Genomic DNA, 72089 nt, shown 5'->3' with positions numbered 1-72089 from the left:
CAAGAAACCTTCAAAAATCAACAAATATACAAAATACTAGAGACAACAAAATATAATCGTAGATGACAAAACAATGGAGATGATTAAGTGCAAATGACAGATTAGAAAGAAGCAAGTTATACCTGATACTTACATTTTGTAGATTGTAGACGACAGTATAAAATCACAGATGCCAAACCATGTAGATGATAAAATTGCAAACACTAAAATGCATAGATGCCAAAACATGAAGATGTTGGAAAGTCACAAATGCTAAAATGGGCAGATGACAAACTGCACAGACAACAAAGTATGTAGACGATAAACTGTGTCGTTGACAAAATTTGTGCTAAAGATAAAATCTGCATAGACGACAAAATGTGCGGTCAAAAAAATGCGTAGATGATAGTTTTGCATAGATGAAAAATTACGCAGATGAAAAATTATGCAGGTGACAATTTGCATAGATGACAATTTACAAATTGTGCAATCAACAATTTACAACATGCGTAGATGAAAAATTTTCATAGATGACAAATTATCCAAATGATAATTTATCATGTGGAGATAATAGTTTGCCTATGTAGATGACAAATTGTACAAATGATAGTTTATTATGCGGAGACAATAATTCATCTGTACAAATGACACTACGTTGGAGCAAATGGCACTGCATTGGAACAGAGATGACAGTACATGGTTTTTTAGAAACTATCAAGTTTTGGTCATATTTTACTTAGAAAAAGTGACGTGGGTCCCAAAAAACTTGCCAAATAAATACTTAAAAAACCTAATCTGTTAGGAGCACGCATAAATAAGAAAATGTTAGTAGCATGTGCATATATCAAGATTTGAATCAAAAAAATTACTGCTAACTATCATTGTGTTTCACTACACAAATGCAACCAAAAGAAAGAATTTCCACACAACCTCGAAGTGGCTCAACAAGGGAACCCAAATGATACCTTGCTGGTGTGCTCAAGATTGAGAGATGTGGATATGCTTTCCCAGACACAGCTATGGAGAATCTTGTCAAATTCATTTGAATGAATGAAAGAATGCAAGTATGAATCTATACTAAGGCGAATGTAGAATGTCTTCAAGAAATGGTTGATGAGTAAGTCAAACTCAAAAGGATTCCAAAAGATGTGAAGTAGAAATGGAATGCAATGAAGTAAACTAAAAATGCTATGTTATCATGAAAATATGCAAGAACTGGGAATTGAAACAATGCAAAAAAACTACCAAAAATTAGCTCTAAGCATATAAAGCTCTATAAAGCTCTAAACTTAAACTAGCATAATAATACAATGGAGGAGATGAAAAATGATTGAGACAAGGGCTTTATTTATAGGATTGAGGGAGACCTTGAGGAGGTGGCATCTATGTGGCATCCACATAGGTGCCACAAGGGAGACACAGCGGCTAAAGGACAAGTCATGCAAAATTCGAAATGAGCCTTTATGATTTGAGTGGCTCAACCTTGGGAAAAAGAGTGGGGGACAAGGATGTAAGAGTTCTTTTGGAGAATTTAATAAAAAAGGGGCTCCTAGGGATTGATTTGTTCACACGTGTGAATAACTACTTAAGGGCTAAATGGGGATTTAAAAGGGAGCTTAGGATTAATAAAAGGGGTTTAGCAAGTGGGTAGGCTTATAATGATGAGTGTGATGGGTGGTAGACTAGGTTTTAGGTAGGATTAAGATTAAATCAAACATGATTTAATTTAATCATAGAATTATCTCGAATTTAATAAAGTGGAGGAAACTAAATAAATTAGAATTTATTTAAAAAGGGGATTTATGGAGCACTATGCATTAAATACATTTAACACATTAGAGGGAAGTATTCAAATTAAATTTAAATACATTAGGGAAGTGAACCTATTTGATTAAATAAATTTCATTAAAATGTAGAGGAACATGATATATATAATTGATTAATAATAATAGTGTCAAGGGAAATATTAAATAAATTAATATAGTGTTTGGGACAATTTCAAGCATCTATAGGTAGATTGGTGAAGTGTTCAAAAGTAATGATATATTTCATTGTCATCAAGATAGTAACCTAATCACAACAACTAGGCAAATCAATTAGTAATACAAGAGGATGACTGCTAAGAAGTTAACCTAAGGTGGAAAGGTTATAGTGTATTATTTCTACTAAGGTGGATTTCCCTCAAAAGGTGGAAAAGGGATAATGCAGCATGTCCACTAAAGGTGGTTTGTCCACCAAAGATATAAAAGTGGTAAAGTGATAAGTCCACCAGAGGTGGAAGTCACACTTAAGGTGGCAAACTAATGATGTGCAATAACACTAAACATGGGAATGTTCTTATATGGTACTTAAGTAAATATAAGTGTAAGAACTTGCCTTAGGGAAAAATTCACCCAAGATCAAGGAACTCAAGCACATGCACAACAGTAGACCAAAAAGAGTATGATCAGAATATCAATATGTATTCAATTCAATGTGAAAGTACACTAGGAGTGCCTATTGTAGAGCTATAATTCTATATGCTTAAGGAACACAATGTTAGAAAGAAAGCATTCAAACACACAAAATTAAGCCACACTTATGATAAGACAAAGAAAATAATTAAGGAATGCAAACCAAAAGGAGGAAACACTCCATGCTTCCTTGATTTTGTAGATGTGTCCTTTGATGTGGATGTATGCTCAATTGCTTGCTCAATTGCTTCAATGTTGGAGATGGATAATGGAAAATTGGTAGCCTTGTGAGCTCTCAATTTGGAATTATGAGGGTATGGTTGATAGCTTTATTTTCTCAAAATGGCATTATGGTTTTGCATGAAGGATTGTGTTTTTCAAACTAGCATGATAACTTTCCTAAATGGATTGTGCTTTTTAAATGGCTTGGGAGGGGATTCCTTAAATAGGAAAAGGGCTTGAGGGATCAATGGCTAGGATGGAAGGAGAGGAGAAAGCTTATGGAGGGCCCAGATTGAATGAGAGGAGAGCACATGGATTGTGCTTCCTTATAGTCAATCAGGGAGTGACACATGTCATAGGGTCATTGGTTAGAGCAAGAGGGGTTGAGGGATCAACAAAGGAGGCTCAAAGCTCATAAAGATGCTCATAATGGCTTGTAAGAGCAATGAATGGGCCTGTAAGAGTCATTTATGGTTTGTAAGAGTATTTATGGCTTGGTGGTTGGGATATTTTTAGGGGATAGACTTTAGCTTGGCTTAGGAAAGTCTTAATCTCATTTAGGATTGTGCAAATTATTAGGGGATGGGTTAGGCTTGGGTTAGGATTAGATTAGGGATGTTAGAGATGTGCAAGTGGATGGTATTGATGAGGGTGGGTGAGTTAGTGGGTAAGCTTGGTTAGTATGGGTGGATGGGGTGGATTAGGCTAAATGGAGGATTAAGGATAGGCTAGGGGCTATTAGATTTGAGGGTTTTGTTTATCAAATAGACGTATTTAATAAATGAGAGTTTTAGAATTAGATAGGAGAATAGGATTTAATTGATAAATAATAGGTTTTTTTATTTATCAATTAGGACTATAGATGATTAATTAAATTAATTAGCTAGGGGATGGCAAAGGCTAATTTAAATAGGAATTTAATTAATGATGCCTTTAGAGATAGCTAAATAGAATTATCAAAGCGGTGTAATCAAATTTAGGTGTCTACATTTTGCCCCTCTTTGACATAGTGTTGAGACAACACTATTTCAAAGAAGTTCGAATGGAGATGACACCAGGGAGATGTTTTAGCAACAAGGTTGCCCCAGTCTCGGATAAGAAGAGGAGAGACTAGACTTAGAGATGCCCTCTCAAGAAGGTGGTAGAGAGAGGAGACGAGGCTCGATGACTTCTTGAAAAGAATAAGAATGCGAGATGAGTAGAGACACAAATTGGCAAAGAGAAGGGTTGAATTAGCTCAAACTCTCATGATGGAAGAATGATAAAGGGAGGTTAGATGCACAAGAGGAAGTAAGCTAAAGACGATGCAGGATTGGGGGGAGGACGAAGGAGTGGAGCATAATAAAAGGAAACCAGGAGGAGGGGATGGATGATGGGATGGATAAGGGAGATGAAGGGAACTCAGGGAAGCGGGTTGAGCAGTGGGAGACTTCAAAGAGAAGTACTGCCACGTAATTAAGCACTAGATTTAATATGGGAAGGGTGGTTAAGTGCCAAGGTTACCAAGAACAACAAGGCCTATTTACCAATGTTCTAGAGGACTAACAAACTGACACAAAACAAAAATGCAAGGATTGCCCCAGAATCCCACATCAATCCCAGGGGAAGCAGCGTGGAACTGACACTAAGTAACCCACAAGCAGAAAAAAAACAAAACAAAAAAGACATAACTAAGGCTTGGTGCGCAGAACTCCCCATTTGCAGTAAACCATGATATGAAAGATCATGGAAACCTTGAGGAAGGAACAAAAAGCGTGTGGGGAAAAAGAAACGTCGAGACCCAAAGGAAAGAGCCCAAATCAAAAGAAGGTGAAAAGCCAAAAGAGAACCATTTGCCAATGAGATGTGTAGGAGGAGGTACTAATAGACCAAGATCAGACAAGAGGAAAACTATATCCTACAAAGATCTATCGAAGAGCACCTAAGCTAATGGATTCGGATGAGCGATTCATCAGGCAAGCTGAATTAAGAAGGATAACACTTGGGTGAAAAGAGATCTAGCTAAAGGATGCATTGGAATAGCAAACCAAGAGTGGTGCAATGGGTGCAAGATGCTAAGCAAGGATGAACTTACATGAAAGCAAGGACAGAGACAATGATACTAGGTGAAAGAGGATGTACAAGCTGACAGACCAAGAGTTGTTACAAGTGTACAAAGTTGTTTTGCAATTTTTGGGTGTGAGAGGGGAATTTTTTTGAAGGTTGGGATAACCAAGAGGGGTAGGCAGGGCACCGGGGTGGGCTATTAGGGGCGAAGAGGGGGCCAAAAGGGGTCATTAGTAGTCAGATTGAGGAGGAGATATTGTTGATTAGGAGCTCTGCAGTGGAGATTATGATGGTGAGTATGGGGCGACCAGAGCACCGAGCAGACATAGTGCAACGAGTACGAGTATGAGGGACGCCCGATCGATCGGTAGGGTCTAAAAACTCTTTGTGATTTTTTCTTATGCATTCGATAGAGCATTCTCACGAAGAAAAAAATGCAATCTCGCAAGCACGGGTCCAACGGGAATGCGAGCCAGATCAGCGAGATCGCAATCTCGCAAAAAATATCATCGGGTGGGAGTGATGCGAGGGTTAAACAAGAATTTACAGGAAAGCGATCTCGGGGTGGGAAATTATGTGGGAATGGGGTAGTGTCAGTGAGATTGTGTCCCCACAAAGAGGAACATGATTCATGTAGCAGGACCACGTACCCGCGGGTTAAGGTCACTACATAGCGGGAAAGTGGAAAAAAGGGGCACAGGGTAGGAACACGATCCTACGGGATCAAGGATCAGTGGGATCAACAATGGTAGAGACTGGAAGAATACGCTAGTGGGAGTAGGGTAAAAAGTCAAGGGTAAGAGCAAAGTCAACAGCGCGATCCCACTGGAAGATAGTTTTGCGGGAACGCGGGAGGTTAGGCATCGCGGGAACGCAGTTTTCGTGGGAACGCAATTTTTGAAGAATAATGGCAAAAAAAGCTGAGTTTGAGGGAAGGGAGGGTGGGAAGAGAAACAAGGAGATAGAAAACTGACGGTTGGATTTTTTTTGGTGGTGTACAGTGGTCTCTAGATGCATTAGTGTCACGGGAGCAACGAGCAGTAGTGTTGTGCATGGGAGAGATGCTGACGCCGACCAACTGGGCACGGATTGAGGCGATTGGGCTAGGCTACTTGGCAAGGTTTCCCCATACCTGTACCTACATGACGATGGTCATAGCATTGTGCGAGAGATGGCACAGTGAGATAGCGACATTCCACTTACCGATGGGGGAGATGACGGTGACGTTGGAGGATGTGTACCACATATTCAAACTATTGGTGCAGGGGATGCTAGTCATGATGACCAGAGAGATGATAGCAGAGGCATTCATACAGTGAATGGTGGGGCCTAGAGTGGAGTACAGGATCTGGAGGGGACAGTTTGCACTAGACAAGCATCTTGATCCCATGACGACAGAGAGGCAAATCTACTTCTATGTTCTAGGGCTGGTTTCGAGGTACATTACCCCAGGTACAGGTGGTACAAGGGTGACACTGGCATTGATTCTAGTAGTGATGCAGATTGTGGATGTGGGACACCCAGCATCATGGGGTTCTCGGATGTTGGTTGAGCTATACTGAGACCTACATCAAATAGTGTACCAAGGCGGTGGCCGACAGGGGAGGAGTATTGAGTTCCCTGCACTTTTACAAGTATGGGCATGGGAGCATATCGCAATGCTCAGGCCATTGGGGCACAGAGATAGGTAGCCAGAGGAGCCAATGGCATACAGTTGAGCTTAGCCATTGACATACCACCACATGGATTCAGTGGATTACTAGAGAGTGCCGATTGATGAGATAGTGACAATGGTATGGAGGCCATACATGGGCCTGAGACCATGGGCAAAGGAGGGAGAGTAGCTCCCATACACCATTTCTCCATGTTTTGTGTTCGAGAGATGGGAGTATGTGGCAGATCAGTACAAGCTGGACAGGCCACTACGGCAATTTGGGTGGTAGCAAGTGGCACTAGGAGATCCACACTGGTATCAGTAGGTCACAAGCGAGCCGGTGTCAATGTATGGGTCAGCACTACAGAGGGATGGATTGCCAAGGGCATGGCAAGAGCTGGAGCCATAGCAATGGGATTGGTTCGACAGGGAAGCAAATGTGGGCTCCACACAGGAGTACCGAGATACTTTTGTGCAGCCAAAATTGGTGGGGAGAGTACAGGGCACAAGGGAAGCAGTGGTGGCAGGGGAGCTAGCCCAAGCAACCCGACAGGGGTAGTACATGGAGAGGGGGTTGTGATAGTGAGTAGCAGTAGTTACACAAGAGGAGGAGCCAACCCAGTAGAGGAGGAGGGTGGGGGGGGAGGAGAGGAGAGCTCAGCCAGAGAGGAGAGCAGAGGAGAGGGGAGCCTAGCCAGAGAGGAGAGGAGAGGAGGCACAAGGGCGACAGAGGGCAGTAGGGGGAGAGGCAAAGGGATCGTCTGCCAGGGGAGGAGATGATAGATTGGTAGACCAGTACGCCTCGCTAGAGAAAAAGTGATGAGCTAGTTACTTCGTGATACACAACAAGAGAGAGATCAGCTCCAGGTAGAGCGGGATCAGTTTAGACAGGAGCAGGATACAGCCCAGGGGAAGGCAGACAGGGCAGGTGTGGAGGTGGGGAGGCTACAGACGAAGGTGGGCCATGTGGAGGGGAGGTTGGATGCCATGACTGTGGAGCAGCAAGGGGTGTAGGCAAGACTAGATGCCCTCCAACAAGAGCGAGATAGGTTGGTGGTGGAGGTGGCAACCTTACGAGCGCAAGTGGCAGTGGGAGGGGGTTTGGATGAGCTATGGAGACTGCGAGCAGAGATAGAGGAGTTGAGGGAGAGGGTTGGATTCTACCGGGGGAGGTACCATGCCGCAGTGCTAGCATCGCAGATTGAGCATTATAGGTGGTTAACTCAATCAGGCACAGAAGGTACCCACATAGGGATGTAGGGAGGAGGGGAGAGTGGATGGAGCACTAGGGGGGAGAGTATAGGTGGGTCCTAGTGCACAGGGCATAGTTAGAGGGTAGGGCCGAGCCAGTGGCATGGGATGAGAGAGGAGGTAGAGAGCTCTGGGATAGGGGGAGGACTGATGAGGTCACCACCACCACCACCAATAGCGTCAGGGGCCAGGAGAGGGGCACAGGAGGAGACTGATGAGGTAGGTACGATGGGTTGATCATCAAGGAGCAGGTGACTTTTTGGGATACTGAGTATCATGTATATATCAGCTTTTTGAGACACATGGAGATTTTGTGCGAGCTCAGACCCATTTGTATGATATGGACATTTGTTCACTGATGGACTATTTATTCTTTCATTCTTTCATTGATATATAGATCTAATGATTCTTGTGATATATGTGTTATGGACTGGTGGTGTTATGTATAGTGGTTGATATGCATTAGATAGACAGTGATGTTTTGATGATATTGCTAATGATTGGTGATGCAGGATGCGAGTTGTGCTATGATTTTATGACTGTGCTGACAGTTTTTTGTGATGTAGGATGTGATTTTTGATGATATTGTATACATGATACAATATGATTTTGATGTGATTTGGCTATGATAGTGGAGATATGATGTGATGTGATTTTTATCTATGATAGCACAGATGTGATGTGATTTGATGTGATCCTTGATGATATGTTTTTTCCTTATGATATTGTAGATGTGATGATGATGCAATTTTTTGTATGATAGATGCTATGTGATAATTTTTTTGATACAATCCTGATGATGTGATGTGGCTTTATGATGGATGTGATGTGATCTCGGAGAATTGATTTCTTTGAAGAGTATTTGATATGATGTTGTATGATGATAAGTACAAATTATTAAAATAAGTGACAAATGTAAAATGAATCACCAACTAAAGGATAATCAACAGATTTATGATATGGAAAATGAATATAATGTTATGACACTTAGGATATGTTTATCACAAACTAAAGACGGATGAAAGATTAAAACAAAACAACTACAAAATAAAAGATGAAAATACAAAAAATAAAGTAAAACTTAATGATAAACTACAATGCTAAAATGAAACCTAACCTAATGATAAATGACAATGCTAAAATGAATCATAAGCTAATGATGAGTGATTATGCTAAAATGAATCATAAGCTAATGATGAGTGATTATGCTAAAATGAATGATAATCTAATGATGAATGATAATGCTAAAATGAATCATAATCTAATGATGAATGATACTGCTAAAATGAATCATAATCTAATGATGAATGACTTATGCTAAAATGAACTATAATCTAATGATGAATGACTTATGCTAAAATGAACTAAAAGAGAGAACAGTAAACTTATGATATGCTAAAAAGAACACAAACTAAAAGATACACCTGAGATTTATGATAAGCAAGCGTGAATAACATAAAAGACTAAATGCAATGATATTCCACGATATGATAAAGGATACAAGCTATGATAATACAACATACAAGATTCTAGGAGATGCAAGACAAAAAATGATGGTGGAATAAGATAACCAATGTTTTGACTTATGATAGCGTTCTATGATATGAAAAGTGTTCGTACGAGATACTAACTCTAAGGAGAATAATGTTGGAAAAAGAGTGACCAACAAACTCGCAGTCAGGAGTATAGCAAAGATTTTTTAGAGCTAGGATAGTAACTTATGATAGGGATCACATCATGATGAGAAAGAATAAGGATTGATGTTCAAGGTTTTGAATCAGATGATTCTGAGGGTGGAAAAGTGATAGTTCAAGGGAGAGGGGTGATGACAAGGAGGAAGATACCAGGGGTTTCTAAAAATAAAAGTGAGGCGTAGGGGAAGCTTGAGCATGGGGTACTTCGTGAGGAAGTACCACTATGTAGTGTGAACACTTTAGTTGATATAGGATTGTTAGGGATCTGCCAAGGTTACTAAGAACATCAAGGCCTTTTCCCCAAAATTCCATAGGACTAACTCAAACAAGCACGCAAGGATTGCCCCATCATCACACATGAGTCTCGGAGAGATCAATGTTGGAATGATGTTGGATGATCCACAAGCAAATGAGATTACCCAAGTGCATCATGTTTTATCAAAAGATGAAAACATGTTGGAAATATGCAAGGATAATATCAAATTGACTCACAAGCAGCAAAAGATTGTGATCAAAACCAACCTCCTTAGTTGTCCCAGTCAAAACACACCATGATATGAAATGATCATGGTGATCTTGAGGAGGAAACAATAAGAGATATGTGGAAAAAATCAACCAAAAAAAAGAAACAACAAAAGATTCTGCAAAAGTGAAAAAGGAACCTTTTGTCAAATGGATCAACTGACGAGTTGCAACAAGACCTGGATAGTATGTACAAGTATGACTAGTTAAGGACATGGGAACTTGTGACTAGATAGCAAAACATAGTAGTAGGTATATGCATGATGGGGGAAAGCTCAGGATGAGGACATAGCGTTGTTATAATACATGGTTTTGTTTAGGTGGGATTATGTAAAGCGTGATTTATGTACAAGGGTTTGGATATTGTTGTATTCATATAGGTATGGTATATGGGAGACAAGGGTTTAGTGCAAGAGGTATGAGACACATGTTATATGGGTTGTATATGCTACATATGGTAAAGTACGCGAATAAAAAGCACTTGATAGGATAGATCTAGTAGATTACAATGGTAGGATACATTGAGTATGATGCATTGGATGCTATAATATAGGAATGAGGTGGGATGTTGCATAGTGCAAAGTGCTAGAGGATGATGTTGCGAAGCATGGCAAATAACAATAAGGAACACCTTGGAAAAGTGGGGGGGGTGAGTGATAAAATATGGAGGGGTGATAAAGGGGTGTGTGTCGGTGATAGATAATGGAAAAGTTGTAGTATACTTGGCGCCTATTTGCTAGGTTTTCACCAAGGACCTATCCAAGGTGCTTGAATTGCCAAGTTTTCACCATTGGACACTTTATTTTTATTGTGTGCTTTTTCTCTTTCCTTGGTTTGCAAATTTTGTCCTTAGGTGTAGAATTTCTTGAGGTGAATAATGTTGGTAGAATCATTTAGGACTTCCCCCTCAAGGGTAGATAGCTGATAGGCTCCTGAGCCAAAAGACGTTGTGACCACATAAGGACCAAGCCAGGTGAGCTCGAACTTGCCTTTCTTTTCTCTGTCAGCTTGAACCTTAATATTTTCTTTAAGGAGCATGTCATCTTCCTGAAAACTGCATGGATGGACTTTCCTATTGAAATTGCGCTGGAGGTGACTTTGATAGACCATGAGGTGTTCGTAGGCCTGTTGCCTTCTTTCATCAAGTAGGTCAAGTTGAGTAAATTGAGCTACTCTATATTCTTCATCAGATATCTGTCCTCAGAGAGAAATACGGAGTGATGGGAGTTCAACCTCAATAGGGAGGACTACTTCAATACCATAGACCAAGGAGTATGGAGTTGTGCCAATGGTTGTACGGAATGAAGTGTGGTATGCCCATAGGGTGGGGTTAATTTGAAAATGCCAATCACAATTGGAGTCATTGATAACTTTCTTGAGGATTCTGAGCAGGGTTTTATTAGTTGCCTTTGCCTGACCGTTACCTTGTGGGATATATGGGCTAGAAAAGAGGTGATGGATGTGAAGGGAAGTGCACAATTCCTCCATATTTAGGTTTTCAAAATTACCTCTGTGGTCTGTGAAAATGGTAACTGGGATGCCAAAGTAACATATGATATGATACAATATAAACTTGGACACCTGAACTCCTGTGGCCATAACAAGGGGAACTGCTTCAACCCACTTAGTGAAATAATTAGTGGCAGTGATTATCCACTTGTGCCTTTTCGAAGAAAGTGGTGCAATAAGACCAATAAGATCAAATCCCCAGCAGGAAAAAGACCATGGTGGTGCAATGGGTTGCAAGTCCTATGCTAGAGCCCAGATTAAATTAGCATGTTGTTGACAAGGTAAACATCATTTCACAAATTCACATGCATCCTGTTCTAGAGTAGGCCAATAATATCCAGCCCAAAGGATCTACTTTGCTAGCACCATCCCGCTTGTGTGAGCACCACAAAGTCCAGTGTGTACCTCTTTGAGAGCCATCACACCCTCATTTTGATCTAAACATCAAGAGAGAGTATCATGATAACCATGATGATATAGGGTTTGGGCAATGATAGTGTAACGGGAAGCTTTGCAAATAAGGTTTTTGCATTGGGTTCATGTGAGGTGAGGAGATATGATACCATTTAGTAGGTAAGCATGAATTTCATGGTACCATGGAGATTGGGGACCAACCAAGATACAGACCCATGTTGGTTCATCATTCTCATATGCGGGTTTGTGCAGCTACTCAACCAAGAATTCATACTGCGTAGCTTCATGTGGTATTTCCAAGAGAGAACCAATAGTAGCCATAGCATCAGCTACCTTATTATGGAGTCTAGGTATCTATATGAACTAGATATGAGTGAAATGCTCCTTTAGTTGATCAACCAGATCTTTGTAAGGTAGTAACTTGTCATCCTTGATTTGATATTCATTTAAAGTTTGTTTGATGATAAGCTGAGAATCATCATAGACCTGAAGCTCTATGATATTCCATTCAATGGCAATTTTTAGTCCGATAACAAGGGCCTCATACTCTGCAATGTTATTGGTACACCAAAATTGTAGCTTGAAAGACTTAGGGATATAATTGCCTTGAGGTGTAACTGAAAGTATGCCCGCACCGAAGCCATGAGATGTGTAAGAGCCATCAAAATATAGCTTCCAGAGTGATTTTTTTTCTATCAAACAAAGGTATTCATTTGGAAATTTCATGATGAGTGGGTGATCTGCAACTAAGGGTGCATCAGCCAAGTGATCTAAAATAGCCTGGCCTTTGATGGCCTTTTTGTCAACATATTGAATGTCAAACTCACTAAGAAGCATAACCCATTTTTCCAGGCATCTGGTGAGTACTGTACGAGAGAGCATATATTTCAATGGATCAATTTTTTTATATTATTTGTATAGTATGACTCAACATGTAGTGACGTAGCTTCTGGGTGGCAAAAACCACTGCTAAGCATGCCTTCTCCATTGGCGTGTAGTTGAGCTCATAGCCCACTAATGTTCGACTGATGTAATAAATGGCTCGTTCCTTTCCTGCATCGTCAAGTTGTGCTAGCAGAGCCCCTAATGTTGTGGGAGTGGCTGTGATGTATAATATGAGGGGGCACCCTACAACTGGAGGAACCAAAATAGGTGGATTAGCTAAGTATTGCTTGATGAGTTCAAAATTGTGCTGGCAAGCTGAGTCCCATTTGAAATTTTGATCTTTCTTAAGCAAGTGAGTGAAAGGTTGACACTTATCAGCAAGCTAAGAAATTAACCGCCAGACCGATTGGTGTTTTCCTTGCAAAGAATGAAGGTGCCTAAGTGTCTTAGGAGGAGCCATATCCATGATTTCTTTGACCTTCTTAGGGTCAATCTCAATACCACGCTATGACACAATGAAGCCTAGGAGCTTTCTTGAAGTAACACCGAAGACACACTTCTTTGGATTTAGCATGAGACGATATTCTGCCAGTCGGTTGAACACTTCCTCGAGGTGAGATAAGTGATCCAAAGCATTGAGAGACTTGACTAGAATATCATCCACATAATCCTCAAGTATCTTATGGATTAGGTCATGGAAGATGACCGTCATTGCATGCTGATAGATTGCCCCGACGTTCTTTAACCCAAATGGAATCATATTGTAGCAGAATGTGCCCCAAGGTGTAGTAAATGCTATCTTATGTTGATCTTCTTCTGCTATACGAATCTGATTATATCTAGAGAAACCATCCATTAGTGACAAGAGTTCATGACCTGCACTGAGATCCACAATCATGGCAATATTTGGTAGGGGAAAGTCATCCTTTGGACAAGCTTTATTAAGATCCCTAAAATCGGTGCAAATTCTGATATCACCAGAGGGCTTGGTAACAGGTACCATATTAGAAATCCATTTAGAATAATCTATTAGTCGAATGATTTTGGCTTCTAAAAACTTCTCTAGCTCTGCTTTGACTAATAAAGCCACCTTGGGGTACATTTTTTGAAGTTTTTGCTTTACGGGCTTGGCCCCCGAATCCACTGCCAGATGGTGTACAACTAGTTTGCGGTCCAACCTCGGCATATCCTGATATGAAAATTCAAAGCGGCCGATATTTTCATAGAGAACTTCAAGAAGAAGCTCTGCTTGTTCAGGTGGTAAAGAAGCTACAATGTATGTGATATGTGGTATCTCTATCAGACTGATATTTATAGGCTGAGTTTCTTCTGTCAAAACTGAAGATATAGGAGGTCGATTGTCTTGTGGGGGGAGGATGAAATCTCCATCTTCAAGTACCTCTGAGAAGTTTTCATTGTTGGATACGTCCTTTATTTTTGTTTCATTTTTTGAGTCACCAAATGGCACTTCAGAGGAGTTTTCACCATGGGATGTTTTTATTTTATCCTTTTACTTTTTTGTTTCTTTTAGCATTTCATTTTTGCGACTAGAGATTTCCTCCTCCCTGAAGTAACCTGTAGTTGAGAGGTGGTTTCTGGTATAGGCCCTTGATGTATTGGGAGTCCTTGAGTATGGGGGTCAAGTGGTAGAATGCCAACAGCAAAAGCATCTGTGAGACTATACTTTCCACAACCTTAGTAGTTGATCTTAACTATGGAGAGAGTGGAGGCTAAAATGGTGTCCGAATCATGGTAGGTGCAAGAGGAGCTGGCCATGGTGGTGCCAATTTTGATCCTAGGACAGTGATTGGTGTATGAAGCTTCAACCGCATTGCAATAAGCAAAGGGTTCAGGATCTGCGTGGATGGTTATCTCAATGCCTTTTATGCAAAAATTTGATGCACTGATGATATGTGGATGGAACGGCCTTCATGGCATGAATCTATGGATGGTCGAGGAGGATGTTATATGGAAGATTAAGATCAACTACATGACAAAGTATTTCTTGAGTGGTTGGGCCAACTCTGATAGGGAGCAAGATGGTTCCTTCAGTAGTATGCTCCAAATTGTCATATGCCTTGATGGTGATCACCTCATTGATGATATCTGCTTCAATATATCTTGCATGCTTGATGAAATTTAGAGTACATAGGTTTAAAGCCGAACCATTATCTATCATGACATGTTTAATTGCAAATTCAAAAACCATAACGGGAATGCGAAGTGGGAGGATGTGATCGGGTTCAACTGCTGGGATATCAGTGGTTTTGAAAGATAAGACACATGAGGCTGAAAGATGGCCAACCAAGTTGTGAAACTTAGTGGTGTTTATGTCAGAGGGGATGTGTGACTCACATAGAGTGATGTCAAGGATCTCTTGATAAAGTGGGCTTGTTCATAAGAGATCCAGGATGGAGATTTGGGCTGGCGTGTTTCCAAGGTGTTCCAAAATGTTATAATGTGGCCCTAGTGAAGGTGATTCTGATGGATATGCTCGAGATGGAGGTGGTCATGCTGATGGTGGTCTGATTTGTGTGGATACAGATGGACCAGCTATATTGAGTCGTGTTTGATGGGTAGCAACTGCACACTGAGCGTCTGGGCCTTTGATATTGATGACATTGATAGATGGTTCAACTTGGGATATGCAACCAATTAAGCTACCATAGTCTAAGTATGCTAAGGTATAATTCTGAGATGTGTCTCAGTTGTCACCTTATTTACCTGGAGCATTGTTAAGTTTTTTGATAGGAGGTTTTGTAGGTGCCTTTCGCGAGTTTGTGTTATGAGGAGGGAAAGCACTTTGATACATCATTAATCATGCATTAGGTGAGGGTTTTGCCCCCATTGTGATCTCTTTTCGGTCAATGAGGTACTATACATAATCCTTAAGTTGCATGCATTTAAGGGTAGTGTGCCCTTTGACATGATGGAATTTGCAATATTCATTATCTTTGTACCAGGATGCTCTAGACTAATTAGGTTCCAAGGGTTGCATTTGTGGATATTGAACAAGGTTATCTTTGGCCAATTTTTTGAAGATTGTATCAAGAGGTTCCCCCAATGGGGTGTATGCTCATGGTTGCCTCTGAACACAGGGTTTACTACCTACCGCTAGTGTGATAGCATTAGTTTGATTATGAGGAACCGGTATTTGCTGATGAGTTTGCACGAGTGGCTGGTGATACACAGGGGGTTGCTACTGATAAGTTTGTTGTTGGCAAAATGTGGTGGGAACATTGGTAGCCACCCCAACAATATGGACCTGTTGAGTGTCAGTAGCACCATCTGTCACTGTATTCTTGTTTTTGTTCCAATATCGGGTTTTGTCATTGCTCGAACTGAAGTCTTGGGTGTTTTCTTTATACAATTGATGACACCATCCTTAATGAGGCCTTGCTTGAGACCCATTCCTTTTTCTTTGATGTCCTTGTATATTTGCAAACAGTTCATAACCATATGATGAGCGAGGCTAGGGTGTGCATTGTTTATGAACATATTGACAAGATGGCGCTCAGGGATGGTACAAGAGATCCTTGTTGTGAGGATCTGCCAGCGTTGCAAGTACTCTATAAGACTTTCCCCTCCCTTTTTTTTAGTGTGGACGAGGTCCGCTACAGAAAATTCAGTCTCAACAAGATGGGTATACTGAGCAACAAAGGCCTCAAAAAATTTTGCAAAAGTTTTAATAGTACCTTGAGGTATACGACAGAATCATTCCAAGGCTGGTCCTGCCATGAGGAACACATCATTATAAGCTACCTTTTGACAATGTATATAAAATTCTTTAACATGTGTGACTGGATCACTCTTCCCCCTAAATTTGTCAAACTTCGGGATCTCGAAATGTTTAGGAAATGGAGTCAATGTGATAGTCCTATCAAATGGGTATGGGCAATCATTTTCAAATTTGAAAGTTTTGGTGTATGTCCCATCCTTGAGGGCTTTGAGAGAATTTTTCATTTCTTCCCATTCAGACTTTACAGGTGGAGGAGCGAGTGCCCCCGATCCAAGTGCCCTCGGTGTAGGATACGTGCCAGAATCTAAAGCATGATATGGACAACTCTAATGACCATATGGTGTCTGTGGAAAAAAAGTTTGCATAACTAGCGGAGTGGATGCTATGGTTTTCTGATATGTGGTTTGTGCATACTGTTGCATTTGCTGAGGTTGGTGTGGTAGATAACTATGAGGTTGCTGCCCTATGAGATAGTTCTATGTGGGTGCTTGGGCATACTACTGATGTGAAGATTGCAGATGGAATGGTGGTAATGTAGATAATGCTTGTGCTATGCTCTGGGAATATATACCATGCCCAATATATGTGGGTTGTGTGCCTGCTTGAGAGTATGAATGATTTGGAGTAGGTGCAAGGTAGTTAATTTGCGGCAAATTGTTTACTGTAGGGAACTGCAGTGGCAATGGATTTGGGCTATTTCCTAGAGGTGGCATGGAGAAATAATTGCTAAGGGGTGGGATTGAATAGCTATGTGAAGCAGTGGATGACAGTGTCGGAGGTGCGGACATGATTGCAGTGCTAGGGGGAAGACTAGTGATAGGTGCCTGTGTCGCAGCAGTATTCCAAGGTCCCAAAGGAAATGTAGTTGAAGAGCTTTGGCTAGTTACAAATGGGTTGATAGTGATGTTTGGTGGGATGGAAGATGAGGTATTGCACCCTAACGGTGGTATTTGAGTAGCAAATGGACTAGATGCAATATGGGGTGGAAGCGAAAAGGTAGTGTTGCTAGATGCAAATGGAGGATTTGCTGGAGCAAAAAAATGAGTGGTGGAAACAGATGCAAATGGTATACTTGAGGTTGGTTGAGATGTAGTATGCACTAATGGTTGAGTGAGAATGGGATGAGTGTTCTGTGGAATGGGAACTAGCACCTAGGTCGAGGGGATATTTGGGTCTGCTGGTTCTACCTGAGGTGGTTTCCATCCAAACAATGGGTGAGTAGGATCTGTTGTGTTGATAGGTGGTGGACGTCCAAACTCAAAGACACCAAAATTGTCTCGTAAGAAATTTTCCATGATGGTTTCCTTGTTGCGATCTATGATGGCATTTACGATGGTAGCATGACCAGGTTGGTTCATAAAAGCCTCAATATCTATGGATTATCCTTGTTCCTCTAGGATTTACGGTGGTGGGTCTGATGGTGTCAAAGATACTACAGAGTATGGCTGAGCTCGAGATGTGTTACCACTATGACTAGGATCCATATCTTTTTCTTGTGTGTGCCTACCAAAATGTGTGGTGGATGGCATGAAAGGATGCTTTCCCTTAAAGATGCAAATGTAGCGAGGGATGATACTAAGGGTGTCTATATGATATGGTGCTTGTGTTTTCCTAAAGTATGAATGTGGGAAGTGTGATGGTGATGCAAATAAGTGTGACCCTAACCTTTGGCTCAAGGTGATGTGGGACACCAAAGACAACCCATTCCTAGAAAAGTGTTGTGTTTCGAGGATACTCAAGATGATGAGAGATGTGATGCAAAAATGTTTCTAAGTGAGTGAGGAAAAGAACGCTAAGATTTTAACAATGCGGGTGGAGGATTTTTCTTTAACAACCTAAGATGAGAGGAGATGGTCTAACTTCAAATGCTTAGATGGGATAGTGCAATTCCTAGATGAGAGACTAAACCTATAAGTGTGTAAGTGTGTGTAGAAAAAGGAAGGACCTAATCAGAATGAGTAACAGTAGAGTTGTCAATAAGGCTCGTATTAACACCACGGCGAAGGGTTAGGTTTTGGATTTTATAGTCCCATTCAGTTTGCAATGCTTCCTCAGCTCCATCTTTCTCAATTTGATCCAATTTGGCAATCCTAGGGTTAGGGGTATGCTTCTTATGCTCTGCTTCGATTTCCTTATAGGCTAGTATTTGAGGAAGCTTAGCTTTCTTAAACTTAGTCTTGGGATGGCTTGACATGAGATATTTCTAAGGATTAAAATCACAACCGTGGGGTTTCTGGAGGTAGTGACTATGCTAAGTGCCCTAAGCTAGGATTGACCAAGTTTGGCAAACATTCATTCAACAAGTAAAAGATCAAGCAATAGATAGGAACAACCAGATAGAAGTTTTGATTTCCAGAATGTGATACTTGCACCAAGGAGTGTGTATGTTTTTACAAATGTTTCGAACACTCACTTCAAGCACATGAACATCCTAGATGGTTGGCTACAAAGCTGATAGTTGGTTTATCTAGGGAGTCCTCGATATACACAAGGTATGTGAGGCCCAAATGCATAGGTGAAACCAAAAAGATGTCACACAGCCAAGAGGAGCGGTAATCCACTTCTCCTCTTTCACTTCTCAAGGGTATAAAGTTCCTTGAGGCTTAGCCCGAGTGACAAAATCTTGATCCCAAGAGAGGTGTCTTTGGATTCACCTCCCGATCTTTATACTCTGCCAAAATGCTGGAGTTGAGATCGTCCCAAGGGGTGATGAACTCCCCAAGCAAGCCTCCTAAAAAACTAAGACAAGATTTTGGATTCTAATCTTATGCACCCAAGATGGCCTATAAAGGTGACAAGGGGAGAGAAGACTCGAATGATCTTGGGCTAAAAGAAAGATGTTCTTTTCCACTGACACTTAAGTTGTCTAGTCTAGACCTTGCAAATACACATGTTTAGGATGCAAATGTTCAATTCCAACTTGATATACATGAACAAAAGAAAATACGATTGAATAATGAATACAAAAAGGAGAGTTAGGGTCAACAAGAAAGTAAACCCGCACGCCCGGAGGCCCTTCATGTTAAGTATTGATTGATTTCCTTTAAGGCATTCAAGAGTTGGTGTTTGTTCATTTTAAGGCAAAAACAAAGATGTGTGTAAAGATCGATTTCAAGCACGCACCTGGAGGCCCTCCACGTCAAGATTTGTTCAATTTTTATGCCCAAATGAAGTGTTAGCGAGACTAATGTGCATTCAAGAAATTTTCTATCTTAGAAAAATCAATAAAAACTCAAGTGAGTGGAGTTTGATTTGTGTGGAGCACTTAACACCCTCTTAGGTAGACCCATCCCCATATATGGCGCTAATATTGCAACCAATAGTTAGAATGATGTGTGATTAAAGATGGTGATTCCAACAACAAACTCACTCAAAGTGTCTTTATTTTGTTTTTATAACTTAGAAAGTTTCCAAAATGTGGATTCTTTTTATGCCCCAAAAGATGAAGTGTGTTTGCAAGATTGTTTTCAACGTGCACCTAGAGGCCCTTCACGACAAGATGGTGTTCATTTTAGCTTTGCATTCAAGAGTGAATTTGAGCGAACATACATTCCAATAAATAAATAAAAAATATTGTTCATTTTAAGCTTGAATTGAGATGTCTGTTTTGTTTGTGATTATGCATACATGTTCATTTCCTAAGATTTAACCATGCAAGATAAACACAAAGACAATGACAATGATCAGACTCTACAAAACATAGGGCATTCCTGCAGAGAAAATGTGAGAAGCAGTGTTCCCACAAGGGTAGCGTTCCTGCAAGTGGGTTCACGATCCCGCTGGAGTTTTCTTTTGCGAGGATGCATTCCCACAGGTTTACCCAGGTGTGGGAATCCTAAGAAAAACTAGTAAAATAAAATAAAATAAAATAAAAAACCAGGGAGCTCATTTTGAATAGAGCGATCTCGCTAGTTTAGGATTTTTACAACTTTCCTGAACGCAGGAATGACAGTCCCACGGAAAGATAATTTATTACAATTTAAATAGCAGCTACAAAAACAAAGTGCGTTCCCGCAAGCGGGAATGACGATCCTGCTTCTCTAAGGTGCATTCCTGCTAGAGGATTTGTCGGTGGGGATGCAGAGAAAATTTTAGGATACATGGCAAAACCTATTTGGTGATGAACTGCGAACTCGTTGTCGTGGGTTCACATTCCTGTCGGCGAATGGCCGCATTCTCGCGGTCGCGAGATTGTGTTCTTGGGTTTGCGAGATCGCAAAACAAGCTAGTTTTGAAGTCTTCAAAAATAAAAAATGATGAGATGGCTAGGAGTATGATTTCCAAAAGGTGACCTGTGTACCTGCAACAAGATCAGCAAACCTAACAAAAAACCCACAAGCAAACAAGGTTAATTTGGTTAGTTAACACAAAAAACTTAAAAATTGATTAGATTGACCCAAATGCGGGGTCCCACTGGGCGTGCCAAAATGTAGAGCTATAATTCTATATACTTAAGGAACACAATGTTAGAAAGAAAGCATTCAAACACACAAAATTAAGCCACACTTATGATAAGACAAAGAAAATAATTAAGGAATGCAAACCAAAAGGAGGAAACACTCCATGCTTCCTTGATTTTGTAGATGTGTCCTTTGATGTGGATGTATGCTCAATTGCTTGCTCAATTGCTTCAATGTTGGAGATGGATAATGGCAAATTGGTAGCCTTGTGAGCTCTCAATTTGGCATTATGAGGGTATGGTTGATGGCTTTATTTTCTCAAAATGGCATTATGGCTTTGCATGAAGGATTGTGTTTTTCAAACTAGCATGATAACTTTACTAAATGGATTGTGCTTTTTAAATGGCTTGGGAGGGCATTCTTTAAATAGGCAAAGGGCTTGAGGGATCAATGGCTAGGATGGAAGGAGAGGAGAAAGCTTATGGAGGGCCCAGATTGAATGAGAGGAGAGCACATGGATTGTGCTTCCTTATAGCCAATCAGGGAGTGACACATGTCACAAGGTCATTGGTTAGAGCAAGAGGGGTTGAGGGGTCAACAAAGGAGGCTCAAAGCTCATAAAGACCCTCATAATAGCTTGTAAGAGAAATGAATGGGCTTGTAAGAGTCATTTATGGTTTGTAAGAGCATTTATGGCTTGGTGGTTGGGATATTTTTAGGGGATAGACTTTAGCTTGGCTTAGGAAAGTCTTAATCTCATTTAGGATTGTGCAAATGATTAGGGGATGGGTTAGGCTTGGGTTAGGATTAGATTAGGGATGTTAGAGATGTACAAGTGGATGGTATTGATGAGGGTGGGTGAGTTAGTGGCTAAGCTTGGTTAGTATGGGTGGATGGGGTGGATTAAGCTAAATGGAGGATTAAGGATAGGCTAGGGGATATTAGATTTGGGGGTTTTATTTATCAAGTAGACTTATTTAATAAATGAGGGTTTTGGAATTAGATAAGAGAATAGGATTTAATTGATAAATAATAGGTTTTTTTATTTATCAATTAGGACTATAGATGATTAATTAAATTAATCAGCTAGGGGATGACAAAGGTTAATTTAAATAAGAATTTAATTAATGATGCCTTTAGAGATAGCTAAATAGGATTACCAAAGTGGTGTAATCAAATTTAGGTGTCTACACCTATATATAAAGGCCTCTAAAATGCTTCTTGAATGCATAGGAATCAACATACTGATAAGTCATACAACCAGGCACATGTCCACCAGGTGTGGGTTATCCTCCATTAAGCACAAGATTAAGTGTGATGATGAGAGGATAAGCCTACAAAGGTGTAGCATATAAAATAATGTTGTAGACACCATGTGCTATAATAGGAGTGTGAGTAATTGTGTTGTCTACATGAAAACTCAGTTAATTAAGAAAACTCCAGTGTTGTAGACACCATGTGCTGAATTAGAGTTTCTTACTTCTGTGTTGTCAACATAACAACTCATAAAAGTATGCAAACTCTTAAGTGTCTCACCAAAGAAATAATAAAATAATGCATATAAATAAAACAATACATTAATCTAAGTAAACTTAAGTAAAGTGTAAATAGGGGAATGCACGTAAGCTAACAAAAACTAGGATGAAATGCATAATGGGTCTCAACTACTAGGCCATGTTAGGTGCCCATGTACATAATGAAATGCAATCTCTCATAAAGCAAAGAAAGAGGAAAAACCTCATGGGAAAAATCATCCCCCAAAAAGAGAGATGAAAAAATAAGATGCATGGATGGATGGAGTAATCAAGGCCCCCCCATTACAACATACATCAAGTATATACAATAGTGAAGGATGAGAAAAACAAAACCCCATAAGAGGAAAATGTCCCCCTTGTAAGAGAGAAGAAGAAGAGAGATAAGGTAGTCCCCCCCCAAATGAAGAGTGTTGATTAGTGATAGCTACTCCAAGGTAAAAGCTAGTCCATGAGTGTTGAATAATGTTCCTCCCCTTTGAAAGAAACAATGGCAAAGATACAAGTGAGATGCTTTCCCTATGTGTAGAAAGAATCCCAATGATGAATGATGCCTCTGAAACCTACTCAATCATCCTTGTGTCGATGCTGATGGTCGCCCCTTCCAAGACTACTGAAAAGAATGAGTGCAGATCTAGCAAGGATGTATGTAGAACTTGTCCCAATGAATGAATTGTCTCCTCAAAAGATAAAGAGACCTCCTACAACTGTTGTACATAAGGATCCACAATTATATCAACCTATGAAGACTGATCATGTAGAGAATGGACAAGAGGGTCAAAGTGAGCCTTCGCAATAACTAAAGAAGGATCGTCGTCATCAAAGAGAAGATGTATATCATGAATGATGTCTCCCAAATCTGCTATGTGTGACTCCATGAACAAACCTAAAATATCTATCAAGAAGTCATCCACTAATGCTAGAGTTGGAAGACAAGGTGTACCCTACTATGTTGGACCTATCACTATGGCAATGTATGCATGTGGAATGTGCTTATGATGTGACTTCTCTCTGTATCTGTCAATAGGATCCCACAAATTTGAGTCTGTTGAATCACTATCATTGGTGCCACTATCAGTTTCCATAGTTTATGAAATGCAGAGAGGATTAGAGGATAAGTTGGGTGAACTTTCCTCAAAATGTACATCCCTCTCTACAAAAATCTCATGTGTCTCAAGATCCATAAGTCTGTATGCCTTAACACTATGTTCATATCCAATGAAAGTACAAGGCCTCAGTGGTGGTGTCTTGTATCTCCTAGAAGATATTATTGCCCATGTTGGATAGTCAAAGATTCTGAAGTGTTTCACAACTAGTTTTCTGCCACACCATGCCTCAAAAGGATTCTTTCGATCTAAGGCATTATGAGGACCTATTAAGTATGTGAGTGGTACTGCTTATAGATTTGAATTCAAGTGTAGGATCAAGAGACTTGGCATGTATTATGCAACTTTCCATGGATTTAAGAGTTTGTATCCTCGGTGCTACAACATTTGTCTTGTGCGGACTGAATGTTGGTGGATTCTGAAGATCAATACCCTCAAGTTTGCAAAAGTCTTTAAGTCTTGTGGTCATATATCTACTTTCATTGTCCATCTGAAGAACCTTGATGGCTTTCCTTGAATGTTGTTCAACATGACTCTTGAAATCTTGAAGCTTATCAACCACTTCATTCTTATGATGAAGAAAGTAGACCCATGTGTAGCATGAAAAGTCATCAATGAAAATAAGGATGTAGTGGCCTTGATTGACTGATGTCAGTACAAAAGGACCTACTAGAACCATGTGAACCAACTAAAGAACAACTAGTGCTCTTGTAGACTTCCCTTTATCAAACTTCTCCTCTAGATGCATATCCACTAGACATGTTGAACATTCACCCTTAGAAAAGTTGATTGTAGATAGACCTTTGACCATGTTTTTTTAGCAAAGTTGTTGAAGATAGCAAAAGCCAAGATGACCATACTGCTCATGCCATAATTTGATTTTTGAGTTAGATTGAGTCAACAAGGCATGTGAAGGAGACTTAGACACAAAGTGGGAGAAGGAATAAAGCCTCTTGTCATGATTGACTTTCCCCACTACAACCAATGAATCATCTTTGAGACTGCACACCATTACTAAATCTAGAAGGAACTCAACTTTATTACCATCTCCAAGTTGAGTGATTTGGTAAATTGAGAGGAGATTAGAGCTAAGGTTTGGAACATAGAGAACATCTTTGAATTCCCCATTTTCCATCTCCACTTGTCCTTTCCCTTCAACTTCCATTTTTGTATCATCTCCTACAAAGATGTGTGGTACCTGTGACTACTTCAATGAAGAAAAGTCTCCTTTTGAAGAACCCATATGGTATGAGGCCCCTGATTCAAGAATCCAGTTCGATGAAGAACTTGAACCAGCCATAAGTGCTTTCCCTTTTCCCTTTGAAGTGGATGGAGTTGAATCCATGGAAGCATTTGGCACTTGAATTTTGTTCTTCTTGAGTAGGTTTTCCAACTCATCAATTCTTGTATTCTTGCAATGATGCTCATCATGATTTGGTTTCTTACAACATGCACACACAAAAAATTTCCTTCTTTTCATTACTTCCCTTCTTGTTGGAAGAAGAATTGCCTTGCTATGAGGAGGATTGTTGTGTCTTAGATAGTGATTTTTGCTTCTACTGCTTCTTCTTCTTGTTGCTAGAACTTTTTCCTCTTTGACTTGATTGGTTCTCATCACTAGCCATTAATGCTTTGGACTTTGATGACGTGAGAAGTCTCATATCTATCAACTTGGTTTGTTCAAAAATCAACATTTCTGCAAATGCATCAAATGTAGGCTTTTGGAAAGCACTTTCCATGGTTAACCTGTGAGTATTATAACTCAAAAAAAAGGAAGCATACTTTGAAGGTAGCCTCTTCAGGATGTGATGAATCAACTTATCATCCTTCATGGGATTACCACAATATTTAAGTAGTGCTCTAAACTCATTGGCTTTGTTGATATAATCTTGAATTGTGTCAAAATTCTTTGGATTCAAGAGAAGTAGGTCATCCTCAATCTGGTATCCCTTTTCCTCATCCACCTTACCATACAATGATTCAAGTTTGTCCCAAGCAGGTTTGGCTTCCTTGAAACTAAAAATGTGGAAGAAGAGATCTCTATGTACACAACTCCTGATAATTCCTAAAGCCCATTGGTCATTAATTTTCCAATTAGAGAGTGTTGTAGCATCAATGAGTTTAGGAATTGTACCATCAACATAAAGATTTAGACCTTTTTCCATTGATCTACTCCATACAATATCTTTCCATGTAGAATAATTGTGTGAAGTTAGGAGTGGACCTTTAGGTGAACCCATGATGTAGAAAATGAAAAGAGCACAAGAGAGAGACACAAAAACACAATACACACACTCCCTATTTACTCAATCAAAGAACCCCCCCAAAAAAAGATGTTATTGGCACTTTATATGTAGTGCAGGTACAGTAGGCCACTTGTCAAAATGTACAAAGTGGACTTCTAATTTTGCTATTTCAACTACCTTTTGAGGCTCAAATCTTTCACTAAGCATTGTAGCTCAAATGTACAACAATTTTGAAAAGTAATCAAAGCAATACAATGCAGAAAAGGCCCAAAGTCCAAAAGTGATATTTTTGTCCACACAACCCTATAATCTGATTATAGACCTGGAAAGTAGATAAAAAATTAAGCACTTTGAAAAAAAAAATGAAACCTATTTTCGTGTCCAGATGAGCCCATACGGAGCATTTCAAGTTGCAAAATGTAGGATTGGACAGATACAGTTGCCAAAAAATGCAATTTCTGACAAATCTGTGCACCAAAACCAAAAAAAATAGACCACTAAAATTTTTAGTAAATTCTACCCAAAATCAAAAAAAATTGCACCTAATTTGGAGTCTGGATGACTGAGTTATGGCCTCCCAAAGTTGGACTGTCAAATCAAAACTACATCTAGAGAGGGGTCTAGGTAGCAAACTGTGAGGTTAAATTCGACAGTCAAATGGCTATTGCAGAAATTCAAAAGTGCTTGGAAATGACAATCAAATGGCCACCAAATTTAATGCCATGAAATGCTAACGTCAGTAGAAAAAAAGCCCCCTCTACTGATGTGGCAATATGGACTGCTGACTGTGCAGTATGATAAATGACATGTGGCCTATACGGCCACTGAGCTAGCAATATGATTTGTCACCGTATGGACATACATGTGGTGGGGTATGGCAAGTTGATGTCATGGGCTAACGTGTTAGGGTTGCTAAGTCACCCGGTGACATGTCTCAGAGCTACAGAGTGGTCCATGTGGCTGGTCTAGCGCTTACTGGACTATATGTCATGTCGGTTGACGTATGCAGATGTGGCATAAGTTGGCAGGCCAAATCTCTATCCACGTGTCTATTTTAACTACACCTCGTGGAGTGTGAGTTGGTTCTCAAAATCAATAAAAATAATGGCCAAAACACGAAGGCAAGTGTTGTAAAAGAAGTTGTTGGCAAGAAGTCTTTCACAGCTACCAAGAACAGAAATTTGCGAGCAACGAAAACCAAAGTTCAACAGACATCAGAGAAGTGTTTGTAGTTGGTGTGAAAGGACTTTGGCAGCGAAAAAAGTTTGAGGTGACTGGATTCAAATCACTGGTGGGGTACATATCCCACATGCACCGTGGGAGGTAACTCTGTGGTGTTTTTAAAGAAGAACCTATAAACATAAAACAAAAAACATTGTCGTTGATGGTAAGTGGAAACTTGCTCGTCGAGTTTGTGAAGAACACCGAATTTCGGCCGCAGTGATGCCCGCCAAAAGGATTAAGTCGTTCTCGAATTTACAAGCTACCAAAAATTAGAATATTCTCTGAGTCAGAAGGAATATTCCACGCAGGGTCGGGGTGTGATTGTCTAGTGCTTGTACCAAAAAAAATTCTCTTCAAGCCCAAACGGCAAAAAAAATTTTGAAAAATTTCCACGAAAAAGCAAACAAAAAATGCAAAGAAAATTAAAATACCGATCTGAATTACATTAAATTGTAGATCTAATAGATCATACCCGAAATTGCAAATTGGACCTTTGGGTACTGGTTCGCAAAAAAAAATTTGCCTCAAAATCGACTTTGGCCTAGAGTAGGCAAATTTATAGTCTATTTTCACCAAATTGACATTATGGATGTAATGGTGAGGTTCGTTCTAGCTCTAGACGCTCCCAATGACAGTGATACTCCAAATCTTGGTCGAGGTGCTGAAGCAACAAGATGGTCTCGAACGGCTATGTGGAGAAATTCTCCAAGCTCTGATATCATATAAGAATTTGCTTCAAGGAAAAATTCACCCAAGATCAAGGAACTCAAGCACAAGAGTAAACCAAAAAGAGTATGATCAGAATATCAATATGTATTCAATTCAATGTGAAAGTAAACTAGGAGTGCCTATATATAAAGGCCTCTAGAATGCATCAAAATCAGCATACTGATAAGTCATACAACCAGGCACATGTCCACCTGGTGTGGGTTATCCTCCATTAAGCACAGGAGTAAGTGCGATGATGAGAGGATAAGCCTACAAAGGTGTAGCATGCAAAATAATATTGTAGACACCATGTGCTATAGTAGGAGTGTGAATAACTATGTTGTCTACATGACAACTCTGTTAATTAAGTGAACTTCAGTGTTGTAGACACCATGTGCTGAATTAGAGTTGCTTATTTGTATGTTGTCAATATGACAACTCATAAAAGTACACAAACTTCTAACTGTCTCACCAAAGAAATAATAAAATAATGCATTAACCTAAGTAAACTTAAGTAAAGTGTAAATAGTAAATACATATTTACACCAACAATAAGTGCATGTGTGTTTAGAACCTAGGAGAAAGACCTACTAGTTATAACACTTGAACACACCAACACCCTCCATGTGGGACACTTAGCTCATTTTTTATGGGGCCCCAAGGGGAAATCCTAAGGCCTTGGGTGAGAGGTTCATCATTAAAAATAAAAAATGAGATGAAAGATTTATAGCCCTTTTGTGATGGACTCAAACTCTTTGTAAGGAAAAAAAACTCAATGTGATCAGTATTGAAAGAGACTCATTAGTTATGATATGCACAACTAATTCATAAAAAATAGTATAATTTTGTAATTCACATTGTGGATTGATAAATTCCATATGCACTTGAAAGCAATTATCAAAAACACATTCAAACACACATGCATAGAAGTGAATGATGTGGCTAACTATTTGCCTAATCATGTAATAGATCATATAAAGAAGACCAAAATATTTGTCTAATCATGTAATAGATCATATAAAGAAGACCAAAATATTTGTCTAATCATGTAATAGATCATATAAAGAAGACCAAAATATCTAGCAAATTTGAGGAATGGAAGGAGTAACAAAATATCAGCATTACAAATCATATTGCAACGATAAACAAGGAATTGAGAAATCAATGATTTGAAGGGTTCAAAATTGAACCAAATATTACGTAGAATAAGTTCAAATTCAATGTCAAAAGGGATTGCAAAAAGTACCAAAGAAATGTGGCCAAGGCCAAAAAGATTGAAGAATTGTAAATTATGGTGTTGGAGTAGTACAAGACTAAAATAGTATTTGGATGCCCAGTAACACATGCCAATAATTGAAGAACCTTATGTTGAGGAAGCTATCAAGAAAGTGAGGATATTACGAAACACATCAAAAACAATTTTACATATTATATAACTCACACAAGACATAAATATGAATACTTTTAAATATAACTAAGAATTATAAAATCTAATATAATATTAAAAAATAATATATTTTTAAGATTATAAATGAAAATTAAACCCATTTAAAACATAAAAATGTAAACACTTCCCAATGTAGTCATTCCAAATACTATGTAATCTCGTTCATAATCCATTTAAAATAACTACAAAGGCATCCATTTGCTTACCCTTAATAAATGTACTTCTTAAATTTTTATTGTATATAAACATATTTCAAACTCTGGATTGTTATGCACATTTCCTAATTTCAGGACAATGAACTGGTAGACTACTTTTAATTATACACAAAATAGAACATAAGAATTTGGAAAAGAGAAAGTTCAGGTCATCTTGTAAAATTTGATTTCACGCTGTGTTTTCCCAAAATGATGCCTTAAATCTCTGATTCGCCATTAGTTTTTTACTTCTAAAACTTACCATTCATGATGCTCTGAATCATCATTAATTTTTTACTCCTAAAACTTCATTCATGATCATCCTCTCCTACGATTAAAAATTATAATGATCATTATCTGCAAGTTAGTCAAATAGTCCTTGTCCATCACATAACCATACTTGGATTCTTTTACAAGAAGAAACAGTGTCATCCTATCCTACCCAATATGCTGTCCTTCAAAGAAAGCCAAAACCAAAATGAACCTGTTCAAACTAGCTAAATCTTTGTAACATAAAGATAACATTAAGGTACTATAAGATAGTTTGTGCATTCAATTTTGTTTCTTTAATCACATTTCAAATCATAAAAACAAAATCCAAAATAAACTTATCCAGATTTATCCGGTCCATGGTGGATATGTTGCTACCCTGTACTTTTTGTTTGAAACCAACAATATTCAGAAATCCTTTATCCTGCCTGTCACTGATAGTTTTTATAGATGACCATCTTTCCTGTGGTAACACCTTTAATGAAAAGCGGTATCTCTAAACATTGTACATTGTTATAATGAGATGTTAATGTATTTTGTGCCTGTAAATTTGTTCTTCAAATTAGCCAGCTTTGTTCTGGGAAAAATGGGAGCTACAGCAACTATTTTACATTTTATATTCTCTTTTAAGTTCAGCATTCTGAGAAAAAGAACGGACTAAGAAAACTTCTAGTATAATCAAAAGGTCTAATTCTTATCATGTAGGTACAAATTTCAGCAGCTTAAAAAATTTACCCTTTTTAACTGAAAACTTAGAGAAGCTATTTTAACTCATCTCAGGTAAGCAAAATGAGCATAGAGTTCTTTTGTGAAAGTGAATGTAATGACAGTCTATTTGGTCCTGGCTGTAACATCTTCAGGAATCGTTTTCACATAATTCAATATTAAAAACCCTGAGCTTATCCACATAACCATAAATGCTGACAAAACATGAGATTTAAAGACTCTCCCCTCCATGAATACTTTTCTTAAGATAAAAGCTTAGTAACCCACCACAAATGCCTCATTTCAGGAACTCAAACGGCACCACTATCAAAAGGAAAAACAAGTACCACCATCAAAAGAAATACAGGTAGAAACAAGAAAACCTAGCTAATATATTAAACTGATAATCTGGATCCATCACTGGATTTGATTGTGTAATGTTTTTTACATCAATGTTTTGGATCATACTCTCTGATCCATCATCAGAGCGAGTGAAAGAGAGCGTAAAGAACAACAACGATATTCACTGATCTTTCTCCCCTGGTTTCGCAATGGGCATTACAACAAACCTAGAACAGAAATCTCTGTAGTAAGGATGCTCAGAGTCCTGCCAGCACCCTTCATCAAAATTCTGAGCATAACTGGATGCATCATACTGAAACTGAAACCTTGTGGAAGGTGGCTTTGAATAACAAGTTGTCCCTCCTCCCTTTACAAGACATTTCCACTTGATTGATCCAAAGCAAGGAGGCCTGCCCTTCTTCACTAAAACTCTCTGCCACCAATGCCCATGGCCATCTACTGCTTCTGAGCTGCCCATTTCATATGACAAGGCCTGAATCAAAGTGTTTAATGCATATGTGGGCCTTTTGTGTATAAAAGGAGTCCTTTTTGTTGTTAACCTGAGGTTGGGACTTGGAACAAGTGTTTACTCTTGGAGTTCATCACTGATGCTGACAATTATTGTGAATAATTTAACAAATGGCTATGGCCAACATTCCATTCCATCAAGGAGCATAGCATATTGGAATTAAGAAATAAATTGGTCCGCAAGAAAGATAAAAAGTAAGGCCAAAAAGGATTTGGGATCCCCACCGAAGAAATAGATTCTTGACCAGCTTGTAACAACCACTCTCTCCCTTCCCAAAAAAGTTTGATTTGGGAGGAGAAACATTGTCTTTTCTTTGGCATGTTGACATTCTGTTTGATCATCATCAGAAAAGTAAATGTGAGATTAGCATGTTTATGAGTCTAAATGTTGAAGTTTCTAGTTGTATTTGTAGATTTATTTATATTAAAATAATTCAAATTTGTCTAGTGGTGAAGTTGATTGTTTTTAAATGAATCCATCGGAGATTAAGCTCGTTGAATGTGTGGCTTCTACATCATAAAAAATAAGGAAGGATTGCACTCCAAATTTTTTTTATCCAATAGATACACCTCAGACTTTAACTCTTAACTAAGAAAATTTTCTAAACTTTAAATTAAAAAAAAAATTGTATAATTACATAACATGAAGATATAGATTTGATATCTCTTACATTAATTATAATATTTTTTAAGATGCCGTTTTGAAAGATTTAATAACATGAAGGGTCAGCTGTCATATTCAAACCACTGTGTATGAGGGTATGGTGCAACAGCAAGTTGTTAAAGTTGAACATCTGAAATAACGTATTCAATATGTTGAGGGACGAGGATCTAACGTCTGAATGGTGTCATTTGATTTTTGATGAATTTAAAAATGGTAGTTTTGTTGTTACGGAGTTGAGAGCTTCAATTTATAATCTTATTAGTTTGTTAATCGGCTAAATAGTTATGATGTTTTGATGTTTTTGAGATGGGATAGTTAGGGATGACATACTTTTGGGAGAATATGTTTGAAGGGTTTATTTTATATAGCTGCAATCTTATTTTGATTGTTGGGTCCACTTAAAAGATTTAGAGTTATTTTATATTCTTAAAATAAGTTTATGAAAATGTAGGTATAAGAGTTCAATTCACCAGATTTGGAGTGATTAAATATATTCTTAAAACATGTTTATGAAGAAGTAGGTTAAGGGTTAAATTCAGGGATGTGAAGGTTATTATTTTTTTATAGTAAGGAGAAAAAAATCAGTTTGGACTTTTGTTTTGAAAGGAGTATTTATGTTTTTGGATCCATCTGTTCTAGTGATTTGGTTGTAATAAAGAACATGAATCTATTTGGCAATGGACTACGCCCTTCTAATAGAAAGAAATTGAGGCATACCAAACAGAATTTTTTTAGGGAAGAGAGGTGGCTCCCTCTTCCTAGGGAGTTTTGAAAGTTAATACGGAGGGGTTGTCTAGGGAGAATCATGGATATGTTGGAATTGGTGGTGTTGACAAAGATGGTCATGGAAATGTGGTTTATGTATTTTCTTTTCATAACAAGCATTGCTCTAATAATCTTATAGAGGCTAGAGCTATTCTCTATGCTATTGAAGCATCTTCTTGGTTGTGTTGTTGTTCTTGTTTTGGCCTTGGGCCTTTTGCTTTGTACTCTCTGATGTTTTTTCAGAGAAGTAACTACGCATGTATTTTGAAATTGACTTAAACAATAAATTATGTTGGGAAATCTGAAGAAGGAAGAAAGATTTGGGAGGTTAGAGAGCTTATTTTGGTGCTCAAAATAGATGCATAAATAAGGAGTTGTGAGATTAGAAAATTATTGAAATTCTATTTGGATTATTAGTAAGTTTTGTGTTGTGAGTGAAATAAAAGCTAATGGCATTTCAAACTCAAAATGGGAGCAGACAAAGAGAATCCAAACGACTCAAGATCACAACCAAAATCATATTAAAAACTTTAATCCTCTAGAAGATTCTTCAAGCTGAAATAGGTGAAGTATATGTTGAAGTCATTGTTATGAAGTGTCTCTAAAGATATCTACAAAAAATTAAACAAATGGAAGCAAATAGATGATCAAAGGTTGTCTTTAAAGATTTTGTGACGAGAAAGAAGTCATAGATGAAACATAAGATTAGGTGGATGAGAAAAATGGCATATTCACTTAAATGCAGGTAGTAGCAATAGCAAACAAATAAAGGTGTTTTTTGTAGATAAGTTTTAGAAGCCTATGTGGGAAAATATAGTAAGGAGAAAGAAGAAATATTAAGGAACTTAATTAAATGGGCTTTTGATCATGTGCGGGATTGGAATGTCAGGGATAGGGGGCAACCAATACTATCTTCTGAATTTGATGACCTTGTTGATCCTCCTTGCTAAGCTCTCCTTTTTGTATCTCTTCTTGTCTTAAAAAAAATTTACCCCTCTTTTAGATTAAATAACCTAACTCTACTAATGAGTATTTACAAAAGTCCTATATAGAAGTCAATATTTCTTGGAGGCAAAGATTCTCACATCTCCCTTAAGGACTAAATCACATCATACCAAAAGGTATGTAGAAAAGGCCAAAAGAGGTATGAGAAGGGAAAAAATTGTCTTTTAGGCAATTCAAGCAATGGAAATAGAAAAGTGCTTTGTTTTAGAATGCAAAACTTACAATAACATTCAAGTACACAAATAATTGAGGACCATCTTCATTATAAGATATGTTGAATGAGAAGATGGTAAGTAGGAATTATTTTCTACAATATATCAAATTATGCTACCTTGCTATTAGAATTCAACTCCATGATTTTTTTAGTCAAACTCATTTATCCACATTTTTATAATTATTATTCACACCAACCTATCTCTAATAAAAACAAATAACTCCTTAATATTCATGACATAAAAATAAATAGCATCCTAGTATTCATGACATCTAAATATGATATTTACAATCTTGAAATATTAGAAATCTTTCAAAAATGGCCTATAAAACTACTCCAAACTTACTTTATTCATAAAGATTTCCTAAAATCAAGCCAACTCAATTTACTAACTCATTTATATGCCTTTCACCAATTTGGAGAAATAGAGAAAACTGAAACCATTAGCATCTTGACCAAAATGTCTTCCTAGGTCAGGGTGTCTTTGTGAGGGATAAATAGAGAAAACATTTTGGGTGGATTGAAGTCCATACGTAGTCACATGGTGAACCTAGGAACAAGCAGAACTTGTCCAAATAAAAATAAAATAGTACTAGTGCAAGTGGAGGCATCTTGATATAAGAAATTATTGCTCCTTAAATTTTGAACCCATGGGCCCAGAAAACTAGCTGCACTTATACCATCAACAGAGCCTCCTAATCATACATTATCATGATTTTATTTTAATAGAAATCTGTCTTGCACAATCGATTCTTCTATTTTAATCAAGAAAATCATGTTGATGTTAATTTTGGGACATGTATGTCTATTTATAACCAGACTGTAAATCCATTTTTGTCAATCTAAAGATTATTAGTGGGTGTATTGTTAACTTTTCTTACAAGGCAAAGCTCAATTATATTATTATATGGAGAGGTTAAATTATAAGGGTAGTAAAGATTGTAAATATGGGGAATGGCCGTAAAAAAATTATTGTTTAAAGTCAAACTTGTATTATATTAAATTGGGAAGGATAACCTTATAGATTTTTTTTTTTGTCAATAATTAGTTTCATACTATCGTTCATATCATTTATAGGTAAGTACCTAATTCAAATCAATATAATTTTTATGGAACAGCAATAAAAATAATGTTTTTATATAGTAATTAGATATAGTAGTTTATTACAACTAATTTGATATCAAAATCAAGAAAAAATTTGTTACTTATTAATTTTTATATTAATGTGAATATTGAGAAAGTGGGTTCTTCTTTCATCATTTTATCTTCGAAGAAGGGAGAATAGTAGAACAATTTGTTTATGAAGACTCTTTGATACTGTGTTTAAAATGTAATAAGGAGGATCATGAAACTACATGTGGTATGATTGTTTAACAAATGCCTTCTCATCCTTCAAAAAAAAAATCAAGTATTTTTAGAAGGAAGAGATAAAGAGGTTTATATTCTTCAACTAGAACCATTTTAAATAGATTGTTAACTCTCATAATGAACTTCATCACAAAGTTCATTGTATAGAAAATGTATATAACTAGACAATTATAACTTGTCCTAGCTTGAGTTAGATGTTGGTCTAACAAAAGGCTTCCTTCATGTCCCACTTATTCTTTTGATTCATGATTAGCTTACAAAATAGTAAAATTGAAACAATAATTCACTAGGGAGATCATTAGGCTCCCCAATGCCCTTGATGGTGAAACTAGGGAGGTCGACACCGTCTACAATTCTTTCTAGCAATTTTGACTTCATGGCACTTTAAGCTTGTGAGTCTTTTGTTGTTGATATTTAAGAGTTTAGTCTTGTATATTTTGTTTTGCTCTTATAAAGAATTGTTAGTTTATTGTTGAACTACAAATTTATCACCATCTAATTGTTCTTGTCATTTGATATGTTCTTGTTGAATTTCAATATTGTATATGTTTTAATATGAAAAATGGATACAATTTATTAAAAAACAACTACAAATCATAATCTATAAATTAAAAACCTAATAGAAAAACAATCACCCACAATAACATAAAACTTAAAATGAATTACAAAGAAAAGAGATATTCTTAATATTGTTTCAAATTCAAGTTCTTAATAAAGAATGTACCAACTATTAATCTAATTTTTTGATATTTATATGAATGATTGATTGAAAGAATTTTAATAACTTCCACCGAACTAAAACAGTCTAAAATATGATTTGTTATTTTATATTTATAAATGATTCCAAACCTGCTATACTAATTATTTTATTGATCCCATTTCTCATTAGACTCGTTCTAATTCCTGCTGACTGCTTGACCATACAATAATTCAAACCTCTTTAAAACCTCACTTTACAAATAATCAAAACATATAAATAATTAAAGCCCAAATCTTACGTATTTATCTTTATCCCCACAATTACTGTAACTCCCCACGAATTTTAGTTAAGGTATCTTTCATGTCTCATCAAAGCTAAGAAAGTTGGAAGCATATCTTTTCTGATTTGATGTATGAAATGACCAATTGCAGTGAAGGCCCACGAATAATCTTTTTCACCTAATGTATTCTTTGTTTGGACCATCATAATCCCCATGCACTTTTTGGAGAATGGAATCATTTTTAATTATATAAGTTCAAAAGAAAGAAACCAATGATGATGGCCCTCACAATACAATATACAAACAAATATAGAAAGGAGTGGAGCAAAATTGAATGTATTTATGATTGACACCATGTTTGTGTTCATGAGATGTCCACATGATAGATTCCTTGTTTATGTTTCAAGGTACAACTTTTCACATTGGTAGAAGGGAGGCAGAGCTTCTAGGAAATTGCATGCTCAAAATATGAGGTGCAAAAGGATCTAAGTGCATTTCATCTCTTCTACTTTGGGAAGTGTAATTGATTAAAAAAGACACTAGTTTTTGGATTGGGAAATGTTGTCAGTGTATGGCAGTGCCTCTTTGGGCTTTCTTTGACTGTTTTGTGTCATTTCAGTCATGTTTATTGTCCTCAACCTTCAACTTATTCTAATAGCAAAGTACACACTGTTTAGCTTCATAAAATATATATATTCCATTTGACTTAGGGTGAACATGCATCCCTTTCTACAAGGATATTGTAACACAATCCAAGCTATCTGATTGCTAATTTTTATGCATAGGAGGAAGTTGGGCTTGTTCAATGTATGTTTGTAAGGTGTGGGATCTACTTTAAATGTGATTAGCAAATAATACTTATATGTAAGTCAATCTCGAGTATAACATATGAACACATTATTCAAGGTTCGGTGCATGTATAATTGAAATGCTTGAAATTAGCAATCTCAATAAACAAAGCTGGTGGAAGGGTGAAAGAGAGGTTTTGAAGGAGCCTTAAAATCTTATAGAAGGTCTCATAGCTTGAAGGAATAGACATAGACATTCTAGGAGCTGAAAACAAACATACATTCATTGAAGTTTTATAAAGGGTAAAGAATAACTATGTGTACGTTTACTTTTGTTTAGTTTGAGTTTATAAATTAACAATTGGGTTTTATTTAAAAATAATTATTTACCTTTTGCATAATAGTTTCTATATTATTACGGTTTATTCACTATTAAATTTGTATAGGTTAATAGCTTAGTGATTCTTTTATAATAATAAAATCGATTGATAATTTGTACTATTGTAATTTTTAGAGAGATCTCATAAGTTCAAATTCTATAGTCTAGGCATACACCTTGTATATGCCATTTATTGATCCATATAGAGATATAGGCCTTGTAAATGTCATCTTTGAATTCATATATAGATTGTTGAGTATCCAAAACTATAAATAATATTTCTTGTTTTATTTTTACCTTTTTTATTTACTTTGAATTCTAATTAACAATTATTATAAATTTGTATTAGGTTTTATTTAAAAAGGAAATTATTTATTTTCTTAATACTAATTATTATAATATTATCATTTATTTATTATTAAATTATTATAGGTAAATAATTTACTAGTTTGTCCATAAAAAAAGAAAAATAGTAGTTGAGAAATTGTATTATTGTGTTTTTGAGAGAGATGTCATAAGTTCAAATCCACCAATCAAGGCTTGTATACGTAATTTATTAACCCATAAAGCTATGTACACCTTGTATATGTCATCTCTAGACCCATATATAGATTGGTGGGTATTCAAGACTATAAAAAAATATTTCTTATTTTCATTATACTTTCTTTCAAACATTTGTTTTATATTTCAAAATAATAATTATAATTCAAAAATTCATTGATTTGTGAATCAAGATGACCTAGTTCAATGTACTGATTGTGAAAATAGACCTCAAATTCATATTTTCAATTTCTATACCTCCTCTACTAATCATTATAACACATATTTCTCAACACATTATTTTGTTATAGTATTTAAAGATATTCAATTTACATTTCATTTCATAAAGTGGGTTTAAGAGTAAAATGAACAAATAAAGCACACTTTGATTTTTAAAAGGACAAAAGAATTACATCTACATGTTTGTATATGTTGTGCTCAATATTGCTCATCTTCATTGATCTAGTCCAACAAAGGGATTGACATAAGAAAGCTTATTCATTTGTCAAGTGAACAAACTTCTATTTATAATTGTTGTAAATACCACCTTACGAACTTAGCTATCAATTATGTAAGGCTAAAGAGATAACTATTGTACATTTGGACATTTCAAACTCACTAAAAGTTCAATTTGGTGTGTTCTATAGTTTATCCTACCTAAGTTATGAGAACACAATTCATTTTTTGTTGTTTTTATTCCAATACATATCAATGTTGTGATTATGAGGACAATCAAAATTTAAGGTCAAATCAATGAACAACTATCAATGAATGATCAAAAACTAATTAGGTATTTTCATTTATTAAAGATGTGACCATAGTTGATTGCATAAATTGTAAAGCTTTGAGTAACATTTATTTTGCATCAATGTTTTGCATCTCTTTCCATGATTTGTCAAAATGAAGAGGATGAAATTGAAGAAAAATCACAATGAGCAAGTTGCTTGAAAAAAGAGAATGGAATGACATGGAGTATATGGGAGCTGAGGAAGGATTTAAACCTACAAAAATACAAGGAACTTACTCTATAATTTAAATGCATTTTTGTTCCATTCAAGATGATGGATAATGAAGTGTGGTTTGAAATGTTAATGAAAAAAAAAATTAGTTGTCACCAAAATCTCTACAATTTTTGGCCATTTATTTTATTTCATTTTTTTTAATAATATATATCTCGATGGTCCTAACATAATCCATAAGTTGTCCATTCTCTACCCAGATTAAATCCAAAAAATAGATATGAATCCCAAAACATTAAACTTAAATTTAATATAGAGCCAAGTCAATCTTCTCCCAATCAATCATCACTTTGAACATAAAATGTGTGATTTGCATACTATGATGTTTTTTTATTAAAATCAACCTCATAAAAAGGGTGCTGACCCTTACATAACCACAACCCATAGGTAGAAAAGGTGCTCCACAACACGCTAATAGAAAAGATGTTGGCAAATAAAAAATAAAAAATATATACAACACAGTGGCATAAAGGCTAGTATCCCTTCTCAAGAGTGGGAGGGAAAATCACTCACAATATGTGGAAAAAAATGTGAGTTTAAAGAACAACTATCTCTAGTTGATGTTCTCCTTAGGATCCCCACCATAAGGGAGAGTAGCTAATGAAACTCAATTTGAATAATTGTCAACACAAAGAGCAGAGAGTTGAGGTAGTTGAACATTGACAACCTAATATTAAAGAAGAGAATTAGAAGTAGGTGAAGGTAGATAGAGGGGTTGCACCAGCAGAAGCAATGGTATATTCATTTATAACAAGAGTGTCACCCAAATTTTTAGCAATAGATTCATCCTCATCGCTAGAGGAAGAATTAGTAATTGGGATAATCAAATATTCCTTGACATGTCTTTCCACTAGGTGGTAGTTCCTTTGTGTGGTGACTAGTAGAGAAACATTGATGGCATCAAAATGAGATGCCTTACAATCCACTACTTGAGTCCATGGTTAATCCCCCCCCCCCCCCACACAATGAACTACATCTCCAAGGACAAGTGTAGAGATATCAATGTCTACCAAAATAAACAAAGAGGGATAAAGAATCATAGTTTTTGTAGTCTTATCCACCTTTGTAAAGAAAACAATACACCTCAAAGTCTTAAGGATTCTCCCAAAAGTGAAAGGTGATGTAGAGGAGAAAAATTCACATTTGACAAATACCAAGTGGTTGAATAAGAGTATTACAAAAAACTATCAAGGTTTCACCAAGAGAGAGTGGGTCCCCCAAACCCATAGTTGTCTTAGAACCAAACATCTTTCTTTAGAAGAAGTAAAAAGATAAATTAAAGAACCCCTTAAACAAGCAAAAAGATCAATATTACCAGTGAACAAGGGTTTCCATGAATCCATCGCCCAGCAATGAAGATTTGGAAGAGAAGGCCAAAAATTCAATGAATATACAAACCAACTTGTAGTGGTGGTAAAAGTTAACATTTTCACAACATCTAGAGCACACACGACCACAACGGATGTCTTGGAGCGTGCAAGAGATTGGGATTTATCCTTTGGAGGTGCACATTTAGCAACAAGAGCAAGACTTTTTCCACCAGTGGTAGTAAACCCAATTCCAAGTCTCCTTAAAGGTTCTCTATAGACATCATTCTAGTAGAAAACGTACCCCCAACATTGTCTAAATTATTACCCCCAACCAAAAATGGGGTAGCACCCAATGCACCAAACCTAGAAAGCCTCAATGTATGTGAAATTGAACCACCAACAACAATAGTCATTATTTATGATGCAACCCAAAGATGAAGAATATGCAATGGAGATGTCCAAACCTTGTAGCAATGAGTAACATAATGCAAATAACAAGGATATAATGAAAGAAAAATAACTTACTATCAATCTAAAACTCAATAACATCAAATAGGCTACAAACATGTCAGATTAAAGGCCTTTGCGATTATATACCCAATTTTTTGAAAAACTCTAATCTATTCTTTTGATCTCTCAAGTCTTCTAGATGATCTTATTTTCTCTATTGATCATCCCTTAATAATAGGTGATGCTTCTCTCACAATTTTACTATACATTTAAAGATATCACGACTCACATGTTGGCTTAAGAACCACATTTCCCAATAACAAGAAAATTTGTTTTAACAAATAGAATAAGCCATAAAGATAAGATTAGTGGATGATCCACTAAGCACATAGAGATTTGTAACTTGAGATAAAGGTCAATCCATGATACATTATTCTCCACCACAATCCATGAGCAATGCATCACACAATGAAATTCCACCAATCAATCAAGGTGCCAATAAATAATATACTACTCAACAAAGAAAAAAATAATAACTCATCGTGTAGGAATAAAAATTGAAAGATTTGATAAGAACAAATCCACAGATCCAGTAGAACACTTGCATGCAAGAACCTATCACAAAGAAGAAAAAGATGAGAAGGCAAGGGTTTGGCTTTGAAAATATGGAAGAATATATTATTAGACTGAAAATAATGAATGAAAATACAATGGATCAATCCTAATAAAGGGGATCATAAAAGCCTAATAGGGAAACCCTAAAAAGTAAATGACGTTTATTAAATGGAAATACATGTGCATAAAGTGAAATCTTAAGAAGGGAGTAAAGGTAATTTAATAACTTAAATTAAATTAATCCTTTACTCTAGCACCCCCACTTAAGATGAGCAAAAATGCAGCTACAAACAATGCTGAAAAAAATAAGGAAACTACAATGCTAAAAGCATAAATGGGTCTCAGTAACATGGCTTGATGAGGTACCTAGCACAACCAAATCTCTGAAATATGGAGAAATGGGGAAAACCATGTGGGAAAAACCCTACTCCAAAAAGAGATAGAATAAGCTAAAAAGCATAAAAGAAGGAAGGACTCATCACTGAGTTCCCCCAAGGACAACTTCCTTCACCCCAAGCATAGAACACAACTAAAGATACCACAAGGATGCAAAAGGTTTAGTGAAGATGTCTGAAACCTGCTTAGCAGGGGGAATGTACTCCAAGTTGTTGAAAATAGATTGATACAAGTATGAAATATGTTTCAATCATTATTTTGTCACTGATGTCAAACCTACTACTTGTTGGTAAGACAATTTCTTAGATGATTTGAGTAATATCATTTATTTGATTGATGAAGAGGATTTGATCAAATGAGGTAACCATAGCACCTAGAGGAAAGGTTGAGTTATGATATGGAAAAGAAGTACAAATATCGGTTACGACAATGATATTATAGTGCATTAATTATCTACTACAGTTTGCAAAGGATGGATACACTTATTAAGCTTAGAAAAATAAGAGAGAAGAATTGAGTCTTCCAAGCTTGATTTAGTGGACTGAAGGTGTCAAGCAAAGTTAATGCAAGCCACATAGAAAATTAGTTAGAGCCAAGTAAAGTCAAAATTCAGTTTATGCCAAGTGAAACAATGCTAGCTAAGTAAAGTTTAGTTGATGTGGAGTACCAATAAAATTTAGTTCATGTCGAGCGATTTGATAGTGGATGCTAAGCAACACAATATGTATCGAACATCAGAACCAAGTAAATGTCGAGGGACAGTTTTATGAAAAATATCATGAATTCAATGAATCTAAGTGGACAAGTTTGATTTCTTGGACCATGTGAACCGTATGCAAGATAAGCTTGATGAGTTGGTGGCATAGAATTCAAGATAAACCATTTTGAGGTGAATTCAAAGAGGATTGAAGGATAAGTTTCTAGAAAGGAATCAAATGAAATAAAGGGTAGATTCATTGAATCCTACCTAATCCCATCAAACCCTAAAATGGACGATGAAGGATGAATGACAAAGGATCCAATTTCTTTTTATAAGGGAGTATAAGGCATGAAACAATAGTTGGCATGTGCGAGAACCTAAGGGAGACAAGGAGTCTTGGGTGTTTTTTCATATGTTGGCCAAACTATAGAGTCTGCAATTGGCATGCAAAGTAAGAAGACTTAAGGGAATGGATGCTTGAAGGTTGAACAAGATGTTAGAGATGAAGTGTATGAAAGCCAAGTAGAATGGAGGACTAAAACAAAGATCTATAATCTGCAAGATGAAGTTGTAAGTTGTAGGTTGTTATCAAATCAAGCCTTATTGTTACTTTCTAATCGTTGTATCAGTCTAGGGTAAATTCTTTGGATTAAGGTTGACCTAATATTCATTTGTAAATCCTTTAATTGGGTGACATTCCAAGTGAATGATCAAAAATCCTCTAACAAGGCTCACTCCTAATAGGGTTATTGAAATCCTCTAACCGGGTTACATTTAGCAGTGTGCATTGCAACCTTTAACAAGGTTGGCCTTTCACTGGGCATCATTTCAGAAGAGTAAAAATTAGTAGCATGTTATTGGTGGTTTTTCCCATATTGAGTTTCCACATAAAATCATCATGTCAAATGTGTTATTGAATCTTTTATGTTTCATGCTTACATTTCTGCAAAGTTGATTTGATAGTAACCTACAAGGTTAAGTGATTGTATGATCTAATGGATGCATGCATGATGAATATGTTTTATGGATATTGGTTCTCTAATTTGTGAAAAAAATTATTTGTACATCTAGACCTTAGATAACTGATTCACCACCCCCCCCCCCCCCTCCTCTCACTTATTCTAAATAATTCCAATAATTGGTATCGGAGTCATCTACATAAGAGGACTAGTTTGAAGGTACTATAAGCAAGAAGATCAAGATGTGAAAAAGAGAGGTACCCAAGCTTAATAGAGATAACCTTCCTACATGGAAAAGTCTGATGAAGCTACACCTTGGAGGTCTTGGAGATCATGCACAATCTACCATCACCTACAAAGAGTACAAAGACAAGGGCAGGAAGTCTTGTTACATTGCTAAGGAGGAAACTAAAGATGAATCTAATGATCATGATGATGAAGTGGTGTATGTTGTAATGAATGATGATTCTGAGGAATATGAGGCAACTGCACTAGTTTCTTATGTGAACAAGAATGATAGATGGATCATTGACAAAGAGAGTTCACATCACATGATTAGAGATAAAAGTAAGTTCATTACCTTGAAATATTATGATGGAAATAGTGTAAGGTTTGGTGATGATGCATCCTATCTAATAAAAGGAAAGGTTCTATCAAACTCACAAAAAACATTTTATGTAACAATGTTTATTATGTTGAAGGACTTAACTACAATTTGTTAAGTGTGTCACAACTGAATAGTTCAAGCTGTAAGGTTGAATTTGAGAACAAGATTGCTAAGATATATGATGTTGATGGAAAACTACTTAGAAGAGGTGATCAAACTAGAGGTAATCTATTATATCTTGACATGAAGGATGCTACTTTTTTAGTTGTAGAATTTGATGATGTGTGGCTATGGCACAAGAGGTTATAGTATTAGTAACATGAGAAGATTCAAAGGTTTTCCTAAATTGAAGAAACCTAACAATATAATTTGCAAATAATGTCAGTTAGACAAAATGACAAAGTCAAGTTGTAAGAGTAAGAATCGTACCTCTAAAGGAATATTAGAGATTGTTCATACTGACTTGTGTGGACCAATTAAAGTGCAAAGCTCCAAAGGAGATAAGCACATTATGCTACTTGTTAATGATTATTCTAGAATGATGAATTTTATGTTTTTTAAACAAAAATCTGTTGCTTTCCAAATGTGTAAGTGGTACTTACCAAGAGTTGAGAAGGAAATAGGTAAAAGTCTAAAATGTTTGAGATCTAACAGAGGAGGAGAATTTACATCAAATGAGTTTGATATGTTCTATAATCAAAAAGGAATCAAGAGATAGGCATCTGCAGCTAGGAACCCTCTACAAAATGGAATTGTTGAAAGAAGGAACAAATCCTCTTAATGGACTATGCTAGGTCACTCATGATGAAAAATAATGTCTCTTTGAAATACTGGAGAGAAGCTATAAGTATAGTTGTCTATACATTGAATTGTGTACAAGTCAATAAAGGTACTCATACAACACCTTTTGAACTATGGTATGGATACTCAACCAATGTAAAATATTTGAAGGTATTTGGAAGGAAGTGTTATATTCTCAAGGATTTTAGGAATGGTAAACCAGATGCAAAAAATAAAGAAGGTATATTCCTTAGCTATTCCATAAGAAGCAAATCATATAAGTGTTTAAATACTAACACTAAAAAGGTTGTGGAAAGTGCAAATGCAAAATTTGATGAATATACAGAAGTACATGAAGATGAAACTATGAAGGAACCAGAGGAATACAAATCATTTGTATATTTTTATGAAGGTATGCCTGCTAATGAAGATACTATAAACTACATTGCAAATCAACAGCAAGTTTCAGTGACTGTCAAGTCACATACTATGAATGTCGAGTTGTATTTAAGAACCAAGCTACATTCAGGTGTCGAGTTACAAAATGAAATTGAGACAGATTTTGATTCTCAGATTAGTGTACATGACAGAGATGTTAAGCTACTTGATAAAGATGAACATAGTGATTTAGAAGTTGAGAAACCAAATTAGGAAATAGAGTAGAACCACGATTGTCAAAGTATGTCAAGAGACATCATCTTATAGCATAAATCATTGGAGATAAAGATGTTGGACCAATGACAAGAAATAAGTTGAGAAATGATACATGTTTTCTTAGCATGCAAGATCCTAGAATAGTGAGAGATGCCTTAGAAGATGTGGACTAGAGCAAAGCCATGAAAGAAAAGATTGAACAAATAGAGAAAAATAAGAGATGGATTCTAGTTCCTAGACCAAAAGATAAGAATGTGATTGGCACCAAGTGGGTGTATAGAAACAAGTTAGATGAAAATGGTGAAGTCACAAGGAACAAGGTAAGATTAGTTTGTAAAGGATATGCACAAGAAGAAGGGATAGACTATGGAGAAACATTTTCCCTTGTTGTAGGATTTGAAGGAGTAAGAACTCTACTTGCTTACTCTGCATACAAAGGTTTCAAAGTTTATCAAATGGATGTCAAGTCTACATTTTTTAATGGTATATTGGACACTAGTACATTTGACCCTATTTTTAGAACAAAATTTTTGACCATCTATTAAAATGGGGTCAAATTGGTCGGAATAGACAAGGAAAAATGTCTTCTTATTTTTAATCCATGCCCATGTTGGTTGAAATTTTGACCATCTATTAAAATGGAGTCAAATTTCGGCCAACACGGACTGAACATGTTCAAACAAAAAAGGGTTTCGGCCTTTTTTGAACATTGTCTTGTTTAACGTGCGCGGGAGCTACAAACAAGCAATTCCCAATGGAGATGTGTACGTGGGAGCTCAGAACCGTGGTTTACCTGAAGGGAGGGGAAAATACTTGTGGACTGATGGTTGCATGTATGAAGGTCAGTGGTGCAGAGGTCAAAAAATAGGTAAACATAAGCTTTCATTGCCATCAGGTGCAGCTTACAAGGGAGAGTTTATGGGTGGTTACATGCATAAGTATGGGACATTTACTGGAGTAGATGGGTCTACGTACAGAGGGCAGTGGTTTCTGAATGAAAAACATGGGTATGATCATAAATCCTTCAAGAATGGTGATTTTTATGAAGGCCATTGGAAGCATGGTGTTAAGGAAGGCCAGGATCAGTATATTTGGGAGAATGGTTGTGAATATGTAGGAGAATGGAGATGTGGATTAATGTGTGAGAAGATTAGACTCTGAAAAGAATTTAGATTTAACATAAAGATGTTACCTGTAGTCTCTTAGACTATTTGATCTCGTGGACATCAGTAGAATCCATTTATTCATTGCTGAATTTATTGATTTTACACGTTTGAGGTTATATGCATACAACATTGACTTTCAATTTACTATGTATATCCAACGCTAGATTGTATGGTTTTGTACTTAAGAATATACTCTATATACTTTTTTGTTCAGGTTGCAAAGGCACTTGGAATAGGAAAAAGTGTTCTATTTACAAGGCATTCAATTGGAGGGGTAGTTGTCATTTTGGCGGCACTCTCAATCTTGGAGAAATTTGGTAAGGAAGCCCCTATTTTTGCCACCACGTTTGGTTTTCCTCTTATTGGAGATGAAGTTCTTGCCAGGGTAGTTCATAGGTAGGGGTGGGCCAACCATTTCTTCAATCTTGTTTCAAGGTGTGATATATTTGTGAGAACTCTTTTAACTCTTTGCATATCCGTGTCTAAAGCATTGGAAGTCATGTTGCCTTACTGGCATAAATCTGCTGAATAGAAGAATGATGTTGACGATGATGATATAGATGAAATCATGGAGGAAGGCCCTATTGCAGACTTGAATTTTCTAGTGTATGTACGCATTGTCCTGCATCATGCTTGTGCACTGGTTAAATTCACCACTGTTACGAATATGGAACCCACAAACAAACTAATAACAAGCCTAAACCCTACTGTAAAGTTGAGCCCTTACAGACCATTTGGGTACTATTTGTTTTGCTCATAAAAAGTAGCTCTTTGTGTTGAAAACTATAAGGCTGTGTTGCCCATTCTATTTTATTCCCTGTTTACTACCCAAGATCAAGCTAATATTTCAGATCACATTAGGTATGATGTAGTCTTCCATGTTGACACAAGCAGTGTTAACTTGGAAGGGCTTTCTATGCTTCCCTTATCACATGGTGCACCTTCTTTTGCCATGGAAGTCCAACTAGATGCTCTTGGCCTTGGAATTAAATTAAGCTTCTTAACATTATTCATCTTACTTTTTAATTATTTGCAAACCAAAAAAGCGAAGATGGAGCCTAGTTTCAAAATGCCCTCTAATTTGTCATCTTGCTTGGTTTTTTAAGAACTTTTTAGTCCTTCATTGTACTCATAATGCAATTTCCTAAATAGAATTTAGTTTTCACTTGCTTGATTCAATTGAAGAGCAGAATTGGGTGTAGAAGAATAGAATTTATTATTAAATTGTTAATTCAGCCAGCTGAAGAGAACTACAGATTAATTAGCAATCAGGTTTGGAAGCCTATCACTGGATCCATGATGTAACCTGCAAGAGTGAATGGTGGATTTAGCATTTAGACTTTGATCTATATTTTAATTTTTTTTTTATAATTTCTAAAATGAAAACTACTTTTATTTGTTTAGTATGTAAAGTAGAAGATATTTTTTCACAACAAGTTAAATTATGATACTTCTAGAACTAGAATTTAATTGTGTAGTTTTTCAGTTAAATTTGTTGGTCTATTTTTCATAAGTAATCAGTGATAAGAACCCACTTAACTGATCCATAATAACTTGTCCATTTATTGCCTTCCTCTTTATTTGTCTTTTTATTGCATCCATCTACTACCATCATTCTCATGAGAGAGATTCTTGTATAAAGCTACTCAACTAAATGAGAGAAATGAGTTCATAAATTCAACTAAGAAGTCATAGATTTTTATATACAGCCGATCATTTATTGACGTAAATGAATCAATAGATTGGATTCAAAAATTATATGATTGAATCCTAATAATTGTCTTATACTTAGAATATATTTATACATAAGTAGAAAACATCAGTCCATAGTAAATTGGTTGTGATGCACAATTTTTTTGTTAAATTAATATGTACTGAGAATTGTTCTTTTTATTTCTTACTAGGCCAAACTTTCCCTGAGAGCGGCAGGGGAGGTGGAGGAAAAGCTCATGGAGAACATCAACAAGCTAAATGCAAAAATGGTGAAATTGGAGGAAGTGGGACACATGGCAAAACTAAGAGATTATAGAGACAGATGTGTGACGATGAAGATTGTATACTATGATGCCTTCAAGGAAGAAAAAGAGAAGCCAGATTTTCATGCCAACCTTGGCAGGCTTAACCTTGTTGCCATTTATGATAAGTTAGAAGATATGGTGAAAACCCATGATCGAATGGGGATTATGAGTCAAAACAACGGGGATAAATATGATGGGCAATGGCTTGATGGGTTGAAGCAAGGCCATGGAGTCTACAGATGGGCAGATGGGAGTTGTTATATGGGGACCTGGAGTAAGGGGTTCAAATATGGGAAAGGTACATTTTATCCTGCATGTGGCAATCAGACTAGGCTATGCCACCTTTTGGAATCCTCGCCTTCCAGTGTGGATCAGCATGACGATCTCTTCGATGATGACCAATATTTTTGGAAGGAGAGAAGCTCTTCTATGTCTGATTTTGAGGTTTATTTGAATACTTCTTATGCCCCTAGCTCCGAAACAACATCCTCAAAAACCCTTGAATCTAGAATAGCAAGAACCTTTTCCCTTGATGGGATAAGAAGCTCAAGTAGTGAGGAATTTGATGATAATGACGAGGGTGTCAAAACTTGTGATCTCAAAATTTTTCCTGTGCAATCTATTGTCGAGAGAGAATATGTTCAAGGAGTATTCATTAATGAGGTATCCAAAATAAATGTGCCTTCCAAGGCTATGAAAAGAGGGCATAAATGGCAGCCAAATGAAAGTAAGAGACCGAGTGAAATTATTTATAAAGGGCACAAAAATTATGACTTAATGCTCAATCTGTAATTGGGAATCAGGTTCGCATATTTATTTGCATATTCATGCATATGACTAGTGACTTGCTCAATATTTTACATTTATATGGATATGCCTTGTAATGTTTATTGATTTTGCTAACAAGAAATTCTGAGTTAGACTAACAAGAGAATGAAAAATGTATACGTGTAATATTTGAATGATGAAAACAATATGATTTTAAAACGTGTATTTATTTTTACTCAATTTCTTGTTATTCAAGAATATTGTACTAAAATATATTGTTTAGGTTTCTAATACCAAAATGATAATTGTCGTGCCACTCTTTCAAGCTAAAGGAAATAGTAAGTGTAACCATTGTGAATTGCAGATTTTGCCAAATACCTGTAATGTTGCAAGAACTCCACATGATTAACTTAAATCCTTGGCTTTAAGGCATTCTTATAATTGCTTTGTGGTTTGTGATATCTCTCTGTTTCTCATTTAAGCAAAAAGGAAATAATATTGTAACCATTATCAATTACAAAGTTTGTCAAATCCCTGTAAAGTAACATCTTTGAGGCATTCTTTAATTTCTTTATGAGTTGTGGTATAATTTTGAATGTTCCAATGGGAAGATTGTCTACTAGCTTTATCTATGCCAACCAATGCCTTTGTATTGAATTTTATCCTTGCAATCTGAGATGGGAATGTCTCACTACTTCAGCTTAGCAAAATTCTCTTCAAAATTTCAAATAAGAACTTAATCCAAATGCTTTTATTTCTAAAATCTTATTTGTTTGTATCTGTCCCTTTGGGGTTGTTTTATAAAGGGTAGATTTAGCTCACATTATCAGTAATTTCTAAATGTGATAATGAATGGTTCGTTTGCTTCTGTTTGTTGCCACTATGCCTCCACTAGTACGCATAAATTTGAGAGAGAAAATATTCTTGTGAGAAAACACTATGTATTTCATCTGATCATTATGTATTATGGTTGCAGGTATGTTGTAGGAAAGATCACTCCCATAGACAAATGAGAGATTGTCCCTGCTGATTTTGATCCCAAAGGAAGTGTATGATTGTGATTTCCACCTGAGGGTTCAGCATGCACCACCCCATCATTCTGTTGACTTCAAATGGAAGGACTACTGCCCAATGTTTTTTAGGTTTTTCTCGCATCTAGCTCTTTGCATTGAATTTTGTGTTCTTTTTGTAGTGCTTTAACCATCAGTCTATTACATTTGTGTTAGTAATCTATGTGCAATAGATGTATCACAACAACCTACTTTCTAGCTAGCTGGAATGATTTGTTTCCTTTAGGAATTTCTTAAGTATGTTAACTTTCCACTTATAAGATCCATTGATAATATTTGTAATAAATACTCCAAAGCAAAAGCTAAATTTTTGTTATGATTGTAATGGAAAAATCACTTAGTAACATGTACATTCAGTTCCATTCAAAATTTAGGAGGCATAAATTATGACACAGATTTGGTATCTTTGCAACCAAAAATATTGACCTAATGACTTGCAGGTCTAACTACAAAGGTTGTATCAACTAGCAATATTAGATGTCTTCCTCCATTGTCATTTTTCAATCAACTAAAGCTATTTCAGCTCCAAAACTTTCTCAAATGCAGATAATTTTGATTGATAGAGATGTCGTTTAATTGGAAATAGATTATATCTAGAATAATAATACCATCAGTGTTGTTTTCTTGACAAGTGCATGGTATTTATGTTCTATACTTCAACAATACAGTAATGTTACTTACAAGCCTAGTGTGTTTAAGGCTGAGAACTCACTTGGATTTTACGTGCCATCCCACATAGGGACTTCTAGTTATATGGTTTTGTGCAAACTATATCTGCATGTTGATTGATCTGCTTGTGTGTCTCAGAAATATTCTCTTTCTAGATTTGCAATTCCTTTCAATTTCATTGGATTTGATTAAAAACATGGCTTTGATGCTACTACATGATCTTGTAATGGTCTGAAAAGATTGTGTTGCCTATTTATTTCCTTATAATGTCAAGTCTGCACATGGATGCTACATAGCACCTTCCGAGTGAATTTATGCTGCATCTTTTGTCTTTCCGTGCACCTATAAACAATACAATTATTTAACTTAAATTCTAGGATTAGATTTCTTAATGAATCTAATGGTTTAAATATTCCATCAACAAAGAAACAAAGCCAAATTATTGCCAGCAGTATATTGATTTTTATTCAAACCAAGAAAATGCACAGATTTTCTTTATCACTACAAAGTGGCTGAATGCTTTTGTTTTTCCATATTCAATTTGCTAACATTTGTGTAGATTTTTACAACACAATTCCTGATAATGTCAAAGCAATTTCAAATATCCAAAGAGCATCTTTCCAAAATTACTTGATTTAATTTCTTGAACCTAGATTATTTCCTTTACCATTTTATGCATAAAGATATCCTAAATTCCTAATCCAAAATGATTCAGTTCTTCAAGCATATTTGAGAAAATTGATTGTTACAATTTCAGTGGGAATGTTACGAGCTTTGGAATTCTTATATTTTGGTTGTTATCTCAAGATATTATGATATTACCAACATTTTGTGACTTAGCTTTTTTGCACAATGTTCAGGCATCTTCGAGAACTTTTTAAAATTGATGCAGCTGATTATATGCTTTCTATTTGTGGAAATGATGCTCTGCAAGAACTCTCCCCCCTAGGAAAGAGTGGCAGTATGTTTTATCTTTCTCACAATGATCGGTTCATGATAAAGACAATGCGGAAATCTGAAGTAAAGGTACAATTAAAAAACATAAACTTTTTTCCATTGCTAGTCCACTGATTTCTCTTGTTGTATCTTTTCCATTGTATTTTACTATTTCCCTTTTTTTGAATGAATCAAGACCAACTTCAAACTCATCGCAAGTCTAATGGAATATCATAATATAACAAGGTATAGGAGTTTTTTTTAGTGCTGGTGATGAATAGATAAAATGTTTGAGCACTTGGGTTCATATTCCCAAGGATTTTGATACTGCATATATTCCAAATTCAAGTCAGTTGTCTAGTTTTCCCTTCATTTTATAAGGTATTCCAAAGGAACTCTGCTCTGAACCTAAATTTAACTTTTAGGTAATGAAAAATACATACTTGCATTACTTATTTGCTCTTCATTTTTGTGGGCTAGTTCTAGTTTATTTTTATGTTAGATCTACTTTTTACTTTCCCACAATGAATGGGTTTATATCTATGTGAATTTGTAAAAAGTGGTCTTTTCTTTTTTCAGTAGATTGTCCTTTATTCATAAGAAAATGATACACTTGGATAAGTAGGCATATTGATATATCTTCATGATATTCAGGCATCCAAGTGTTATGTGTTTGCAGAATATTTTGTTGACATATTGAATGGTAAGTGCAGAAGATATTTGTTAGAGAAAGCTGGATGAAAAGTGAAATCCTCAAGGCAGTTGCATCATTAAAAGAACTTACTATAGGAATGTTATAAACTACAGTACAAATTGTCTGAACCTGTTTAGTTATCCTCTTCTAAATATGAGTTTTTTTATTGCCTTCTGATCCAAAGCTGTGTAAAACTAAACATGTTCTACTGATAAAATGTTCAACTAATCATCTAATACCATCTTCATCTGTAGATATGGGATATCTTGAGTTGGATGTGAAACTATTTATGGGTGCAGTGGGGTAATGTACAAAATGCATTTCAGTATATTTGAGTTTGTGTGTCTGTTCCTAGACATATTGGATTCACAAATTTTTGAATTTGCCACACTTGGTTTTGGGTGTACAAGAGATTTACATTTTAAACACCATGCATACTAATTTAGTCTCATCTATGCAATTTTTGCAATTAATCGAAGAAAGTGGGATTTATTGTTCTTGGTTTATTTGGCAATTTTTGTCAGCATCCTTGGAAATTGATGCATCTTTGTATCTTAAGATGCTAGTTGTAACTGAACGAGTCCTTTAAGTTATACATTTAGGTGTGGTAGCCAACTAATGCTAGTTGTAAGGTACACAAATTTTATATTGTGGGATTCCCTCAGTTTGCCTTAATGTTCCACAGGGTTTCAGCATCCTATTGTTTTTCTTTTCTTCATTGTTTACCAGTGTGACCATTTTACAGATATTTCTTCGTATGCTGCCAAATTACTATAATCATGTTCATACTTATGAAAGCACATTGATCACTAAATTTTTTGGTCTACATAGTATCAGAGCAGTAGGAAGGCAAAAGGTATTTTCTATACCTTCTTACTCTATTTTCCATTTAATCCTTGACATAATATGTCAATTTTTGGTAACTAGACGTTATTTTCAAAATTAAATATGAGTAGCCACACTTGTATATTTAATATTAATACCATTAATGTATAAGCAGAGGTGATATGATTTATCATGTTGAGATGTTTCTATTTCTAGACTCTATATGTTATTTATGGGACTCCTTTGCCATTATGAATTCAAAGTGATTGTGAAGAAAAACTTATCATAGATTCTTAAAAATTGGATCTGGAAATTTGTAAAAGGTTCAACTTATACTTATGCTAAATATGTTATGTTCAGAGCTTCGCATACATACATAGTTCGATCTAAAAGGCTCATCTCAAGGTCAATCAATAGACAAAGTTGAAATTGATGAGACTACAACTCTCAAGGATCTAGATCTGGAGTTTGTGTTTCAGCTTGAGCCAAAATAGTGCCAGGCACTTCTAAAGCAAGTTTCTTAAGCCCTTGTTGTAATTCTTTTGGGATGAAATGCTTTTATATTTATTTGGCTATAGATTGCAATCATGAAAATAAATCAGTGTCAATTCAATGTACAAATTCCCACAACATTTCCTTATGCCAACCTATTACTGGCTAGTGAAACATATTGTATTTTAACTTAAAATTTGTTTTTGATGGATCAAAAACATATTGTCAAATTATGATACAAATCTTTCAAGACTATAGATGTCAAGTAATAGATGTCTTGCATTCTTGGTTTAATGTAAAATTTTCCACAATCTTCTTCCACAAAAAATATGTTAATGAACAAGAATTTATTATAGCATAACATGTATAATTTTGGGGGTGTGTTGGTCAAAGATAAATATCATATTAGATGATACAATTGGTTAGTAACATCTTTGAAAGGCTTTAGATAGTTATCATTGTTCTAGAATTTATATTGTGAATATATTCCCCTTATTCATGTAGGTTATCTCTAATGACCCAAGAAAGCAATTTCATTTCAAAGGACCCAAGAAAGCAATCTCATTTCAACTAAATGACCACATAGAAAAAGCATTTGTAGAGATAATAAATAAAAAGTAGATACAAAAAATAATCCTATACAAGGACAATTAGTTCAACTGACACTCAAAGAAACACCAAAAAACACTTCTACAATATTAAACCATATCCAGACTCTATGCACTCCACTTGGCCACATGCCCTGTTATATATTTAGGTGACACTGTGGACCATTTTAAGTACTTGGTCCAACATTTGATGTGAAGCTTAAGTAACACTGAGATCATAGATAGATAAATAGAAGGGCTATATTATTTTTTGCATTGGCAAAGCACGTACTTATGTTGATGTGTCTAAGCCATGTGTAGTAGGCAGTATTTAGGATAGCAACAGAAAAGTTTTGTAGGTAACTTATGATAGACATGTATCCTAAAAAAAATTGAACCATGAACTACTATAATATAAGTAATTACCAAACAGATTAAACATTGGCACCAAACAGATATGCAAAATGTAACAATTATCATCCAAGATCATTGTAGATCAAAGCATGTAAGAAAATCATTCTTTATTCACATTCACAATGGATAGATAGAATTGAGCCCTCATAGGCTAAAACTAGAAAGACATCAATCAATCATTTGATTCCATAGAATTCACTCTTTTATTTGTGTCATATGAGTAGCAACATCAAATGTCTCTCTCTTGATAAAAACCTAGATTCAGCATTCTGCAGTTTCAATTTGTTTAGGGGGTTTATCTAAAATTGCATTCATTTTTCTTAACATATTTTACCTATTAGTATGATCTCAAATGAATTATCCAAGCAAATCAAAGCTTACAATATATCCTCACAATCAAAATTGTTGAATCTAATATTAAAATACACTTGTCTCTTCTAGCCTTCTAGGTGCCAATAAGGCTAATTTTTCAGAAATAGGAAGTAGGAGTACCATATGGTTGACTTATAAACATGTAACTAAGAAAATTGAATTTTCTCTACACAATCTACACATGTTCCTGAAGGCACCTCAAGAAAGTTAGATATAGCAGATAGGTACAAGTGTTTTGTTGGGACCATATGCTTGATTTTTTTTCCTCTAATAGTGTTTCAAGCTTGGAAACAAGGTTTGTTGGGTGTTATTCTTCGGTTGTTTAGCTCTACAGCCTAAAAGATTCATTTCCATTGCTTCTATTTCTTCTGCCAAATTGGGGGTGGTTGTAGTTACAAAGTACACATTGTTTTCTCTCCTAAACATATGGTAGCTAGATAGACATATGCCCCTCCTTGGACACATTTATCCTATCTGTATGGATATGATATGGATACATATTAGATAACATACCCACACGAGCCCAACAAACCTTAATTTTTAGACTATGCAGGATACTGTGTGAAAATTTGACATAAACCTTCCTAAACTTATTTAACAAAATTTGAACCAAATGAGGATGACAAATGAAATGTTTTTTCTATTTTGGGGACCCATTTTTTGGGTTATCTTCTGATGCAACTCTACAATTTTTTTTGCATAGTGAATTTTTTAATGTAAACTTATAAATATGTATGGAGCAATTATTTGTCTATATTGGTTTAGAAGTAATGCAAATAGGGTGAGATTACATTTGGGTTTACTTTTGGTGATGTCATTAACTAAAGTTCAAGAGACTCACTTTGTATCGTTGAGTTCATCATGTAGGAATGACAATGATGCTAAATGAAAATTTTCTAACTCTTAAGTGTTTGTAGAGCCTATGGAAGCATTAATTATGTAGAGCATCTTGAGTTAGATGTTTCCTAGGGTACATTTAGACAGTCATCATTAGCTGAGAAGCAAGAGACTCATCTTGGATAGTTGAGTCCATCACATTGGATTGACAATCATACTGCTCAAAAAAATTGATCTAGCTTTGATGTTCTTGGAGAGCGTAATGCAAAACATAATATTAGAACTTCAGTTTGGGTGTTTGTTGGATGAGGAGTTCTAGTTGTGAAGGTTTATTTTCTACTCAATGATTATGCTATATGTCTTCAACTACTAAGCTCATGTTTTTGAAGTTTAAACTTTAAAATTAATTTAGACATTTTATCTCGCGACTTCCAATTTTATCATGTTCTGATCTTCTTTGGGTAATAATTTGCACTTTTGGACAATTTTATATTATCTTTTAACAGATTTATATTTATTTTTGGACAAATGTATAGACACCACAATGTATATGGGAGGTCCTTTGCTTATAAAAATGCATGCATCCACTATATGTAGATACTTTTTTAATGTAAAATTGTAAGTGGATCTGCATGATAGTGGTTATTGGTTAAACATTTTTAGGTAGAAGGAAATATAGTGCATATAATGAAGGGATTGGCTAGTCGCCCTGGAGTAGCACAAAGTCTGATTGAAGATGATTCACTTCAAATTTTATTTCAAATGGTTGCAAAAGGGGAAAATATTGGTACACTTCCTTTGCACATAGTTCAACTTCACCGACATGTTGTGCAGGTTAGATTTAGCCATAATTTATGCCAATTCTAGGAATAATATGAGGGTTTCCTTTAAAATTTTGAGCTCTCTTAATTATAAGATTTTAACTGCCATTTCAGTTGTAATGCAGATACTTGGTCTCCTTTTGGTCAATGATAATGGAAGCACAACCAAGTACATTCACACTCAAAATTTGGTGTGTTTTCTGATGACTAATTAGGCTTATTAATTCAATGTATTGAGCAGTCAAATAATCATTCAATGGATGAATGGCCTTGAACTTATTATGGTTTTATAACTTGTTAAATATTTGATTTCTATGGATATTAATTTTCTAAGCTACAGTGCATGTTGATCTTCGTTACTATTAGAGTTATTTCTTTATCTAGGGGCAAAGATAAAATTATTGTTTTTTATTTCAATTTTCAAAATTATTTTTATCAGTCGTTTGTTTCCTAGTTAGATTTTTCTTTGTTGGTTCTTGGTCATTGCTATCTCAGAACCATTCTATTAATTCTCAAAATACATCTAATCAAATGGCTAATGTAGATAGTGGATGAAGAGGAAGGTCTCTATATTGTTGCAAATATTATGAATTTGAGGTATACTTTGATTGTTATTCAGGAATTTGATGTTGAAGTTGGCTCATTCATAATATTTCTCCATCAGAACTATTCCACTTTTTGCTATGTCATATTTTAGATTCATAAAGATGGATACAATTTCTAGCTCAAGTGATTTATCTTTAATACACATACTATTCTTATTCATTACTGGCAGAGTGACATGGATCAAGCATCTAATAGGATGGGGCTAGGCCAATTTAAATATATTGGTATTGTTGAAAATAAAAGATACAGTCAAAATAAGCTTGCCAGAGATCAAGTCCACCTATAGCAGGGGATACAGATGACCTGGAGAGTTGACCTAGGGGGCAGACTTGGTGAGAAAACTTAAAGAGTCGACTTGGTGAGCGTACTTGAATTGTCATCTTGGCGAGTTCACTTGGGGAGCCGGCCTAGCGATCTGACATGGTGAGTGGGCTTAAAGTGGTGACTTGGTGGGGCAAGTTAGCGAGCCAACTTAGCAAGGCCACTTGGAGAGGCAACTTGGTGAGCTGACTTGGTGAGCGGACTCAAAGACTGACCTTGATGAGGCGCTTTGGTGGGGTGACTTGATGAGCAAACTCAAAGTCAACTTGGTGAGCATACTTGAATAGTCAACTTGGTGACATGACTTGGTGGGGTGACTTGGCAAGCCCACTTGGCAAGCGTACTTGAACAGTTGACTTGGTGAGCCAACCAAGTGAGCTAACGTGGTGAGTGGGCTTAAAGAAGCAACTTAGTGGGGCAACTTGGCAAGCACACATAACGAGCCAACTTTCTGAGACAAGGTGGTAAAACTACTGGGTGAGCCAACTTGGTGAGTTGACTTAAAGAGTTGACTCATTGAGGTGACTGGGTAGGGGTGACTTGGTGAGCTGATCTAGGGGGCAGATTTGGTGAGCGAACATAAAGAGTCGACTTGGTGAGCATACTTGAATTGTCAGCTTGGCAAGCTAACTATGGGAGTCATTCTGGCAAGATGACATGATGAGTTGACTTAAAGTGGCGAGTTGGTGGGGCAAGTGGGGGTGACTTGGTGAGCTGACCTGGAGAGTTGGCCTAGGGGGAAAACTTGGTGAGCGAACTTAGAGAGTCGACTTGGTGAGTGTACTTCAATTATTAGCTTGGTGAGCTAACTAGGGGAGCCAACCTGACGATCTAACATGGTGAGTGGGCTTAAAGTGGCAACTTGGTGGGGCAAGTTGGCGAGCCGACTTAGCAAGGCCACTTAGAGACACGACATGGTGAGCTAACTTGGTGAGCAAGCTCGATGAGCAAACCTAAAGACTAACCTTGATAAGGCACTTTGGTGGGGTGACTTGATGACCGAACTCAAAGAGTCAACTTGGCGAGCATACTTGAATAGTCGACTTGGTGGGGCAAGTTGGCGAGCCGACTTAGTGAGTCCACTTGGTGAGGCAAGATGGTGAGTCAACTTGGTGTGACAACTTGGTGAGCTAACTTGGTGAGCGGACTTAAAGACTGACCTTGATGAGGCACTTTGGTGGGGTTACTTGATGAGTGAACTTAAAGAGTCAACTTTGTGAGCGTACTCAAACAGTCAACTTGGTAACATGACTTGGTGGGCTGGCTTGGCGATCTGACCTGGCATGCGTACTTGAACATCAGACTTGGTGAGCTAACTAAAAGAGTCAACTCATTGAGGTGACTAGGTGGGAGTGACTTGGCGAGCTGACCTGGAGAGTTGACCTAGGGGATGGGCTTGGTGAGCAAACTTAAAGAGTCAACTTGGTGAGCGCACTTGAATTGTCAGCTTGGCGAGCAGACTTGGGGACTTGGTGGGACATGTGGGCGAGCCAACTTGGTGAGGCGACTTGGTGAGCTAACTTGGTGAGTAGATTTAAGGACTAACCTTGATGAGGTGCTTTGGTGGGGCAACTTGATGAATGAACTCTGAGTCAACTTGGCGAGCACACTTGAACAGTCAACTTGGCGAGCGTACTTCAATTGTCAGCTTGGCAAGCTGAATTGGGGAGTCGGCCTGGCGATCTAACATGGTGAGTGGGCTTAAAGTGGCAACTTGGTGGGGCAAGTTGGCGAGCCGACTTAGCGAGGCCACTTAGATATGCGACATGGTGAGTTGACTTGGTGAGGAAGCTCGATGAGCGGACCTAAAGACTAACCTTGATGAGGCACTTTGGTGGGGTGACTTGATGACCAAACTCAAAGAGTCAACTTGGCGAGCATACTTGCACTAGTACATTTGGGTTCATTTTTTGACCTTTATTGGTCGAATTTTCAACCCAATTTTTTACCAAATTTGACCAACTCACTAGTACATGATTTTTTTGAATCATATAACTAATTATATATTCTTCATATTAGTTATTGTCGGTGTTTTTCAGGCATTCTATAAAATAGTTCACATGCCTTGCGTATGATATGACATTTTGCATTCATCCTACACTCTTTCATCTGGCTAATGATGGATTATGCAGAGTGATCTGAAACCATGATGCTAAAAAACACACAATCAAATCCAAAATGAACTTGCACTACAAATGGATTGTGGAAATATGATATTGGTAAAATTGCATGCATGTCTACCAGGACAATCACAACTTAAACATATATTTGTCCTGGTAGACATGCATGCAAAATTAACAATATTAGATTTCCATAAACCATTTGTAGTGAAAGTTCATTTTGGATTTGATTGTGTGTGTTTTTTAGAATCATGGTTTCAAATCACTCTACGTAATCCATCATCAACTGGATGAGTGAGTGTAGGATGCATGTAAAATTTCATATCATATGCAAGACATGTGAACTATTTTATAGAATGCCTAAAAAAAATTTACACCTACCTATTGGTGGAAATTTTCACCAACGCCTAAATTTTTTTCTACCTTTGTTGGTCGAAATTTCCACCAACGCCTAAATTTTTTTCTACCTTTGTTGGTCAAAATTTCCACCTTCATTGGTCAAAATTTCCACCAACACCTAATTTTTTTTCTACCTTTGTTGGTCAAAATTTCCACCAACGCATAAAATTTTTTCTACCTTTGTTGGTCGAAATTTTGACCAGTTCCTATATGAACTTAAATACTGGCTTTGGTGGGTTTTTGACCAATAGATTGGTCAAAATTTTGACCAACCAGTGAGTTGGTCAAAATTTTGACTAGAAAAATATCGACCAATGGGTTGGTCAAAATTGGGTCAAAATTTTGACCAATAAAGGTCAAAAAATGAACCCAAATGTACCAATGGGAAGAAGAAGTTTATATAGAACAACTAGAAGGATTTTTTGATGCTAACAACAAAACATGGTATATAGACTATACAAAGCTTTATATGGTTTGAAACAAGCACCAAGAGCATGGTATGAAAGGCTACATAACCTTCTCATGAAGATTGAATTTGAAAGGACTGATGATAATAACAATTTGTTCTTAAAGACAGAGCAAGGCAAAGATATTTTACTATCTAGGATTTTGGTTGATGATATCATATTTGGAGGTCAAGATACTTTATGTAAGGCTTTTGTAAATGGAATGAAGAAAGAAATTGAAATGTCTATGTTTGGAGAAATCAAGTTCTTTGTGGGTTTGCAAGTACATCAAATAAAATTTGGTATATACATCACTCAATCAAAAAATGTATTTAAAAAGATACTGAAAACTTTTGGATTGGAAGATTCCAAGCCAGTAAGCACACCTATGGTAACAGGACAAAAATTTTCAAAGAATGATGATTCAACTAAGGTGAATCAAGCTTTATACAAGTCTATGATTGGAAAACTACAATATGTGGTACATAGTAGACCTGATATTGTATTATCTATTGGGATAGTTGTAAGATTCTGTGCCAATCCCCAAAAGAATCATTTGATGGTTGAAAAGAGAATAATGAGATATCTGAAAGGCACAAAAGATTATGGTCTATACTATAAGAAGAATGGAAAATTTTAATTTAGGAGCCTACATTAATGTTGATTGGGCTAAAAATATTGATGACAGAAAGAACACTAGAGGAGGAGCATTTTTCTTGGGAAAAAGGCTGGTTACATGGACTAGCAAGAAACAAAACTATATATCTCAAGCTTCTATTAAAAATGAATATGTTATTACTACAGTAAATTATACAAAAATTGTATGGATCAAACAGCTACTCAAAGGCATGAAGGAGGAAATCACTAAACCTGTGATACTTTATTATGATAATAGAAGTGCTATAAATATCACAAAGAATCTTGTGATGCACACAAAGACTAAGCACATTGCAATCAAGTATAATTACTTAAGAGAGTTAGTTCAAGACAAAGAGGTGAAGATGGAATATGTTAACACAAAAGAGCAAATAGCTAATATCTTCACAAAAGCATTACCTAAGGATGCTCATGAGTATCTAAGAAGTAAACTAGGGGTGATTCCCCTATCCAAGGCTATGTAAGAAACACAAGAAGTGCCCTACATCAAACAAGTTGATCGACATATGTTACACATTGATGTAGTGGATTTTACTTTAGGAGCTACCTAAAGTAATCAAAGAGCTGGAGCTACAAATCAGTCACAAGCCAGGTGACAGATGGAGAAATTGACAATGTTCATATCTATATATTAAGATGACAAGTCTTTGGCATTGTTGTCAAAGAGGGAGAAATCTATAAAAGAATAATATAGAAAGAAAGACTCAGAGGGAGATAGTGTACAGGTACTGATTACATCTACTGAGTAAGAAGGAAATAATGTAGGAGTCAAAAGGAAGAGTTGATTATCTATTGATCAAAATAGAGTTTTGTAACCTACAAAAGATGAACATTGTTGGTAGAGGGAGAGATTTCAACACAAGGAATTATTTTCTTTTTAGCATTAATGTTGGTTGTATTGATTAAGTTTGGTTTGCTATCAATGTCAAAGATGGAGATTGTTGAAAATAGATTGATACAAGTATGAAATATATTTCAATCATTGTTTTGTCATTGCTGTCAAACCTACTACTTGATGGTAAGACAATTGCTTATATAATTTGAGTACTATCATTTGTTTGATTGATGAAGAGAATTTAATCAAATAAGTTAACAATAGCACCTAAAGGAAAGGTTGAGTTATGATATGGAAAAGAAGTACAAAGATCAAATAAGACAGTGATATTATAGTGCATTGATTATCTACTTTAGGTTGCAAAGGATGGATACATTGATTAAGCCTAGAAGAACAAGAGAGAAGAATTGAGTCTACCACGCTTGATTGAGTGGACAAAAGGTGTCGAGAAAAGTTAGTGCAAGCCGAGCAAAAAATTAGTTGGATTTGAGTAAAGTCAAAATTCAGTGTATGCCAAGTGAAATAGTGTTAGCCGAGTAAAGTTTAGTATATGTTGAGCACCAGTAAACTTTAGTTCATACCGAGCGATTTTATAGTAGATGTCGAGCAACGCAATATGTGTCGAGCATTAGAAGCAAGTAAATGTGGAGGGAAAGCATTATGAAAAAGAACATAAATTTGATGAATCTGAGCTGACAAGTTTGATTTCTTGGATTGTGTGAACTGTATGGAAGATAAGCTTGATGAGCTGGTGGCACAGAATTCAAGATAAAAAATTTTGAGGTGAATTCAAAGGAGATTGAAGGATAAGTTTCTAGAAAGAAATCAAATGAAATAAAGGGTAGATTTATTAAATCCTACCTAATCCCATCAAACCCTAAAATGGACAATGGAGGATGAATAGCAAAGGATCCAATTTCTCTTTATAAGGGAATACAAGGCATGAAACAATAGTTGGCATGTGTGAGAACCTAAGGAAGACAAGGAGTCTTGGGTATTGTTTCATATGGTGGCCAAAATATAGAGTTTGTAATCAGCATGCAAAGTAAGAAGACTTAAGGGAATGGATGATTGAAGGGTGAATAAGTTGTCAGAGCTGAAGTGTATGAAAGCCGAGTAGAATGGAGGACTAAAATAGAGATTTTTAATCAACAAGATGAAGTTGTAAGTTGTTATCAGATCAAGCCTTACTGTTACTTTCTAATCATTGTATCAGTCTAGGGTAAATCCTTTGGATTAAGGTTGACCTACAGTCATTTGTAAATCCTTTAACTAGGTGACGTTCCAAGTGAATAATCAAAATTCCTCTAACAAGGCTCACTCCTAACAGGGTGATTGAAATCCTTCAACTAGGTCACATTTAATAGTGTGCATTGTAACCTTTAATAGGATTGGTCTTTCACAGGGCATCACTCCATAAGAGTGAGAATTAGTAGCATGTTACTAGTGGTTTTTTTCAAATGGGATTTTCACGTAAAATCATTGTGTCAAATGTGTTATTGAATCTATTATGTTTCATACTTGCATTTTTGCAAAGTTGATTTCACAGTAACCTACAAGTTTAAGTGATTATATGATCTAATGGATGCATGTGTTATGAATATGTTTTATGGATATGGGTTCACTAATTTGTGAAAAGTTTTATTTTTACATATGAACCTTGGATAACTAATTCACCCCACCCCCCCTCGAACACAAACTAAGAGATCCATCCTGGATCAGATGCCTAATGAAGTGCATGTGAAGCTCAATGTGTTTGGTCCTCTGATGATCAACTAGGTTGCAATAAATGTGTATAGCACTCTGATTGTCACACCAAAGAAATATGGAACTATCAAGAGGAAATTCAACCTTTGTCATCAATTATCAAAGCCATAGAACCTCTTGACTAGATAGCACATATGCCCTGTATTATGCCTCTATAGATTATAATGTGTGAGAATGTTTCTTCTTGCAAGACCATGTGGTAGGAAAGGAACCAAGACAGAAAAAAAATCTAGAAGTAGAATTTTGATCATTAATATCACCAGCCCAATCTGAGTCTATATAATCAACAATGTGAGGATCCCCTGATGTGTAGTGAAAGCCATAACATGTAGTACCCCATATGTACCTCAAGATAAATCTTGCTAATGACTCTCATGTGGATCACATGAGAATCTAGAGACAAGTCCAACCACAAAGGAAATATCAAGACATGTGTGTGTTAGGTACAACAAACTACCCACAAGTTGTTTGTGGTAGATAAAACAACACCTGACTGAAAAGGTGTGGGAGTAGGCTTGCAATTAAGAATATTGAATTATTGAAGCATATAAAGAGCATACTTTTGCTAGAGCATGGCTATCCCATCTAAAGATTGAACAACTTGTAGGCCTAAAAAATAGTGGAGAAGTCCAAGGTCTGTCATCTCAAATTGCTCTCTTAAAGCTCATTGAAAACTCTAAATCATAGAGGATGAGCTACTTGTAATGATAAGATTATCTACATATCACACAATTATCAATAAGTGAGCCCCATGATGTTGAATGTACACTATAGAATAAGAATGACACTGAGTGAATTGTGAAGCAAGCAAAAAGGAACCCATCTTCTCATACCAAGCTCGAGGGGCTTGTTTAAGACAATATAAAGACATCTAAAGCCTACATACCATAGAAAAGTCTTGCAAAAAACCATGATGATCTTCCATATATATCTCCTCATGTAGGTATCCATGAAAAAAGGCACTCTTCACATCCATTTTAAATAATATCCATGCCTGAGAAGTTGCAAGAGAGAGTACAAAGCAAATAGAATTTATCTTGGCAATAGGAGCAAAGGTCTCAGAGTAATCAATACCCTCAACTTTGGAAAATCCCTTCACAACAAGATGTTCCTTGTACCTATCAATAGAACCAACTACATCATACTTGGTATGGTACACCCATTGAAACTGAACCAATTGTCTTCATTTTGGAAGAGGACAAAGATCCCAAGTGTGAGTTTTCATCAAAGAAGAGTACTCTTCATCCATATCCCTATCCCAATCTAAGTGTCCTATGACCTATGAAAAACACTATGGATCATCTAAAATGGAATGGCTCAATAGTCTAGTACCAGATGTCTGAGCACGAGTGCGGCGAGAATCTGAAGGATCTCCTACCATAGGTCCTACTGCATCAACATTATCAAGAGCCCACTTGGGTACTCGCTAAAAATCTGGTGGAGGTGGTGAAGGGAGATCAACATCAAGATCTTACTCAAAGAATACATAAGCTTGTAGAGGAGAAGAGGAAATACTAGGTAGTGAGGAAGAAGCTAGTGATGAAGGCTCCATCTAAGGATAATGCTCATCAAACTAGACATCTCGCTGAAGCAAGACCTCTCTAGAATTAGGATCAAACAACCTGTACACCTTCACAATCTCACAATAGCTAGAAAATATGAGTGGTCAGCTCTTCCTCTTCATGGCTTTCCTCTAAGCATCTGGAATAAATACCCAAGCCTCACTACCAAAAATGGAAAATGTAGAAACACTGGTCTTGACATGAGTCCAAGCCTCCTTAGGAGTCAAATGTCATAATGTCTTGTGAGGCATCTAATTCTAAATATAGTTGGCACAATTGATAGCCTTAGCCCAAAATGAAGAACTCATAGCTCGAGATTGTATCATACAATTGGCCATGTCCCATAATGTCCTATTTTTTCTCTTTGCAACCCCATTTCACTGAGGGGTATGGGGAACTGTGAACTAATGTTATAAACCATGGTCAGTGCAAAAATATCTAAAAGACTAATCCTCATATTCCCTGTCATTGTCAATATGTATACGCTTGACTAAAAGACCAGACTACTTCTCCACAAATGTCTTAAAGATTTGAAATGAATCAAAGAGTTCAAACTTGTATTTCAAAAAGTACACACATGTGCGTCTAGAGAAGTCATCTATGAAGGTAAGAACATATCAAGCACCTAAAAAGATGGAGTGCGGAATGACATAAGATCATTGTGTATCAACTCTAATGGTGCCTTAGCACATGTGGATCTACCTATCAGAAATGGATCTCTATGATGTTTTCCAGGTGTGCAAACTTGACAAACAATGTCAGTACAAGAGATCTGAGGTATCCCAATCACTAGCTCTTGTGTATTCATCTATTGTAGATATCTACAATTCACATGGCCAGAACACTCATGTCAAAGCTTGCTCACTATGTCTACATGAGCAACAAGAGAAATACCTGTAGAATCAGAGATCTCAAAGCCGTCAAGCTTATATAAGTCAGACTAAAGATCAACAATCCTAGTAGCAACAACCAAGTCAGGATCATGGAGATCTTGAATAACCACATCATGTGGTCAGAACTCAACTATCTTACTGAAGCCAAAATTGCATATGTAAAAGATAGACAGGAGGTTTATGGAAATGGCTAGAACCAAGAGAACATATTGTAGTGAACCACCCTCTAAAGAGATAGTGCCTAAACATGAAATTGAAAGTTGTGCCGAGTTGCCAACTGTAGTATGTGTAGTAACACTCTAAACAAGTGAGTTAACCAAATTAGGTGAGTGTTTTATATGGTGGGAAGAGACTGAATTAAGAATCCAAGTAGCTGATGAAGACAATGCTTGTGCAAAAAGAGTATGTCCTTTCCCTAAAGAAGGAGGTGGTGGATTTGGAGAAGAAAGACTATGTTGCTACATGGCCTCCTCTAAATCCTCAAGACATTTCCAACACCTAGAAACTATGTCCTTCCTTGCCACAAAAACTACATGGGTCACCTATTAAATTCTTAGTCTTGGAGGAAGACTAGCTAGACTTAGAAGGTTTACCCTTTGAAGTGGATTTTTGAGCATCTAATCTAGAAGAAGTCTTGGAGGAACTCTCACTGCCTGTTGTATCTTATTTGGGCTTCAATTTCTTCTTTGACTTCCCTGTAGATGTCTGAACAACCAATGTCTAGTTCTTTGGTCATGTGAAAGAGTCCAACTATGAAAGCTTGGCTTGCTCTCTAGTCAACTGATCACAGAATACCTCAAAAGTGGGCACAGTAAATCTAGGACCCAAAGCATCTGTAGTGGAATGGAATGTAGAAGAGAAAATCTAAATTTTTCCTCGAAGATTTGACAGTATCATATAAATGCACTCCTTATCAGTCTTCACTTTTCCACAACCCTGTAATAAAGATCTTTGTTGTTTGAACCTCATCAAAAAGTCCTCAATAAAGGGAAAATCATCTGGTACAAGTGATGAAGGCTCTACCTCAATCTGAAATGCTCTAAACTCATTGATAGTACCAAAGAAGTCCTTAAACTTGGCCCATATTTCTCAGGGGAGTTCAACCCATCAAGATGAAACTACAAGTTGTCTGAAACATTCAAAGAAATCAAACCCATGGCCTCATCCATCTTATTTCTATGTTGCATTACCTTAAAAGGCCTCTGTAAAACTTCTTGTACTTCATCTAAACAAGACCACAAAACCTTTGAACAAATAAGTTGTGTCATAGAACATGCCCATGTATGATAGTTATGTGGTTTAGAGGAACTAGACAAGAAGAGCTCTCAGCCATTTTTTAGAAGGTGTTTTAATTTTTTTAGAAAGTTTTGGTTTATTGATGTAAATGGCAGAAACAATAATATAAAACACCCCCCACAATGCAAAAAAATGAACCCCAGATGCCAGAAGGAATGCGTATACAAGCAGTAAGAAAAAAATGTTTCAATTTGAGAATCGGATTTACTATTGAAAAATACTGATGAAATAATAGAGAATTTTGAAAGTAGTCAAGAAGATCTTTTTGGCACTTCTTTCAGATCAAAAAATAGAGCTAAAACGAGCAAGTTATGCCCCCCCAAAATGCATAAAGAATTATCAGACTTTGACATAAAAAAACATGTACCAAACTAGAAAAAAAATGTTCAAAAAATACCTTCACCATCATATCCATCTCAAAATCATCTTTCTGATGATATCTTGTTAACCCAAAAACACCCCTATATGCTCAAGTTAGAGCCAAAAAACCACCAAGTACCCTAAATTTGCAAAAAAAATCCAAAAATAAATAAATTTGGCTTTAAGTTTGAGCAACCTGGTCACCCATGTGACCACAGGTGGGCTGGGCTTGGTAGAGGTGGCCCAAGGGTGGAGGTGGTGCTCTACGGCGATGGTGTGGCTAGCGGTGATAGAATCACTAGCAGTGTGTAAGAACAGTTGACGGTTTAAAACAAACTGCAATGGTAAAATTAAAACTAGTTGCACTTTTTTTAAAGCTTTTTTTTTGCAATTTTTGCGAACTTGTGTGCCAAGGGCCGTACGATTTTGGTAGGCAAAAAAATTTGCCTCAAAATGAAAAGTTGACCAAAATATGCATGTTTTATACGGAAATAAGGGTCTTGATGTTCTCTGAATCCAACTATGAGGTTTGTTTGACCTCAAAGTGCTTTGAATTTTAGAGACCCCCTATTTTTACAAAAAAAAAAAAAAACTTGAAAACAGCCAGATATGTTCTGTCAAATCTTCATTCCTCTTTTTCTCCAAATAATAACAAGCTACAATAGATATGGTTTTGATAGATGAGAACAAATCCAAAGATCTAGTAGAACACTTGCATGCAAGAACCTGTCACAAAGAAGAAAAAGATGAGAACACAAGGATTTGACTCAGAAAATATGGAAGAATATATTATCAGACAAAAAGAATGAATGAAAATACAATGGATCGATCCTAATAAAGCAGATTGTAAAACCCTAATAGGGAAACCCTAAAAGGTAAATGAAATTTAATAATTAATATTTAATTATTAAATAGAAATGCATGTGCATAAAGTGAAATCTTAAGAAGGAAGTAAAGGATAAATAAATTCAATTCAATTAATCCTTTACTCTAACAGAAATGATGTTTGATCTTAGTATAATGATCTATGATAGGTCCTAGACAAGATGTCAAATCATATACATTGAAATGCACAATCAATGAACCACTTACACGATCTTCATAGTCTAAAAACATATTTTTAAAAAAAAACTATTACTAATTTTCATCTTTTTCAAATTGGTGACACTTAGTAGCCTAATTACTAGGTGAATTTTCTCTACAATAACCTAGTTTGTCATTATTATGTGATCTTCATTACATTTGTGTTCATTTGAAAATTAAGAGAAAAATCAAGTACACAATTAGATAAAGTAAAGGAGCTAAATTGAAAGTTCAAGAAAAAGTCCATGTAATAGTGATCCGTGAAATATATAGGCTCACATAGGTCATGAGCATAGCCAACACATAGAGAATATTGAAAGAGATTGTATGCATCAAAAAGGAAATAAAAATACAAGGTACCATACATTTCTTAAGTCATATATGCAAATGGTTGATCATTAGCTCCAATTTCCTTCTAGAACCTACAAGGTTTACAACAAGAGAGTGAGGGGGTAAGATCTAGAAAGTGTTAGAGTAAATAATTAATTTACTAATTATTTATTCTATTTACTTAAGCTTACTTAGGTAAATGCATTTATTTATTAGTTGTAGTCTAGGAGTTAGTTATAAGTTGTTGACAATATGGGAGTTTGTTCTCTCCTAAGTCATACTTATCCTCTCACATTGTTCGAGGACTTTCCACCTCATGTGGATGTATGCTTAGTTGTCACACTTATCTCCTAGCCTCTTCTAGCTTGTTCTAGGAGATTCCTTGAGGCCTTTATAAGTGGTCTCTCCCTCATTGTATTTCAACATAACATCACTGCTTGCATAGTGTAAATACATATTTTCTTGTGTTGCAATGTCTTGTGGTCTTTCATGTCCATTTAGGGTTTTTCCCTTGCTCCATGCTCTTCCTTCCTTGGCTTCTCTTTGACAGGTTTTTGCATAAAGGTGATCTTGGGTGTCTTCAAAGTTAGATTTCATCAACTCCAACATGGTATCAGAGCCTCCCTACTGCTGCTTCGTTGAAAGATTTTTGAAGCCGTGATTTGGAGTCACAAACCCTAGTTTGTTTGTGCATTTTTTCTTCAAATCAAGGGAATAAAAATTTTTTGGAGCACTTCCAGTGTAAACGAACACTGCCATTCGATCTGGAAGGTTGTTTGTAGTCAAGATTCATATAAAACTTTTCATTTTTGGACACAGGGCTCCGAGAGGCAAAAAAAAATTAGTCGCAGGCCCTTCCGTACGATCGTACAGACGATTTTGGCATTAAAAATTTTTTAAAATATAATTTTGGGTGCATCGCCACAGGGCCACCACCACATCGTCGGAGCTCAATCCGCAGGCTTTCGTAGCCAACTGTGCGACCGTCGAACCACCGCAGCCAACGCGCCACTCCCACCGGTGGTGCCCCTACTTTCTGCCACTCTGCCAAGTGTTTTCCACTCCTGCGCTCCACCAACGAGCTCCTCTGCCTCCCTACCTTCGCCCAGCTTAGTGCCTACATGGACTCTCTTCATCCAATCAATGCCTGACAACACACCGCTCTGTCAGTACCAGCAGCCAATGTAGGGGTGACATGTGGTCTGGGTGCCACGTGGCACCTTGCCACGTGGACCCACCACGTCATCATTGCCATGTGGACCTGCCATGCGACTTCTTTTTTGTATTGATGGGCTGCTGGCCTTCAATTTTAAACCAGTGAAATACTGACATCAGCACTGCATCATCCCCTTGCACCTCTCCAAGGTCATTTTGGACCTACTTGCAATTTTTTGGCCATAATTTGAGCATACGGAGGTATTTTTCTGATCTGAAAGAAGTGTCGAAAAGCTAGTTTTGAGACGGAGACATTGGTGTAGGTATTTTTAGGTTTTGATGCATTTTTATTATCCATTTTTTTAGTCAAAGTCTGAAGTTCTATTTTTTACTCCGGCTTGCATATCTTTTGCATCCCATGTTAGTTTTTTGAAAACTTTATATTTTTGAAAAGATGGTTTTGTCACCTTTTCATAAATGTAGTCCTTTTCCTTAGTTTTTGGTCCATGCTCTATCTATCATATTTTTGGCATTTTTGCTTTATGGTGGATATCTTGAGTGTTTTAGGCCGAGGATTGTTTTCCTGGCATGGTTTCTTTTGTTTTAGGTTGTCCTATCTTTTGTGTCAGCTTTTACCTTGTTCTAATCATTGTAGCTATCATTTTGAAGTACTTTTATGTATCACACTGAGATAAAGTGTCACTCTTGCATTCCGGGTTCATGAACATTGTTTTTGAGTCAGTTGTACATGCACTATTTTCATAAAGCACCATGGGGGGATAGTTGTTTGCTATTTTAAGCATTCTCCCTTTGTCAAGTGAGTGTCCCTTCCACGACATTAGCTCCATGTAGCATCGTTGTGACCGTGTCTTTATAGGTGTTTGTACCTCTTCCTCTCTCGTCATTCTTGGTTCATCTGTAGGAGACTTTGGCCGACCTTTTTAGTTGCCTATCATCTCACCCCATCTGCATTAAAGGGGGGTTATGTTGTTGTTCTAATGCATCCATGGTTTGATGGTTCATTAGTGTGAGCTATGTATTCAGTGGTTGATCCTATATACAAGGTGATTGCAGTGGCTAGCTACCTATGTATTTTGGTGAGATGGATCATCTACCATATAGACATGCTCGGTTCATGCCATCTTCTTCCATGGAGGTTCTTCAGATCAGTAGTTTTCTTCTTAATGACAGATTTGTGGCTCTTCTTGCTTCAGTGATGCTCTTTATGATCACTCCTTGTTCCTATTATAGGGGACATTTCCCTAGTTGGAGGCTTCTTCAGTTCTTCACTAGGTTCTTATCTCTTTTTGGAGAGGGGTTTTTCCCA

General features: G+C 36.4%; 2 pseudogenes; both read left to right on the top strand.

Moving 5' to 3' along the window:
* Positions 1–34665: 34665 nt before the first annotated feature.
* LOC149528032 (phosphatidylinositol 4-phosphate 5-kinase 1-like) lies at positions 34666–53933 on the top strand (annotated as a pseudogene).
* LOC149528033 (protein EDS1L-like) lies at positions 46449–48591 on the top strand (annotated as a pseudogene).
* Positions 53934–72089: the final 18156 nt, after the last annotated feature.

Source organism: Cupressus sempervirens, chromosome 11 (genome assembly GCF_028749045.1).
Source record: "Cupressus sempervirens isolate cs-2001-9-10 chromosome 11, ASM2874904v1, whole genome shotgun sequence".
Taxonomy (NCBI): domain Eukaryota; kingdom Viridiplantae; phylum Streptophyta; class Pinopsida; order Cupressales; family Cupressaceae; genus Cupressus; species Cupressus sempervirens.
This window is presented reverse-complemented; position numbering and strand designations above follow the sequence as displayed.